The sequence below is a fragment of the Mus musculus genome, chromosome 4 (assembly GCF_000001635.26).
Source record: "Mus musculus strain C57BL/6J chromosome 4, GRCm38.p6 C57BL/6J".
Classification (NCBI taxonomy): Eukaryota; Metazoa; Chordata; class Mammalia; order Rodentia; family Muridae; genus Mus; species Mus musculus.
Genome location: NC_000070.6, coordinates 90,192,690 through 90,264,778, shown reverse-complemented (window position 1 = coordinate 90,264,778; position 72,089 = coordinate 90,192,690). Strand labels below are relative to the sequence as shown.

The 72,089-nt window shown below is 38.3% G+C and overlaps 1 protein-coding gene across 1 annotated transcript; it reads right to left on the bottom strand.

Moving 5' to 3' along the window:
• Nucleotides 1-39,091: 39,091 nt before the first annotated feature.
• On the bottom strand, nucleotides 39,092-45,959 carry Zfp352 (zinc finger protein 352). The gene is made up of 2 exons (NM_153102.3): nucleotides 45,804-45,959; nucleotides 39,092-41,196 (listed from the first exon to the last, which is right to left on the bottom strand). Exon 2 carries the CDS (start codon nucleotides 41,152-41,154, stop codon nucleotides 39,499-39,501), a length of 1,656 nt encoding a protein of 551 aa, NP_694742.2. The 5' UTR covers nucleotides 41,155-41,196; nucleotides 45,804-45,959; the 3' UTR covers nucleotides 39,092-39,498.
• Between the last annotated feature and the right edge of the window lie 26,130 nt (nucleotides 45,960-72,089).

Here is a 72,089-nt window from a genome sequence, read left to right as displayed (position 1 = left end):
CTTTTCTGTCACTATACCAGTACCATGCTGTTTTTATCACAATTGCTCTGTAGTAAAGCTTTAGGTCAGGGATGGTGATTCCACCAGAGGTTCTTTTATCCTTGAGAAGAGTTTTTGCTATTCTAGGTTTTTTGTCATTCCAGATAAATTTGCAGATTGCTCCTTCTAATTCGTTGAAGAATCAAGTTGGAATTTTGATGGGGATTGCATTGAATCTGTAGATTTCTTTTGGCAAGATACCCATTTTTACTATATCGATCCTGCCAATCCATGAGCATGGGAGATCTTTCCATCTTCTGAGATCTTCTTTAATTTCTTTCTTCAGAGACTTGAAGTTCTTATCATACAGATCTTTCACTTCCTTAGAGTCACGCCAAGATATTTTATATTATTTGTGACTATTGAGAAGGGTGTTGTTTCCCTAATTTTTTTCTCAGCCTGTTTATTCTTTGTGTAGAGAAAGGCCATTGACTTGTTTGAGTTAATTTTATATCCAGCTACTTGACTGAAACGGTTTATCAGGCTTAGGAGTTCTCTGGTGGAATTTTTAGGGTCACTTATAAATACTAACATATCATCTGCAAAAAGTGATATTTTGACTTCCTCTTTTCCAATTTGTATCCCCTTGATCTCTTTTTGTTGTCGAATTGTTCTGGCTAGGACTTCAAGTACAATGTTGAATAGGTATGAAGAGCGTGGACAGCCTTGTCTAGTCCCTGATTTTAGTGGGATTGCTTCCAGCTTCTCACCATTTATTTTGATGTTGGCTACTGGTTTGCTGTAGATTGCTTTTATCATGTTTAGGTATGGGCCTTGAATTCCTGACCTTTCCAAGACTTTTATCATGAATGGGTGTTAAATGCTTTCTTAAAGAGTCATTGTTTTAAATCTTATCTTTAAGTCTACCTTTTAGGATAAGATTCACGTTAAATAGTATCTGAACTAGAAGTATTCTTAGAGGCCTAGTTTTTTGGCCTGCTTTATGCCACGTGTTTGAAAGACTCCAAACCTGAGTTACCAATTTAAAGCTAACTTTCTAGTAACCAGTGTTACACCTTTTTGATGATACCCAATAACTTGTAAGCAAATACTCTATGATGAAGACACATAGAGCATATTACACCTGTAAAAAACCAAATTAAGTGGCTACACGAATCTTATAAATTTAGACCAATCAAAGAATTTTAATTTTTCTAGCTATAATTATAAGATTAAAAAACACTGTGATATTTGTTAAACACAATAATCATGATTGCAGAGAATTTTCTAGGGAGGAACCAACTATCAGCCTTTTTACCTTAAAACTAAGAAGCTGCAGACTCCCTTTCTTTGAAAGCAGCATTTCCAGCAGTGGCTCCCCCTGCTGTGCCTGATCCTTTGCTAAAGCTTGGCCACTCTCGGCTTTGCTGAACCAGCAGATAAAGTCTTAGCCATTTTTATTTTGCAGCATGAAACACAGAGCATTCAGTCATTCATACAACGAGACAAAACACACATGTATTGACACGTAAACAGATTTGGTGCACCAGACATTAGACAACACAAAGATGGCAGAGAACTTCTGCTGTAGGGGCCAGAGAGAATAACACAGGCCCCCCAATTTCTCTCTGTCTCTGGGAGAATTTCAAAATCCATTTTCCTTTATTTTATTCTATTTTATTTTGTTATCTTAAACCCTATTTCTCTAGCCCGATGAAGTTCTTGACTGGGGACAACTGCCTGTTTCATTATTTTAAACCCTACTCCTCTCACCTGAAGCAGCATTTAAAAGCTGTGGACAACTGCTTGATTCACAGTTCCTAGTCCCACACATATATCGCTGTCAAATCCTAAGTGGAAAAAGCGCTGTGTTAGCACTGTTCCAAACTTAGCCCGTATCCTTCCCCACCTCCAGCAACACTTTTTTTAAAAAATATTTTTTTATTACGTATTTTCAATTACATTTCCAATGCTATTCCAAAAGTCCCCCATACCCTCCACCCCCCCCCACCCCCCACTTCCCTACCCACCCATTCCCATTTTTTGGCCCTGGCATTCCCCTGTACTGGGGCATATAAAGTTTGCTTGTCCAATGGGCCTCTCTTTCCAGTGATGGCCAACTAGGCCATCTTTTGATACATATGCAGCTAGAGTCAAGAGCTCCGCTCCGGGGTACTGGTTAGTTCATAATGTTGTTGCACCTACAGGGTTCCAGATCTCTTTAGCTCCTTGGATACTTTCTCTAGCTCCTCCATTGGAGGCCCTGTGATCCATCCAAAAGCTGACTGTGAGCATCCACTTATGTGTTTGCTAGGCCCCGGCCTAGTCTCACAAGAGACAGCTATATCAGGGTCCTTTCAGCCAACGCATGCTAGTGTATGCATAATTAGCCTCCAGCAACACTTTAAAAAAATGAATTTTAAAGCCAGCGCTAGCATGAATACCTGTTGCTCACTGTGCCCGATACGATCCTCTGATTCTTTCCTTCCCTTGGAGCTCCATAAAAGATGGCGATTCCCTCAGGGTTTTCCTGCCATTCAGGTACACCTGGGAGGCAGGCTGGGGTTGGAAGAGACTTATATGGTGAGAAAGGAACATGAAGCTAAGACAAACGTGCTGATCAAGGCCCGTGAGTTTATTAAGAGAGTGTGCTTATGAGGGGGAAGGCCTATCCCTCGCCAGCCCATTCTTGGTGCCTGGAGCCAGCCCATAGGCTATCTACAGGGTGTGTATTTGGAATGTTTCAAGGACCTTTCAGAAGGAAGCAGAGTCTTGGAGAAGAGCGAAAAGAGCCATCAAGGTCAGAAGGCTCCACCCTAGGTAATCTCCTTAGTGGCAGCAAGGTCAAAGTCTGGATCAGCCTGCTTCAAGACTGAGGGAGGCTACAATTACTTGCTCAACTATGTTCATAGCAGCTTTATTAATAATAGCTAGATATTGAAAATAATCCCGATGTTCCTCAGTGGAAGAATACAGAAATATGTGTTTGTATTTACTCAAAGGAGTATTATTCATCTCTTTAAAAAACGACACCATAACATTTGCAGGCAAATGGATAAAACTAGAAAAAAAATCATCCTGAGGTAACCCTGACTAGAAAGAAAACATGCTGTGTAGTCATAAGTGTAAAACAGCCATTAATTAAATGAAAAAACATGCTACAATTTACAGAACCAAATGTCTAAGTAACAAGAAGTTTCCTAAGGGGGACACGTGTATCACCTAGGGAAGGAAAGATTTTGTGTATGGGCTGGGGCATAAATGAAATAGGAACAGGAAAGATAAGGGAAAGCAGGGAGAACATTATTAAGGGAGAAAATATGAGGAGTGATGACTAGAACTGGAAGACTCTGAAAAAGAGAAGAGCTAATGTGAAAACCTAGTGCAATAGATAATTGCATGGTTCTATGATGGTGACACTAGCTAGGACTCCTAGTAATGAAGCATAGCCTGAGGTGGCCATCCTCTATAACCTGGCTCCCAGTTGTGGGACTGGGACATCATTCCAGCCACAAAAGCTTCAATATACTATCCCACCTACAAGAACTTGTGGAAATGGCCAATCAATGAGTTGAGGCCCAAGCAATAAAAGGGAGCCCATTCATGATGCTGCTTGGAGAACGAGGAATGAGAGGCTGGACAGTCTAGAGACCAATAATAGAAATAAATCAATAAAATCATTGTCTTAGTCAGGGTTCTCTAAAGTCACAGAACTTCTGGATAGTCTCTATATAGTAAAGGCATTTATTGATGATTTACATTCTGCAGTCCAACTCCCAACAATGGTCAGTAGTAGCTGTGAATGAAAGTCCAAGGATCTAGCAGTTGCTCAGTCCCACACAGCAAGCAAGAGAGAGAGAGAGAGAGAGAGAGAGAGAGAGAGAGAGTCCCTTCTTCCAATGTCCTTATATGGTATCCAGCAGAAGACGTAGCCCAGATTAAAGGTGTGTGACACCACACCTTTAATCCCAGAAGACCTTGAACATGGAGATCTCCCTGTCTTAATCTTCTGGAATCCATAACCACTGTGCCTCAAGGTCTCCATACCAAGATCCAGGTGAGAAACTTCTATCTCCCAGCCTCCAGAATTAGGGTCACTGGTGAGCCTTCCAATTCTGGATTGTAGTTCATTCCAGATATAGTCAAGTTGACAACCAGGAATAGCCACTACAGTAATTTCTATTCTCATATAGCCCAATCATCATCAGAGAGGCTTTCTCCAGCAACTGATGGGTACTGATACAAAGACCCATAGTGGTGTAGCCCAGATTAAAGGTGTGTACCACCACACCTTTAATCCCAGATGACCTTGAACTTGGAGTTCCCCCTGTCTTAATCTTCTGGAATCCATAGCCACTATGCCTCAAGACCTCTATACCAAGATCCAGCTCAGAAACTTCTATTTCCAAGCATCCAGATTAGTGTCACTAATGAGCCTTCCAATTCTGGATTGTAGTTCATTCCAAATATAGTCAAGTTGACAACCAGGAATAGCCACTACAGACATCATCTAGATAGGGCTTGTAGAGGCTCAGAGAGACTGAAGCAGCTATCAGAGAGCCTGTATGGGCCCAAGATTAGTCTTTTGTATATAGGTTACAATTGTTAATCTGGTGTTTTGGGAGACTCCTAACAGTGGGAATGGTGGTGTCTCTGACTCTTTCATCTGTTCTTGGTACCCTTTTCTTCTTACTGGGTTTCCTTGTCTAACCTTGATATTTGGGTTTTGTAGTCACCTGCAGTTACACAAACTGGGTTCCTAAAAGGGAGGCTGGGGCTGTATGGGAAAGAGTCAGTAAGAGAAATGAGACCAAGACAAAGATACTAATCTAGGCCCAAAGTTTACTTGAAAGTCTGAGCTTATAAAGGGGGAAGGCCCATCCCCCACCACACCAGGCTCTTGATGCTTTGTTGCCAGGCTGTTGCTTATTCAGGATGACCTCAGGAATACAGGTTCAGCCTCTCAGCAGGTAGCAGTATCTTGGAGAAAACTGAAGAGGTGGCAGAATGATAAATCTATCTAAGTTGGAAGACTCCACCCTAGGTGGGCTAGCTGATAATGGCAGAACAGGTCTGAGGCAGCCTGCTAAAGGCTGGGGGAGGCTACAATTCCTCCCTAATTATTTAATAAAAATTAGCTGGACTGGGGCATAAAATTTACTTATGCTGCATGGTCTTCCCTGGGAATTACGATGGCTGACAGCTGCGCCTGTCTTAGGACTGTGATCTTATTGGATTTATTCTTACCCATCTTTGAGAACACATGTAGCTTGTTTGTGTTTATTTGCACAAACACAGCACTACGGTGTTATTATGAACAAACCAAGGCCTCTTGGCACATGCCTGTCTTAGATTGAAATAAGTGTAGACCCAGTGACCTGTCCTTGTCTGCCAGTTCTCATTGTACACCTTTTCCCCAATCAGACCAAAGCCACAGTATGCACTCAATGCATCTCTTCATATCGATAAATTTCTGCCATCTGCACTTGCTGAAGTTGAGTCTGCATGGAGTTAACTGACCTGCTTGAAATACAAAGCAGAAAGTTGAAAAGCAACAGGATTAAGGTTGTCCCTGGGGAAGTTCTGGTACTCTAGTTACAAACTAGCAATGATCAAGCCCATGTGCCCCCTCCTCCGGCCCCCCTGTGTGAGGGAGGTGGCTTTGGGAATCAACAGGAAAGCTGTTAATTCTCAGGAAATAGTGGAGGCTGTCCTCCAAATTAACTCTTCTGGATAAATAAAGACTTTTAACCATCATCAAGATTGGAATCATACTGACTATAAGATTCAGGGTCTGTGTCCACTTGACAAACCAATCTTTTAGGCAGCCATTGCACTCCGTCTTCTTTTTGTGAAAACAAACAAACAAACAAACAAACAAAAACCCACAAACAGAACCTCTTCCCCATATTAAAACAGGGTCTGGACATTTCCATGTATTAGTTAGGGGGTCTCACCAATTAACCATGGCATATGAACTGGAAGTAAGTGGATACACAGTGGTGATCCATTGACCTTTATTATCAGTTTTCAAAAAATTTAAAACAAATAAGACAAAGCAAGATGTGCTTTTGGTGATCTTGGGGGATATAATTGTCCATGTTTTGTTTTTAACAGCCAATTTTTTAGTGTGATGAGCACATTCAACAATTTTTTTGTCTCATTGGGTTATAAAGAATTTTAGTGTTTGTGCCTAGTATTACTGTATCTTGTTATGCCATGTTCAGTTGGTATCATGCTCTTTTCAGAAGTGAAACAGAGTAGTAATGGATCTGTGGGAGAGAAGGGGAGATGGAAGCAGTATTGGAGTAGATACTGGGAGGGTTAGATGAAGGGAAACTCTTTGGCATGTATTGAAAACAAAAAAGAAATTAAAAAAAAAGAAATTTACCAAAAAATTAAATCAAAAATCCCCTGTATGACCCAGATAATAATTTCAGGATATTTGCCCAAAGGTCCCCCCAAGTTAACTATATCACAAAGAGATTTCCCAATCAGTGTTTGTTGGTGTATTAGACACAATAACTAAGAAGTGAAGTGTCAAAGAGCAGTTGGACACCATAGGATAAACTGAGTCAGTCAGTAAGGTGTTGCTGTCGCCTTGGCGATTTGAGTCAGTGCTAAAATCAGCTGATGGGGATCAGCACTATAAGGGGCTAAGAGGGGTCTGTCCACAAAGCTACTATCTATGGCAGCTAGTGATTAGAGAAAAGAAAAAAGGAGGGGATAAATTACACACACACATATATACACATTCACACTCACACACAGTGTGGTTGAAACAAAGGCAGGCTCCAGCATTTTTTTTTCCTCTTAACACTTTTTATACCACTGCCACGCGCTCTGGTCGAGTCAGCTTGTCAGGCAGGGATGCCTAAAAGCTGCTCATGAAGCAAAAAGAGTTTCACAGAAACTCGCTCCTGGAGTCTGGCGTTCTCTCTAACCCATACATTAATTTTCCATTCCCACGTTAGTCTAGTGTATGGATCCACGTGCTCTCTTTTTAGTATTATCCTATTATAAGTGCCTTTTAAGATTGAATTCTGACATAGCTAAAGCCTTGGTGTTCCAAAAGTCCTAGAACGTCCTTGAGCAAGACCATGGGCTTGAAATTCAGTAAGAATGTAAAAGCTAAGTCACTCCCTTACACAGGAATTTACCATCACTAGGAAGAAGGAAGTTTCAAACCGAAGGAGAAACCCGAATAGATACTTAGAACTATAGCGGAGTTACACCCATACACACGTATTTACAATGGCCTAAGGGGAAGGTGGACTATACAATAGATTAAAATAGGAACTATCGCAAGGGCACAAAGCTTGACCCTGGCTTCCAAGATTATGTGAATCTTGGGTGAAGCCCTTGTTGAGCCCAGTTGTTAACAATGAATTATATCCCAGGTGGTTCCCATTAGACCTTCTATGTTTGCATTCCTCTGTTCTGTGTAAGAGTCATTAAGCATCCAGTAACCCTCTTTGTACCTTGCGAGTTTGTCACCCAACTTCCTTATTTTCTTCTGTATAAAAAGTCTGATGCTCGATTTGACAATACATTCAGATCCTACACAACCTCTCTTGTGTGCATCTGTCTGTCATTCATACGACACTTTGTCCATCTGAGACTAGAGACCTGTTCCACGCAGACAAAGGGGCCCAGAGGATCTGCGGCATACCACCTAAAACAAAAATTTTCTACGTAAGAAAATTAACTCATAACCAAAAGGTACTCATTTCCTAAAAAAAAAAAAAAAAAAAAAAAAAAAAAAAACACTATAACAACATGTTCTACAAAAACAGATTAAAATAATTACTCAAGAGAAACTTACAAGAGAATTATTGGTTATGTATTCTTTTTTTGAAACTTATATCTAAATAAATATTTCTCATCTTTCTTCCTACAAATTCATTGTAACATCAAAGCAATAATTCTCTTATCATAGATTAATGAAGTTGAAGTAGACCAAGTCTACAGTAGCAATTTTCTCCTATGTTTGGTTGATGACAATCTGTATTTGCTAAGGAACTAGTCATTTGTCTTACATCTTGTTTTTGAACTCTTGGTTGGATAAACTGGCTGATAATCTGATCTTATACTCAGAATGGACTGTTTATTCTTTTTTCATAACCTTTTCTTTCAATGGTGTACACAAAAACCCTGTTACCTGATTCCTAGAACACAAGACCAAGAAACTCAGGCCCAACCTAGAGTGAATGCTTTCTTTGATCATTAACTTGTTCCAAGTATAATGTTTTTCTTTTCTACAAAAATTACCTCCTTGCAATGTATGAAAGCTTTTTTTTTTGTATTTTCTTCATTTACATTTCCAATGCTACCCCAAAAGTACCCCAAACCCTCCCTCCCACTTCCCCCTACACACTTCTTGGCCCTGGCATTCCCCTGTACTGAGGCATATAAAGTTTGCAAGACCAATGGGCCTCTCTTTCCACTGATGGCTGATTAGGTCATCTTCTGATACATATGCAGCTAGAGACACGAGCTCCGGGAGGTATTGGTTAGTGTATGAAAGCTTTTTGTATGTTTTCTCTAATGCATACATCCCTTGCCATTCTGTGAGAAAGGGACACATTCTAACTTGAAAGTTTCTATCAACTACTGCAACCTCCCACAATTATTTAAGTCAAGCTAGCTTCCTAAAACTAAAATCACATCAGGAATTCTATAAAATCATTAATTCATCTAAATAGCATTTTCTCAAGGACTTTCATCCTCATGTTGATCTACAGGAGCTTGCCTAACACCTAGGAAATAATTACACCCGGCTATAGGCAGTGAGGGGTCTCTCACTCTCACCAAGTCAAAAAGAAAATGAAAACTATGACAATGACAAACATGAAAAAACACATTCATAGCAAGAAGCAATTCTGGAAGAAGTCTCTGAGGCCATGCCTTTCCAGAGTGTACCCATTGTAGCCAAGCCAAAAAAAAAAAGTGTGCTGTCTCAAGGGAGGTCACTTGCCCACTGCAACTCTTCCTGCATGGTGCCCTCCCATTAAGTAAACCTAGACATCCAATGATAGAGATGTGGATAAAGAATATATCAATAGAATTTTCTTCAGCCAAAACAAAGAATAAAGATTTATTGCTTGTGGAAAAATGGGTGCAACTAGTGAAAGTCCTATTAAGTAAATTAAAAGTGTCAGAGGCATGTCTATTTTATTTCATATGTAGTCTCTAGATTTTATGTAAATATATATGTTTTGACCATATCTACCCATCCATTACATTTTGTCCCCCTTCCACTTCTATTGATTTCCTTTTTACACACAATTCTTCTACTTTCATAGCTTCCTCTTTTGGTTACAAAATGAGTTTAGTTAAGGTATCTGTAGGAGCATGGGTGAGGCATTATTTACAGTAATATGGGTAACATATCAATTATTATACCACTGATGACATTGGCTCTCTTTGACCAATGATGAACTACCAACAGATGCCTAGAAGAGGAAGACCTCATAAGCTTCTCTTTTCTATATGATGACATGTCTTTGGGCCGAATCTTGTGCAATTAGTCACAGCTGCTGAGAATGCAAGAGTTCAATGGCAATATCATGCCAGGAAATACTCCACACACACTATCCTTTGTTTTTGCCCTTATACTCTTTCTGCTATATCTTCTCTGATGGTACTTGATCTTTAAAGAGTACCCCATTTATCGCTGACTCATTTTTGCCGCAGACCCTCTGGGTCCCTGTGTCTACGTGGAACGGGGTCTCTCTACACGGGTGGGCAAAGCATGGATGAGCAACAAACAGACACACACAGGAGAGTTCATGTGGAATCTGACTGTAATTTTTCAAATCGAACAACAGACTTTTTATGTAGAAGACAATAAGGAAGTTGGGTGAAATACCCGCAAGGTACAAATGAGGTAACCGGATGCTAAATGACTATTACACAGAACAGAGGAATGAAAACGCAAAGACTGGCAGGAACTGGGCAATAAAATAACTGAGACAAAGTCAGCCCTATCTAAGGTCAGCTATAGTCTTAGAAGCCAGGTGTGAGAACTTTTCACTCCTAGGGCAAGGGCTTTCACACCCAAGTCATGGTTCTAACTAGGGAGTTCCGTTCTAGCTAACCATCTCATGAATAATGCAATACTCTAAAACCACAGCCTGATCTGCTTCTTAAACCATTGTAAATTCCTGTAAATAGGGTAACTCAGCTATAATTCTAAGCATCTATTCTGGTTTCCCCTACGGTCAGAAACTTCTTTCTTTCTAGGTGATGGTAGATTCCTGTGAAGGGCAGTGACCTAACTTTTACTCAAAGAGATAGTGTAATACCAGGGGCAGTACTGAATTCCAAGCCCAAGGTCTTGCTAAGGACGAACTAGGACTGTTGGAACACTGGCGGATGGCTTTAGCTATGTCAGAATTCAATCTTAAAAGGCACTTATGACAGGAAAATATTGAAAGAGAGCACGTGAATCCATACACTAGACTAATGTGGGAATGGAACACGGGAATGAAAAATTACTGTATGGGTAGGGAATGCTAGACTCCAGGAGGAGAGCTTCCTTGAAACTCTTTTGCCTCATGAGTGACTTTTAAGCCTCTCGGCTTGTCCAGTTGACTCGACCAGAGAGCGTAGCACATTTTCACTTATTTTAAACATAATAACCATTTGTGAGTCTCTGCAGTAACTGTTCCACACAAAAAATTCAAGGTCCTATGACCAAAGCAGAGAGCAACACCAGTCTACTTAATAAATATAAACATTGGGAAATCAGAAAGGTATTTACTTATTTAGAAAATAATATGACAGATTCATCATTTACCTTTGACAAAAGAACAATAGGAGCCTCCTCACTGGGGCCTATGATACCATAGTACTAGACATGAATTTCTCCCTGAAGAGCACACCTGCAACTGAATCAGAAAGCGGGTTGATTATCTTCATAAAAAATATACTGCAATTTTAATTTATTGCATAATAATCATTTATAGTTTTCTATATTCATAGCACTAAGTGTCCTGGTAAAGAAATTAGGGAGACTCTACACTAGCAACTTAATAGCACACCTGAGAGCTCTAAAACAAAAAGAGGCAAACATAGCCAAAATGAGTAGAAAGCAGAAAATAATCAAAATTAGTACAGAAATCAACCAAATAGAAACAAAGAGAATTATGCAAAGAATCAACAAAATCAGAAGCTGGTTCTTTGAGAAAAGCAACAAGATAGATTAAACCCCTAGCCAAACTAACTAAAGGGTCCAAGACAGAATCCAAATTAAAAAAAAAAAATCAGAAATGAAAAGAGAGACATAACAACAGAAACTGAGGAAATTTAAAAAATCATCACATCCTTCTACAAAAGCCTATACTCAACAAATCTGGAAAATCTAGAAGAAATGGATGATTTTCTAGATAGAATCTACCTACCAAAGTGAAATCAAGAGCAGACGAACTATCTAAACAGGCCCATATCACCTAAGGAAATAGAAATCATTAAAAAGCTCCCAACCAAAGAAAGCCCAGGGTCAGATGACTTTAGTGCAGAATTCTACCAGACCCTCAAAGAAGAGCTAATACACAACACTCCTCAAACTATCCCGTAAAAATAGAAACAGAAAGAACACTACATAATTAATTCTATGAAGCCACAATTTACTCTGATACCTAAACCATACAAGGACCTAAAAAAGAAAGAAGAGAGAGAGAGAGAGAATTTCAGACCAATTTCACTTATGAATATCAATGTGAAAATGCTCAATAAAATTTTCTTAAACAGAATCTAAGAATACATCAAAATGAGCATTCAACTTGATCAAGTAGGTTTATCCCAGGAATGCAAGGTTGGTTCAATATATGAAAATCCATTAACATAATCCACTATATAAACAAGCTCAAAAAATTTCTCACGATCATTTCATTGGATGCTGAAAAAGCATTTGACAAAATATAACACCTCTTCAGGTTAAAAGTATTGAAGAGATCAGGAACTCAAGGCCCATACCTAAACATAATGCAAACAATATACAGCAAACCAACAACCAATATCAAATTAAATGGAAAGATACTTGAAGATACTTGAAGCAATCCCACTAAATTCAGGGACAAGTCAAGGATGCCTACTCTAAGTTCTACCTAGAGCAATAAGACAACAAAAGGAGATCAAGGGGATACAAGTTGGCAAAGAAGATGTCAAGGTATCACTATTTGCAGATGATATGATAATATACTTAAGCAACCCCCAAAATTCTACTAGAGAAGTACTACAGCTGATAAACAACCTGAGAGAAGTAGCTGGATATAAAACTAGCTCAAATATATCAGTAGCCTTCCTTTATATAAATGATAAACAGGCTAATAAAGAAATTAGGGAAACAACACTGTTCACAATAGTCATAAAAAATATAAAACATTTTGGTGTGACTCTAACCAAGCAAATGAAAGATTTGTCTGACAATAATTTCAAGTCTCTTATGAAAGAATTTGTAGAAGACCTCAGAAAATGGAGAGATCTCCCACACTCATGAATTGGCAGAATTAACATAGTAAAAATGGCCATTCTACCAACAAATAATTCACAGAATTAATGCAATCCCTATCAAAATTCCAACACAATTCTTCAAAGATGTGGAAAGAACAAGTCTCAAATTCATCTGTAATAACAAAATATGAGGGTAGGGAAAACAATTCTTAACAATAAAAGGATTTCTGAAGGAATCACCATCTCTGACCTCAAGCTGTAGTACAGAGCAATAGTGATAAAAACTGCATGGTAGTGGTACAGAGACAGACAAGGTGATCAATTTTATAGAATTGAAGACCCAGAAATGAAATCACACACTTACAGACACTTGATTTTTGACAAAGAAGCCAAAAATATAAAATGGACAAAACAAAGATTCTTCAATAAATAGTGCTGGTCTAATGGGCAGTCAGAATGTAGAAAAATCAAAATAACTCATAGTTGTTACCTTTCATAAAGCTAAAGTCCAACTGGATCAAGGACCTAAACATAAAATCAGATACATTGAATCTAATAGAAGAGAAAGTGAAAAACACCATTTAACTCATTGGCAGAACTCCAGTAGTTCAGGCTTCAAGATCAAAAATTGATAAATAGGACCCCATGAAACTGAACAGCTTCTGTGAGGCAAAGGACAATGTCAATAGGACAAATTAGCAACCTATACATTGGGAAAAAGAACTTCACTAACCCCACATCCAATAGAGGGCTAATATCTAATATATATATCTAATATATATAAAAACTCAAGAAGCTAACCTCCAAAAAAAAATATCAAAAAATGGTGTTTAGAACTAAACAGAGTTTTCACAACATAGGAATCTCAAATGGCCTAGAAGCACTTAAGGAAATGTTCAAAGCCTTAGTCACCAGGGAAATGCAATCAATAGTACCCTGAGATTCTACCCTACACCAGTCAGAATGGCTAAGATAAAAAACTCAGGTGACTGCACATTTTGGAGAGGATGTGGAGAAAGATAAACATTCCTTCATTGCTGATGGGATTGCAAACTGGTACAATCACTCTGGAAATCGATGTGGAGGTTAAAAAATGGAAATAGATCTACCTGAAGACCTAGCTGTACCATTCTTGGGTATATACCCAAAAGATGACCCATCATGCCACAGGGAACATGTTCATAGCAGCTTTTATTTGTGATAGTCAAAAGCTGGAAACAGTGCTGGGCATGGTGGTACACACCTTTAATCACATCACTTGGGAGGCAAAGGCAGGCTGATTTCTGAGTTCAAGGCCAGCATGGTCTACAAAGTGAGTTCCAGGACAACCAGAGCTACACAGAGAAACATGACTTAAAAACCAAATAAATAAATAAATAAATAAATAAATAAATAAATAAATAAATAAAATAAAAGCTGGAAACAACCCAGATGACCCACAAAGGAAGAATGGATACAGAAAATATGGTTCATTTACACAATGGAATACTACTCAGCTATTAAGAATGAGGACAGCCTGAGCTTTACAGGCAAATGGATGGACCTAGAAAATATCATTCTGAGTGAAGTAACTTATACACACAAAAAAAAGATGCATGATATGTACTCACTAATAAGTGGATATTAGCCAAAAAAAAAAAAAAAAAAAAAAAAGCACAGAATATCCAGGATACAATCCACAGAACCTAAGAAGGTTAACAAGCAGAAGGACCCTAGTAAGGATACTTCGATTGCACTAGGCAGGTAGAAGAAACCAATCACTGGGGGCAGAGATACAGAGGGATTTTGGTGAGAGAGGGTACAGGGAGAGTAAATGGGGAACATGATTAGTTATTTGGGGGCAGGGGGAACATGAGTGAAGTCCTGTGGGCCAGCAGAAAGAATGGAAACAGGCAACTTCAGGACGTAGGTGATGGGGAACCCTCTATAATGTACCAAAGACCTAGGAGGTGAGATAATCTCAGGATTCAAAGGGAGGGGCCTTAGATAAAATGCCCAACAGTAGGGAGAGGAAACCTGTAAGGTCCACCTCCAGTAGAAAGATAGGGCACCAAGTGGAGGGACGGGGTTGTCATCCTACAATCAAAACCTCTGACCCAGAATTGTTTCTGTCTAAAAGAACTGCAGGAACCAAAAAGAAGAGACTGAGGGAAAGGAGGTCCAGTGACAGCCCAATTTGGGATCCATCCCAAGGGCCATCTTCAAGGGTTGACACTGTGTGCTTACAGACAAGAGTTTAGCATGGCTAACCTCTGAAAGGTCCAAAAAGCAGCTGAAAGAGTCAGATGCAGATACTTACACCCAACCAATGGATGGAACCTGGAGTTCCCTCTGGTTGAATTAGGGAAAGACTGGAAGAAGTTGAGGAGATGGACGACCCCATAGGAAGACCAGCAGACTCAACTAACTTGGGCCCCTGAGATCTCTCAAATACTGAGCCACCAACCAGGCAGCATACACTAGCTGATATGAGGCCCCTAACACATATACAGGAGAGGACTGCCTAGTTTGGCCTCAGTGAGAGAAGATGCACCTAACCTTTGAGAGACTTGAGACCCCAAGGAATGGGGAGGTCTGGTGGGGAGGAGGTGGTAGGGAGATTCTCTTGGAGTTAGGGGAGGAGGAATGGAATGAGGAACAGTGGGAGTATGAACATGGTGGGAGAAAGATTGGACTGTTAAAAAAGATAATAATAATAATAATAAGAAGAAGAAGAAGAAGAAGAAGAAGAAGAAGAAGAAGAAAGAAGAAGAATTTTTCTAGAAAGTATATTGAAAGAAAATGTTTTTGAAAAAACTTTACTCTTAAGTGCTATTTACTTTTTATAAGTGGCAGGCATTTTTTTTCTAAGTTTATTCATAGTTTATATGAATGAATGAATGAATTAATGAATTTGAATCTATTAACTCAGATAAACCCTGTTATAAAGATTTATTAATCATTTATGAGTTTCTATATATAGAAGAATATATTTTTGTACATTTTCTTTTTTCTTTTGTTCTTGACATAGATAAGCATAGAAATTATTTTAACAGGAAAACATGTTATTCATAATTTTAAAGAAAAAATTCTTCCAAACTTCATATGTATTATGAATTGTAAGTGATTTTTATTTTGCAATAGTTTGAAGGCAACATAAACTGCACTATAAGATAACTTTAACGTACTTAAATCAGCCAGTAAAAATGAGTAGTAAAATATGAACATTTATGTTGGTGCTTACTATACTATGAAACCTGAAATGAACCTTAGATATAGAATGTGTATATAATACAATCTAAACAGAATCAATAGGATATCTATAGACATATAATATTTATTATAAAAGCTATCTTACCTAATCACAGAGGAAAAGTGGTTTCTTGGTATGCAATGAGCAAAGTAAAGAACCAGGAGAGTTAGTCATTAAGTCAATCTAAATTTGAAGGTCTAAAAAGGGAAGAGCTAGTAATATTACCCGAAGTTTAAAAATAAAAGCCTGAGAAGCAGTAAAGGATTGCAGGTAGAGTGGGAGTATGGGCACAGATGTAAGAATCTTTGTTTGAAGACAAAGATAGTCCCAAATAAAGGAAAGAATTTATCTTTCCCCGTGTTTTTTTTGAACTTATACTTAAATGTATTAAATAATGCTGGATGTCACGAATGAAAAGCTACTACAGTGGGCAAGTGAGCTTTCTAGAGACGCCCCTCCCCCCATCTTCCTTAGTTGCCATGAGTGTACTCTGGAGAGGCATGGGCCAAGGGGCTTCATCCTAGGATTGCTTCTTGCTACTAATGTGCCTTCTCATGTTTGTCATTGCTATGTTCCTCATATGTATGTCCTAGTATGGCTGGGCATGAAGAAACCATCACTGCCTATCTCCTGGTGTGATGCCTCCCAGGGTGAGGCCTCACTCTGTGAGGACACACAAATTTTCTGCAGATCAACATGAGGATGAATGTTCTTGAGATAATGCTGTTGAGATTAATCAGCAAATCCCTAGTTCAATTTAAATTAATGAATTTATGGAATCTCTCTGGTTTGATTTAAGTAGTTGTATGAAGTTAGTTTGATATAAATATTTTTGGAAAGTTACAGGTGACTGATAAAAAGTTTCAAGTCAGAATCAAGAATAGAATGCATTCCTTCCTCATAAAAGAGCAAGAGATTCATAATTTAGAAGAAAAATAGGCTTAGAACAAGTTAATGATCAAAGAAAATATTCATTCTAGATTGGGTCTGTGTTCCAGGATCTTGTGATCTAGGGATTTGGTCACAGGCACAGGTTTCAGTGTATATCAAGAAAAAAAAAAGGCAGGGTTATAAATAAAATGCTAGAAGCCATCTAGGAAAGGCTAAAGGCAAATTTAGCACATTTTCTGGAAATGGACCACTATTTTGCATGGCTATGATGGAGGAACTTTAAGAATTCAAGGTCCTTAGAGACTTCATTCCAGGATTGTTTTTTGGTATGGATATACCTTTTCTGTCAATATTAGATAGCCTAATGATTCCTGGACATTAGCCCTACCCTATTGTGCAGATTTTCTGTAAATTCACATAAAGATGCACTCTCAAGCAATATTGCTGAGTAGAAAAATTGATGAGCTCATAATTCCTGTTAATGGTTTTAAAGAATTCCTAAATGTACACAAGTAATTTTGAGCCCTCTATAGAATTAAAGTTGCAAATATAGCTTTCTAAACCACCATGTACCATGAGCTAATTCCATTAGGATAAGAAAGCAGGGTTGGAACAAATTTATAATCAAGGAAAATATTCCTTCTATGTTAACTCTGAGACCACTATCTGGTAACTAAAGGTCATAAACTTGGAATGGACTATTTATTGTAGGTACAAAGACAAAAATACAATATTGATTAATTTATCTATACAAAACTACTAAGTAGGAAGATCATTTGACTCTTGACAAAGCCATGCTAACTTGTGAATTAAAAATTATTGCTTTAAACTTATAGTGAAATTATGGTTCTAGGAACAGATAATGAATGTTTAGTTAAACACTAGTCTTAATGGAAAGAAATGTAAACAATTCTGCTGTTATTCCTTACATCTTACTGATCTGTGACTTTAATTATTGCCTTAAAATTATTATTAACTTATTGGAATGTAAAAGTATTTAGAAAATCATGTAATCAATTATCCTGCTGTGACGACTTTATCTGATAGTTGTATAAGGTAATTTTTTAGAGACAGTATAGATACTGAAAACAAAAAATAAAGGTTGTTGGAACTTAATTTTTCTGCTTCATTCAGAGTGAGTGAGTGAGTGTTTTCTGAAAGCATGAATTTTCTTTTAATTCTTTCATTCTATTCTTTTATTTTCTCTCTGGGTCAAAAAGAGTTCATGAATTCCCCAGCATCTCACCTGGCAAGGAAGAGGTCCTTGAGCCAGAGAGGAAAAATAAGTCCTAACAATTAAGCCCGTTTTCTTCATCCCCTACTGCTGCCAGCAGGAGTTTATTACCAGAAACCAGCTGCATTTAGCCACAGATTAGTAAGAAACCAGCAACATTTAGCCACAAAATAGTAAGAGATAATTGGCATAAACTAGAGAGAGTTACAAGGCCAGAGATCATCACATCAGTCTTTGACCTTCATCCAACTCACTCAGTGTTCCTCCTCAGTACCAAATAAGCCACCTAAGGCCAAAGCTGGTTCCTGGTAATAAAAAGTAAATAATTCTATTATGAGTATAAGAATAGAGGATAGATGATTGGCCAGTTTAGCTGAACATGATTTCAAAATTAAATCTTGTTCAGTTTAAAAATAACAAAGTAGATGATCTGTTTCTTAGTGAGTACAAATTGTCATCAGCTAAACATAGGAAAAAGCTTGCTACTATAGACTTGGCTTGCATAAACTTTGTTGATCAATGACAAAAGAATTGTTGCTTTGGGAATACATTGAACTTGTGGAGAGAAAGACAGATGGAAAATGTTAGCTATAAATTTCAAAAGGATACATAATCAATAATCCTGTTTTAATTTCCTTTTGTGTAAGTGGCTTTAATCTGTATGTTAGAATATGTTTTGGTGGGCAGTGGTGGTGCACGCCTTTAATCCCGGCACTTGGGAGGCAGAGGCAGAGGCAGAGGCAGAGGCAGAGGCAGAGGCAGAGGCAGAGGCAGAGGCAGAGGCAGAGGCAGAGGCAGAGGCAGAGGCAGAGGAGGCAGAGGCAGAGGAGGCAGAGGCAGAGGAGGCAGAGGCAGAGGAGGCAGAGGCAGAGGCAGAGGCAGAGGCAGAGGCAGAGGAGGCAGAGGCAGAGGCAGAGGCAGAGGCAGAGGCAGAGGCAGAGGCAGAGGCAGAGGCAGAGGCAGAGGCAGAGGCAGAGGCAGAGGCAGAGGCAGAGGCAGAGGCAGAGGCAGAGGCAGAGGCAGAGGCAGAGGCAGAGGCAGAGGCAGAGGCAGAGGCAGAGGCAGAGGCAGGAGGATTTCTGAGTTCGAGGCCAGCCTGGTCTACAAAGTGAGTTCCAGGACAGTCAGGGCTACACAGAGAAACCCTGTCTTGAAAAACAAACAAACAAACAAACAAACAAAAAAGAATATGTTTGGAGGGATTATTTTTAGAGAACGTGTAACTTGTGGCTATGAGGTAATCTTTTTCTTACATAGAAAACCCAGTCTTACATGGTATAAAAAGGCTAAGAGGAAAAATAAACTACTTGGAGGCAGCTCACTAGAGTTTGCTCTATCCACCAAATGTATATATTCATATACATGCATACATATATGTGTGTGTTCATATGTGTTTATGTGTATATGCATATATGGGTATATAAATATATGTGTATGAGTAAAATGGTTAGAACATGATTGTTGAAGCTTTGCTTCATCCATCCAATATGTCTATCAGTCTGTCTGTCTGTGTATATATGAAGTTGTTGGAGCTTGTCTTGTTTTATCTTTTCTGTGTGTGTGTGTGTGTGTGTGTGTGTATCTGTGTGTGTGTGTGTGAGTGAGTGTGTGTGTGAGTGAGTGTGTGTGTTTATGATCCTCTTCCCTTTTCTCTCCTCCTTTTAGCCAGCCCCCCAAAATTTAGAGTTCAAAGAGTTTCTTGCTGGTCACAAGGAGAGCCGGCCCCAATGAATCAAGCTTGATTCCCTCACAGAAAAGTCTGCTGAATGATTACTCTGGTCATTGGTTGCAATAGGCAACAGCCTCAATTGGTTTCTATCTGAACCTGCCCCCATTAGCTTTACCAGTGCTGCCACCACTGTGGGCTGCTATTAGGACAGACTCTAATCCCTGACACCACAATGGGCCCTCCTCAGCTGGCCTTTAGAAGAATAATATCTTTCTTTGAAAAAGGTGCAACAGCTGTACAAAGCCCAGTGATGGAAATGTTTTTCCCTTCTAGAAACAATCTCATAGATGTATCCATAAATAAATGCTTTATCAGTTATCTGAACGTCTCTTATCCCAGCTAAATTAAAACATAAAATTACACGAGTCTATACCTTGTTGATTTGACATCTGTATACAGTACCTAAAGCTACACACTTAATCTCAATCAAAGTCACCAATAAGATGTACATATACCTAATATGCTATAACTGTTCTCCTTGCGGCAGAATTTACTCCACTCATTTTACTCAAGTGAAGTAGTTGAGTTGTGTGTATGCTTCTAATGCTGAGTCTTGAATATCATGATCTTATATAATCAATACTCAAAGACCAAAATAAAAACTGTTCCTTTATATTACATATGAAGGGGATAATAGAGGAAAGTAAACAAAGATATCTATTTCATATGTGTATATATAGTTATAAAATATATTATTAATCAAACAAGGATGATTATAGCTAACAGTCTATAACCTACCATATTTGTAACTAACTGTTGTGTTCCTCTACAGATTTTGCAATCCTAATTTTTTTCAGTTCTAGATAGCTATTTAAACTGTTTGGATGGATTGTTATAGGTTTCTATTGATTTAATGGCAGAACATGACAATTCTAAGAAATAATCTAATAACCCCTGTTCCAGCCTTCTAAGATAGGGCTGTCTGCTACTGTAATCGAGTCTTCAAAAGTCCATTCAGTGATCTTTGTACCAATTGCATTGAGTTGGCATACCATATAGTAATATCAGTAAATTCTATATGCAGGACACACTGCTGAACTTCAATATGTATATTATGTGATCCTTGATCAGAAGACATGTATAGTAGTCTTTTGTAAGCATATAGATTAGTATTTTGGCCAAAACAATATGTGCAAATAAGAAAAATCTTTACCTAGATAGAGTTCGTGTCTACTGTAAGAAGAACAACTCTTTCCAGATAGAAGTGGTATACAGTAACCAAACTGTCACCAGATACCTTGTTGATATTCCCAGGAATTTGTGCTACTTCAAGGCAGACTTCAGTTTTTTCTTTTTCTTTTTTTTTTTTTAAAGGAAAGAGGTAAATAAGAAGAGATTCACACAAAGGCTTAATTAAACAGGGTTATCAATGAAGGAGAGAAGCACTTAGAAGACGGATACCTACATATGGATGGGGACCTCTCAAAATCAAGTCAACAATTATTGGGTTGTGATATGGGGAGAATAAGTATTATCTGTTTCTGATAGCCAATATGTCTATAGATGACTCGCCATATTAAATATGAAGACTATGTAGTTCTACCCTTGTACAAATAGGCCAGGCTTCAAAACAGACATTTCATGTTCAAATGTACAAAACAATTCTCGTGGGTGTTGTTTTGCTTACTTAGTTTTAGCTGCATTTGCTCCATGTGAAATTTGAAAGACTTAGAGAACTAGCTGGAGGTGGAAATCATCATGGTTTAATGCAGCTCTATTCTCGCTGTTTCTAAATCAGGAATAAATTGACTCATAAAATAACTCTATAGTTAGGCCTATAGATGAAGACTCATCTGCTTTGGTGAGCAGAAGTCCATGATGCTAAACTACTTCATAACTTCAACTCTATTATCAGAGCCATTCCTCCACAACAGGGATATCATGGCAATGTTATTGACTGGCATCCGCAGCATGGATAATCATATACAATTGGCTACCAAGGTAATTCTCTGCTAAATTAATTATTTGTTGGCCATGGACTGAGAGCACAAATATCTCTACTTTTGTCAGGCTGAAATCTTTCCATACGTCTCTTTTCTTAATTTTTTTTTTGTGATCAATTCTATGATCATGTTCCTTATGAGTCACAGATCATTCACTCCAATCCAAAATAGCTATAGCCTATGAATCAGTTTTTAATCATCTAGTTGGCCATTTCCTCTCTCAAGAGATGGGTACAACAAGATGCCTCATCTAATTCTACCACTACTGGAAAGTTTTCCTTCACCATTATTCTTAATGCACAGTTAAGAGTGAGACAGTTGATCTGTCCTTTTCTGTGTGTCATATAAAACTATCAATAAACTAGGCCAACAGATAAAAAAATAGTAGGGTTTTTCTTCTTCTGTCAATTGGCTGCAGAGAATGCCATATGATGTTGTATTGGGAAGTGGAGGAAGAGAAGGTACTGTAAGGACATAGGATTGTAGGCATCTGGGTATCATTTTTGTCCAGTCCAAAAAAAAAAAAAAAAAAAAAAACTTAGAACAGGTTCTATTTGCCTGTGATACTTCAAAGGCAAGGGACAGGCAAAACACAACATAGTATAAAATAACTCTGGTACAGTTAAAGTCCCACTACACTCATATCAGCTACTCTATGCTTTTTCAGTTGGTTTTTCTTTCACCTTATTCCTGATTTAGAAACAGCGAGAATAGAGCTGCATTAGCCATGATGACTTCTGCCTCCAGCTAGTCCCCTAAATCTTTCAAATTTCACATGGAGTAAATGCAGCTAAAACTAAGTAAGCAAAACAACACCCATGAGAATTGTTTTGTAAGTTTGAGCATAAAAATGTCTCTTTTGAAGCCTGACCTATTTTTACAAGGGCAGAACTATGTAGTGTTCATATTTAATATGGCAAGGCAGCTCTACTTCCCTCCTGGAATCAGCACTTTAACACTGATGAAGCTTTGGGCTGAAAGGCAATCTCCTGCATCACTGCTCTGCCTGTATATTATTTGTGTTTTATTTACCGTGGCACTCTCTGTTTAAAATGAGTCTTTTTATTCCAGGAAAAAAAAAACTGCAATAAAAATATAAATATCTCAAATATATTTCTTCTATGTATATATTTTCTTTCTCTTCAGTTTTTAAATAGGAATTCATCTATTTATTTATAGAAAATTCTTAAAATTTCATAGTAAATACAATTCAAGAGAAATAGCATAGAATGCACAAAGTAAGCTTTTTATATTTTATTGGATATTTCATTTATTTCCATTTCAAATGTTATTTCCTTTCCTGGTTTCCTCTCTAGAAACCCTCTTTCCCATCCTCCTTCCCCCTGCTTCTGTGAGAGTGCTCCCCCACCCACTCCTGCCTACCCTGCCCTGGAATTCCCCTACACTAGGACATCCAGCCTTCATAGGACAAAGGGCCTCTCCTCCCATTGATGACCTATAAGGCCATCCTTTGCTACATATACAGCTGGGGCCATGGGTCACAACATGTGTACTCTTTAGTTGGTAGTTTAGTCCCTGGGAGTTCTGGGGTGTCTGTTTCCTTGATATTATTGTTCTGCCTATGGGGTTGCAAACCCTTTCAGCTCCTTCAGTCTAATTCCTCCATTGGGGCCCCTGTGCCCAGTAAGCATCCACCTCTGTATTTGCCAGGCTCTGGCAGAACCTCTCAGATGACAGCTATATCAGGCTCCTGTCAGCAAGCACTTGTTGGCATCACAATAGTGTCTGGGTTTGGTGACTGTATATAGGATGGATCCCCAGGTGGGGCAGTCTCTAGATGGCCTTTCCTTCAATCTCTGCTCCACAGCTTGTCTCCCTATTACATTTAGACGGGAACAATTCTGGGTTAAAAATTTGGAGATAAGTGGGTGGCACCATCTCCCAACTAGGTGCCTTGCCTAACCTCTAGATATGGTTTCTAAAGGTTCTCCCTCCTCTTTGTTGGGCATTTCAGCTAATCTCATCCCTGCTGGGTCCTGGGAACCTCTTACTTTCCTGGCATCTGGGACTTGCTGGTGGCTACCCCCAGATACCCCATCCCCCATTACTACACACCATTCTTCAAATTCCGAACCCTCTCTATTCCTTCTCCCCAGTCTCCTTGCATACCTGATTCTGCCCTCACCTTCACCCACACCCCTAGTTTTCCCCACTCCTCTCCTCTCTTCCTTCCAAGTCCTTCCCACCTTCTAACTCCCTTGATTATTTTGTTCCCCTGAATCACCCAAACTTTGGTCTTCCTTCTTCTTGAGTTTCATGTAGTCTATGAATTGTATCTTGGGTATTCCAGAAGCTTCTGGGCTAATATCCACTTATCAGTGAGTGTATACCATGTGTGTTCACATGATTGAGTTACCTTACTCAGGATATTTTCTAGTTCTATCCATTTGCCTGAGATGTCATGAAGTCACTGTTTTTAATAGCTGAGTAGTACTTCATTGTGTAAATGTACCATGTTTTCTGTATCCATTCCTCTGCTGAAGTACATCTGGGTTCTTTCCAGCTTCTGGCTATTATAAATTCATGAGCATGATAGATCTTTTCATCTTCTGATATCTTCCTCAATTTCTTTCTTCATAGATCTTAACTTCTTGTTATACAGGTCTTTTATTTGCTAGGTTAGAGTCACACCAAGATATTTTATATCATTTGTGGCTATTATAAAGGGTGATATATATGTATAGATAGATAGATGATAGATAGATAGATAGATAGATAGATAGATAGATAGATAGATAGATAGATAGATAGGTATATAGGTAGATATATAGATGATAGATAGATAGACAGATAGATAGATAGATGATAGATAGATAGATAGATAGAGATAATTTCTGTCTCGACCTGTTTATCACTTATATAAAGGAAGACTACTGATTTTTAGAGTTAGTTTTTTATCCATCCATCTTCCTGAAAGTGTTTATCAGCTTTCGGAGTTCTCTGGTAGAATTGGGGGGAATGGGTTTAGTTATATAAACTATCATGTCATTTGTGAACAGCAATACTTTGACTTCTTCCTTTGATCTCCTTTTGTTATCTTACTGCCCTAGCTAGAACTTCAAATTTGTCTTGCTTACAAATTGTGCAGGGATAAATATGGAGCAGGGAGTGTCTGAACAGCCATCTAAAGACTGCCCCAACTTGAGACCCATTCCTTGTGAGAGAACTAACACTAGAACCTACTGATGATACTCTGCTATGCCTGCAGACAGGAACCTAGCATTATTGTCTATTGAGAGACTTCATCCAACAGAGGATGGAATCCAATTGACAAACATCAGGTAGAGTGTGGGAAGTCTTGTGAAAGAGTAGGGGATAGATGTGAGCAAGTCAGAGGGTTCAAGGACTTCACAGGAATAAAGACCCAGAGTCAACTAACCATGAGGGCTCACCGAGTCTGAGCAACCAACCAAGGATCATGAAGGGGCTTGCCATAGACAGCCTACATAATTGCAGCAAATGCACAGCCTTGTTTCCATGTGGGTTGCAGCCACCCACGGCAACATGAAATGGGTTCCCCAGTGGAAGGCTGGAGCTGTAAGGGAGGAAATGGCAAGAGAAGAAATGAGGCCAACCCAAAAAGCCTAATGTTTACTAAGAGTCTGTGCTTATAAAGGGGGAAAGTCCATCCCCCGCTAATCCATTCTTGATGCTTTGTCACCAGCCTGTTAGCAATAGTCTGACAGCACTTGTTGGCAGTAAGTTGGCAGTCGCCAGGTTGTCAGCTATCTCAGGAAGGCAGGTTCAGCCTCTCAGCAAGTAGCATCATCTTGGAGAAGAGCAGACCAGGTGACAGAACAATAGACAGAAGACTCCATCCTAGGTTTATTGATAATAAAACCTTAGGTATTAGATGAATCTCAAATATTTATCACCGATGACATTTTACATTATACATTTTGCATTTACATTTTGTTTACATGTACATGAATATACTCCTATCAATTGAATGAATGTAGTAGATACGTACATGTGAGTGAGAAAAGAGGGATAGAAAGGAAAGAAATTAATCATGACTTTCAATAGATGAAGCACTAATTCCTGTCTTTCTTATTTCTGTAATTTGCACCCATCTTATAGAGCATGTTGTAACTTCTCTTATCAGATTAAAATAATGCATTTTATGTGCTTATTCAATATAAAGTATAATTTACTCATAAAGATAGGTAACTTTAAAAATCAAGCCAAATCATTAAACATTCCTATTTACAAACTACATCAACATTGCTCAAGTTTAAGAGATTGTATAAAGTGTCATAATCCTAACCTAGCTGATAAATGCTTTGTTGTTTTATGAGAACAAACAGAGCAAATGTGAGGTTCAGAGTCTTGTAGGAAGTCCGTGTCTCTTTGAGAGTTTTTCCTAAACACTTTTGTTTCATTTATGCATCCAGTCTTAAGACAGCAATCTTCTACTCAGACTGAAGCTAGCACTCCTAAAGTAAAAGAAAACGGAACACTTTTGGCCAGCAACATTGTCATCTCCTGACACTTTTAATAACAAGTGTCTTCTGACTTCACAATCGCACTCCCAAGTATCTGCTTATAGCTTGGTGTTTGGTCCTTAGGTCTTTCATTTTATACTTCTACCTCTCTTCTAAGGACTATTCATCCACATGTAGAGTGAGCCACAATTTCCCCCAACTCTATTTCTGTGGGATATCATTTTATCAGTGTATTTATTATGTATAATGCTCCATTCTAGCCTGACCTTCAAAAAAAACAAAAAAAAAAAACAAAAACACCTTCAATTACTGGTACTCCTGCGTTTGATAAATTTCATAGCGCATAAGCTCATTAGTTTTCTTGACCTCTTTCAATTTTTTTTTTAAATTTATCAATTGCTCCTCGATTCTACAGAATCTTCAAGCTATCCATTCTTTCCGTTTTCATTATCACACGCTGTACTGGTTAATTTTTCTTATCAACTGCTATAAGCTAGAGGAAGCTCAGTTGAGAAAATTCCTCCATAAGATGGCCAGTAGGAAGTCTGTGGGACATTTTCTTGGTTAATTATTGATATAGAAAGACCCAGTGGTTGGGAGGAGGGGCAGTGGTGCTTGAGTTGAATATGAAAGCAGGTTGAGCAAGTCATGTGAAGCAAGCCACAACAAACAAGGGATCAGCAGCAATGTCCTCACTCTCAAGTTGCTTTTATCCATTGTCTTTATTACATCAATAAAACATGAACAATTACAGTCCTGATTTCCAACATTGCTCATGACTTTCCTAGACTACAAAAAACACTTCCTTTTCATCTACTTGACTTTCATTAATTCAAACTGTTCTCATGATTCTCTTGGAATGAATAAGTAAGTTTACCTTGCCTTGCAGTATGCTGTAGAACTGGTAACATGTTTCTACCAGCTTTCAGACTCCCTTTACCTCCTTCTCTAGCCTTATCATTCCAAGTTTCGGAATTAGCTTTCTTTATCTCAGTGTCACGGGGCTTTTTTCAAGACGTTGAATATAATGGATTCTCTTAAATTACTATTGACCCAAAGGTTTGGAATACCTAAGATACAATTCACAGACCATATGAAGCTCAAGAAGAAGGAAGACCAAAGCAGGGTTGCTTTGGTCCTTCTTAGAAGGGGGAACAAAACCTCATAGGAGGAAATGAAGAGACAAATTGGGAAGCAGAGACTGAAGGAAAGGCTATCCAGAGACTGCCCACCTGGGGATCCATCCCATATACAGTCACCAAACGCAGACACAGTTGCTGATGTCAAGAAGTGCATGCTAACAGGAGTCTGATATAACTGTCTTCTGAGAGGCTCTGCTAGAGCCTGGCAAATACAGAGGTGGATGCTTACAGCCAACCATTGGACTGAGCACACGGTCCCCAGTGGAGGAGTTAGAGAAAGGACTGAAGGAGCTGAAGGGGCTTGCAACGCCATAGAAAGAACAACAATATCAACCAATCAGGACCCCCCCCCCCCCAGATCTCCCAGGGACTAAAGACTCCAGTGCATTTGTAGCAGAGGATGGTCTTGTAGGGCCTCAGTGAGAGGAGAGGCCATTGGTCCTGTGAAGGCTCCATACCCCAGTGTAGGGGAATGGCAGGACAGGAAGGTGGGATTGGGTGGGTGGGGGAAATACCCTCATAGAAGCAGGGGGAACAGGGTTGGATAGGGGGGCTTGGTGGGGAAACATGGAAAGTGAATAACATTTGAAATGTAAATAAAATATCTAGAAAAAATTCACCTGACAAGAGTGTAGATATCACTGTGTTAATTCTTATATTTTGCTTTTTATAGAGGTCAGATATTATCTATATGCATATTTTAGTCTTTCATGTGTAGAAATTTGCAGTGTCTTCCTTACCGGCAGAATTTGATAAATAATCTTGGATATTTCTAGATTTGTCTGGGGAAATTATTTGCTTGGCAAATGTTTTTTATTCTCCTCTTAGACACAGGATGGACTTGCCTGCCATCCTTTTGGAGTTACATGTGATCTATATTGGTTATTATGACTTTCTAGGAAATGACAGCACACTCATGAAGAAACTCTAAGACGAGTGCTCAGTTTGTCACATATTTTCCCTCTGCTATAGTGACTTCAGAAGCTCACATTTACCTGAAACCTGTGTAAGTTTGCTCTCTGGACAACTTTCACTTAAATAAGCAAAGGCTTCTCTGCTGTGTAGCCCTGAAAGTCTATATGGACAAGAAGTAAACATTTTGTTGTGTTAAAAAAAATACTATTTTACCCATGAATTTTACATCCCAAGTTGAATATGGATTGGGCACTCTCTATTTAACTAACCCATGTTTGTTTCTTAGAGAATTCAAGTATTCACTTATTTGTCATGCAAAAATTGTTGATAGTGTATTATGTATAAGCACTGCTATTAGTGCCAGGAAGGCAGTGCTGTTCAAAGCAAACAGAGTACCTATTTAAAACATGCAAGTCTAGCCTATAAAATCTATATAAATTGTTTTGGGTAGTTCACCATAGTAACTATATAAAATAATTTATTTATTGTCTTTAATTACTAATTATTCCTATTATTAATGAAATAAAAATTCCATGACAGAAATTGTTGTGGATGGGCCTGGCTCTGTTCTTGTGAACCAATCACCTAATAAATAAAAGAGCCAATCACTGAGTGGGTAGACAGGACTTCTGGGTTGGACAGAGGAAGAGAGGAAGCAGGAGAGAGTTAGATATTTTTTTGAATAGGGGCAGCAGAGGGGTAGCTGCAAGTTTCCCTGGTATCATGGCAGATGAGAAAGGATTTGCCACTGGCGGAATCTGATTTTGTAGCCACCTGCGGCCACACTAACTAGGTTCCTGAGTGGGAGGCAGGAGCTGTATGAGAGAGAAATAATGGAGGCCAATACATGTTTCTGTTCAAGGCCCTTGAAGTTTACTGAGAGTCCCTGCTTATAAAGAGGGTAGGCCCATCCCCCGCCAGCCCGTTCTTGGTGTCTGGAGCCAGCCAGTAGGCGATCTACAGGGTGTGCAGGGTGTGTCTCCAGAATGTCTCAAGGACCTTTCAGCAGGAAGCAGAGTCTTGGAGAAGAGCAAATAGAGCCATCAAGGTCAGAAGTCTCTACCCTAGGTAATCTCCTTCTTAGTGACAGCAAGGTCAAAGTCTGGATCAGCCTGCTTCAAGGCTGAGGGAGGCTACAGGATTTAATAAGGTTTACAAGATTAGGTTTTAGTTGTTGCACCCAGAGATTGAGTTGTTTCTGAACTAAGTTTGTGTTGTGTTTTCCTTCATGTGGAGGCTCATCTGGGTTCAAGAGAGAAACGTACGGGTGGCAAATCGTGGGTTTGCCTGAGGTGCACCACAAAGACCATGGAGGATATGAAGCAGGGTAATGGTGTGGTAGTGACTAGTCAGTGGGAACCTAGTGAGCTGGGTGGAAAGATTATGGAGTTCTGACCCAGAGTCTCTGTGAGATAAAAACAGGTCGACCATTGCCCACCAGTGCATGGCTGACCAGGCATCGACACAAATGTGGGAATGTGCTGCTCAATATTTTCCACATGATCCAACTAACACTTTTGATATTTTTGGTCTATTTAAGGCATTCCTCAGGTAAAGATTCAAACTTCTTGCTGTTATGCCTAAGGCCACTGAAGTTACAACATATTTCTAAATGTCTGTATATGTGTGTGTCTACGACAGTGAATATGTGTGTACAATATACATGTGTGTGCATATGTGGAGTTCAGAAGACCACCTTATCATCAAGACACATTCCTCAGGCACCATCAGTTTATTTATTTCTTTTGAAACCAGGGATTTTACTGTTGCAGAATTCATGATTGCATAACTAGTCAGTGAGCCTGGTCTTGTCTACTCCCCCAGTATTTAAGATACAATGGTGGACCAGCACACTAGGTTAGTTTCACATGAGTTACAGGCTTGACCTCAGTCCTTCATTATTGCAAGACAAGAGACGGAGCTATCTTATTTCCTGGGGAGGTGCAATACACATGTCTATTAATCTCTGATAGGGCTCAAGACACACCACATATGTATACCACCAAAGTCCAAGTTAGTGAATCAGTGAGTTCTACTGAGGTTATTTTCAGAAACATAGATGAGGTGTTGCAGGGACAAAAATGACTCAAAAGCAGCTACATCACCAAAGTCCACCCCAGCATGGGTGACGTCTCACAAAAGCTAGAAACCTGGAGCATATTGACAGCACAACAGGTTGGATAGTGTTCTTTCCAAGTGACTAAGCTAATATAAATCTCTCCCAGGCATCTAGTTTTGAGCTCCAATGGTGTAGCAAGTATTTTGAATGGTTCCTACTTCTTCCAGGAAGCTGGCTGATCTCACAATCTTTTTTACCTCTTGTCTTATTTACTCTAGGCAATAGGGGCATAGTGAATTTGGTTAGTTTCAGGGACTTCTTGAAGATATTTTTAGTTGTTTACTTTCCTACTTAAGGAGTTTCCTGAAGGATGGAATGTTTCAGTCTCAGAGGAAACTGAGAACTTTTGCAGCTCAAAACCATAATATCTTACCTCTCGTAAAAGTCTTTGCATTCTAGCCATTGTATCTAACTTTTATATTAATAAGTTTGTTTCTCTATTTTCAATTTTCACAGTAATGATTCTGTCTGTTGTTAAAGCCCCTTACCAATTTATTTGTTTAGTAAATTTGTATTTTCCCTTCACCTTGTGCTTCATCTATGAATTTATACAGCAACTTATGAATAGTGAATGTAAGCCATGTTAGAAGCCACAAATATAGAAGCTAGGTCTAAGCACTTAACACAAAAGAGAGCTAGATGTTTTAAACAAGGTTTTTATATTTCATCCTCTCCTAATATATACTTTAGTACATACTAGTACTACCCTAGTATATCCTAGTACAACTCTTTGGGGAGCTAGAGACATTGCTTTGAGTAATGATGATGTCAAAGATGGTGACTGATAGTGCCAGAAAGGAACTACATGATAATTTGTTCCTGTGACACAGGCATACCATAGAGGAGTGAAAGAAAGTTGCTAATATATATTACAAATATCACATTTCCAACCTGACATATGTCCAAGGAAGTATGAGAAAAATAACAAAAATAATTATTCTAAATTATTAAAGCTTTACAAAACCAACTTCATGACATATGTATGAAAGTAGTAGACGAAGAATAGGGGTGAAGCAGAATTTGTCTACAGTAGTTATTTGGGTTGAATTTAGAAAACTTGGGCAGGGAGTATTTGTAACAAAAATAAAAGAGAGTTACTCTATATTCAAGGGCTTGCAAATTATGTAACTATGGAAACCATCTTTTATTGAAAGATTATAAAATTACAAATACGAAACTAGGTGCACACCAAATATTTATTAGAAGGACCAATAAATCACACAATTTTAAAACACCAAAAATGTCAGTGTTTAGAAAATAGTATTTCCAATCATTTTATTTAAGACCCAATTTACATAAAATTAAACATACAAATTTTGATATACAGTTCATAGAACTTTGAAAAATTAATATACTTAGCATTTACCAGTTGAATTAAGACATGAAGCATTTCTGTTAGTCAAACAACATGGCCAAGGGTTTATCTTACAGGATATAGCCCATCATCAAGAGACACTGAGGGAGGAGTTCAAAGCAGGAGCTTGAAGGAGAAACAATGAAGGTATACTGCTTAGTAGCTTGCTCCCAGGCTTGTGCTCATTAGCCTCTCTTACATATCTCTGGGCTACCTGCCTAGGAATAATTATCACCACAGTTGCTTGGGCAATCACCATCAATTAGTAATCAAGAAAATGTCCCCACAGACCAAGCCTATCTGATGGAGTCAATTTCTCGATTGTTGTTTCCTCCTCCAGAATATGTAAAATGGAGCATCACCCAGAACATAGCAGATCCTTTAGGGTTTGGAGTTGGGGGCAGGGGATTGTTTGCTTGTTTTGTTTTTATTTTTGCCATTGTGTGTGATGATACATAAGTGTGGTTTTAATTTACGGTTTTGCAATGGGCAAGCACACTGAATATTCTTCCTGTGTCTATTTTATCTAAATATTTCCAGTGAAATATCTCCACATCTAGTTCTTCAACTGGACTGTTTGGTTTTCATAATATTGAGATTCTCACTTCCTTTGTCAGACATGTGGTTTGTTAATATGATTTGAAGGTAACTTGTTTATAACTTTCAGTGATTTTCAAGCAGAAAAAAAATTTTTTTTGAAGAGACCAAATTTATTATGTCTTTTGGTTTCAAACTCAGGAACCTGAACTGAGACACAGAATAGTTTCCTACTTTTTCTAAAATGTTTATAATTTTACATTTAACTTGATAATAAAACTTCAGCATACACAAATTAGATTCAGGCTAGAACTACTTTTGTCACTATATCTCTGCTTTCCTTTTAAAAGGAAAGCAGATTAGTGGTCAGGGGTGCTAGATTAGTGGCCAGGTGTGGTGACTGATAAGGAAGAAATATGTTTAGTGGAGGTGTGGTATGGTGTGGGGGAAGAGGGTGCCTCTGCAGGCTCATGTGGAGAGAGAGGAGGGAGGGGAGTAGGGAGAGAGGGGGTAAGAAGCAAGAACATGAGAATAGAGAAAGAGCAAAAGAGTGAGGAGGGGACCCTTTTATATTTAGTCAGGCACACCTGGCTGTTTCCAGGTACCTGGAGGACAACCTAGACAAAAAGCCAACAGTGACACATAGTTTTAATTCCACCATAGTACTCAGCAGACAGACAGAACTCTGTGAGTTCAAGGCCAGTTTAGTCTGCATAGTGAGTTCCAGGACAGAGAAGGAGACATAATGAGACTTTTTCTCTCTCAAAGAAATCAAACAAACAAACAACAGCAACAACAACAAATTCAGATTAGTGATTCGTAGGACTTGTAGCTGCCACACGTCTTCTTATTACTAAATGCAGCACAGGCTCAATTCTCTGTTGGCATGGTATTTCTAAAGTGTAGGAAAAAAAGGAAGCTTCCTGAATTCTCTGAGTAAATAACCCACGTAGAGAAAATCAGAGTGATGCTTCTGCATTTACAGTGTCAGAAGCTAGTAGGTTTATTCTACTCACTGAAATCATTGGGTAAGGGTATTGAGTATTTGTATTTAGATAGAAAAACCTAAGTGTCAAACCGAGGTTATCTATTCTGTTAGGATGTCTTTAGTGGCACCTTTCTGCTAGTCCACTGATTATGAGAAAAAATAGTTTTATTTTAGGTTTGCTCCTGTCTGTGTCAGTTGAGAGTTTTGTTATTGTTGAGATCATTTTGTTTTGTTTATTCTAAATTTGAGGTACTGTAAAATAATATTTCTACACTAATAGAAACTAAGGATTCCTCCCATAAATGCAAATATTTCTGACAATCTAACATCTACATGTCATTGTTTTACAAACTAAAATTAAACACTGAAATTCACAGTAATGGATTTCACATAAACATGTATACTCATAGGTTTAATTATTTCTTCTATGATTTTTGCTTGAAATATTATAAAAGTGATCTTATACATATAAATGAACATATTTAAATAATTTTACATGCTACCATTTAATATATGAAAATTCATTTATCTATTTATGATTTTATATTAACATTAAGGTGGTAATTTGAAGTTTTCTGATATTTTTACCTGATTTTAATTGTGATTATTTTCTTCCTGTGATACAGAGGATATATACATCTGTTATATAATTGTTTTGAACTAGCTGTTGTCTATTTATAGTACATTGCAACAAAATTTGGGTATTCTTAAAATAATCTTTAACATTTGCAATCATGGTAACACATTGACAATGATGTTATTGTATAAAGCAATAAAAATAGCTAGATTAGCCAACTATAAATACTTAAAAACTCTCCATGGGCCTCTTATGATTTCAGAAATCTCCATGGCACCATTTGAGGTCCTAATATTGCTTCTAATTCATTCTTTGTTATTAATTGCAGGTTACAGAAATTAAAATGAGTTTCTCCTTTCTGTATAACTAGCTTCCTTCTTTGAGATTACTGAAAATTGATTCCTGTTGCGGCCGGCTAGCAGCTTGCAACGTGAACGGTTCGACTGAGATGGCCACTCGAGCTAAGGGAGGAACTAGACGGGGAGAAAGAAGAAACGGAGCCAAGATAAGTTCATCCTGTTCAAAGCTCAATTTTACTAGTTCCGACATTCAGTTATAAAGGAAGGGGGAGGGAACCCGATTCCCGCCAACTGGTCCTGGGGTCCAGTAGCAGGGTGAACAAGTGTGTGGCTCCAAGCAGCAAAGCGGCATGGTCCAGCAGTGGGTGTGGCAGAACGAATGAGCAGGAAACTCCAACCCTGAGCCAGCAGGTTCCAGTCTAGGGGAGGGGAGGCTACATCTCCTCCCATTTGTTAACAAAAAATAAAAAAAAAAAAAAGAGAAGGGCTGGCCTGAGGCAAAAAAACTTATTTATGCTCAATAGTTCTGCCTGAATTCTTAGGCCTAAAGAAAAAACCTGCTTCTGTGGGATTCCCTAACTTTTCTTATGGTAAACTGTATCTGGCTAAGACTGTACTTTCCATCCTAGTGAACAACAGAAGGTCCCTGAGCTGTAGGCTCTGACTTTATAATGCTAATTAGTGCTGAATAGGTAACTTCCTGGTTGCATTTTAAGTAGGGCGTTGGAACCCTGGCTAAGTTTGACTGACCAAATTTGAAATACACTTTATTAAGAATAACACTGAGCTGATATTCCTCCGCATTTTTGGATGACAGGGAGGAAACAGGGAGAAGGGGTATGACCAGCTCCATAGTACAAGGCCAATTGGCTTTTTTATTTGGGTGGGAGGCAGTGAAGGGCTTGCCCTTTCAACAGTACGGTCTCCAACCTCTCTCCCCCTATTAATTAAGTTCACTAAGGCAACGCTAAACTGAGGTGATCAAATGATTTTCTCATCCGTAGATGAGTGGGCTTTTAACCTTGGCTTGGGTGGACATTGACCCAATTCCTCCCGTGGGTGCAATCACGACCCACACCTGTAGCTCTTGGTATCTTTTGGGGAGGGGGAGGCAGAGCCTTAGGTATTTTTTTGTTTGTTTTTTAGCTGGAATTTAGATACAAACCTCCATTTTAAACAGAGTATGTTGCACAGGGAACTCAGAAACGGTCAAGCTGGACTTTCCCCTGCAGTAATTCTCTTCACCAAGCGATACCCATACTGTATTCATATGATTATGAACCAGTATGCACAGTTCTGAGTACTGTGCAACTCCTAAAGGAGAATTATCAAAATCAGATTTAGCAAGGCCTAGGGAAGAATTATGTCATTAGTAACACCATAATTTGTGGCTAAAATAGGTGCTGGAAGTCGTTCCTCCTTATCCCTGTTATTCCCATAGCCTGAGGAACTAAGGACACCTTGCAGTAACAGCAAGGGTGAAAAGCCAAAGACCAGCTAAGGGACTAAGCCTGTCTATCAAAATAAAATCCAATCTCTGTAAATATTTGAAATTTCTAGTCTAATTTCTAACTCAGACTGAAAGCCACGTGCTGGAATGTCCTTGGAAGGAAGATAGTAGTTGCCACCTGTGTGCTCTTGGGAGAGGGGAATGTACGCCTGCTGATCCGGCTGGAGAATGTTGATTAATCTGCTTGAAAAAGGAAAGAGATCTAGACAATGAGAAAGTAGCAATGCAAAATTTCTTTTTGGGGAAGTCCAGGTACTTTATTCAGTTGCAAATTGTAAAGCTAAGGCTAGTCTCCAGCCTCCTGTAGGGGAGTTGGCACAGAGGAAAACAGCGTTTCTGGGAGCTTCCATTCCCAGCTGAATTCTAAGCACAAGAGGAATTTTAGTCTTCAGAATGATACTTAAGAGAAGAGTCAGGATCTGTGTTCATATGATGAATTAATCTCTCTGGCAGCCACTGTGCTCCATCTTCATCTTGTGAAAAAATACAAACCGAGCCTTTTCCCCAAATTAGAACCAGATCTGGACCCTTCCACTCATTAGTCAGGGGGTCCTTCCATTTTACCAATGCATAAGAATTAGAAGTAACTGGATGCCAATGGCGATCTGCTGCAGACTGACCTTTAATATCAGTTTGCAAAAAATTTAGGACAAATAAGGTGAAGGCAAGGTGAGCCTTTGGTGACCTTGGGGGATATAGCTGCCCTTCTTTTGTTTTAAAAAGGCAATTCTTTAAGGTGTGATGAGCACGTTCAACTATTCCTTGTCCCATGGGGTTGTAAGGAATTCCAGTTTTATTTTTGATACCGAATTCTTTACAGAATGAAATAAAATTTTTACTGGAATAAGATGGCCCGTTATCTGTCTTAATAAGTTTAGGCAATCCCATGGCATTAAAGGCTTGTAGGCAATGATCAATTACATTTTTTGAAGCCTCTCCTGTATGCAGAGAAGCAAAGAGAAACCCTGAACATGTATCAATGCAAACATGTATATATTTTAGTTTTCCAAATTCTGTATAATGGGTTATATCCATTTGTCAAATATGATTAGGCACAAGGCCTCTAGGATTGACTCCTAGATGTGGCACTGGAGATAATGTAATACATTTAGGACATTGTTTTACAATCATTCTCGCTTGCTCCTTAGTGATCTTATGTCGGAGCCTTAGGGTATGGCTAGAGAGATGAAACCTTTCATGATCATGTTGGGCCAAAGCAACAGGATCTGAAACTAAAGTTTCTCCTATTAGAGCTCTGTCAATGTGATCATTACCCTCGGCCAGAGGCCCAGGAAGACCAGAGTGAGACCGTATATGGCCAATATAAAACGGATTTTTCCGGGCAAGAATGATGTTTTGCAATTCTGAAAATAAGGATCTTGACGGTGTATTGAAGTTAAACGTACCACAGGTTTCCAATAAGGGGACTGACTGAGCAACATATAAACTGTCAGTAAAGATATTAAAAGCCTCATGTACAGACTGAAAGACCTTTAGTACTGCTATTAATTCGGCTAGCTGAGCCGAGAGACCAGGAGTCTCTACGATAACCTGTTGATTATTAATAAGATATCCAGCTCGCCCTTTAGAGGAGCCATCAGTAAAAATCAATAGAGCATTATTTAAAGGCAGTAAAGAAGTCATCTTAGGAAATATCATATCATGTACATTTAAAAATTTTATCAATCTATCTTGAGGGTAGTGGCTGTCTATAGTTCCGTTAAACCCTATTTGTGCAAGCAACCAATATGTACTATGCTGTTTCAGCCAAGTGTCCTGACTTACGCTGTAAGGCTGAACAATGATATCCAGCTCTTTTCTGAAATACGTCAATGCCTGCCTTCTTCCAGTGATAATCATCTGAGTTTCCACATTTATCAATTTTTGAGTTAAGAAGATCTTTTTCTGAGGAGGCCCTCTCTGATAGGTACTCCTCCTGAGATACCACAAGCTCCGCCTGGGGGCAATTTAGCCCTGGAGAAGTTGCATCTTTTATAGCATCATTTACGAGCGCCCAGAGGCCTAGGGTAAAATTATCTGCCTGAGTGATTTTTAAGGCCTTACCAATTTTCTCCCAGGTTCCACAATCTACTGTTTCATCTTCCTTGAACCATGGGCAACAGTTATCAATCTTATCTAAAAAATTTCTTACTAATTGTACTTCAAGCCTTACTCCTCTGGTCTGAAACAACTCCTGAAAACTAAGGGCAACCGCCTGATCCATGACTTTAAACCCTTTCTTCTTCCACCTAAGCAGCTTCCTAAAAAGCTGCGGCCTACCCGCCTGTTTCCGTTTCTAGTTCCGATTAACACGCTGCTGACCCAAGCAGAACCAGTGTTGGGTTAGCACTGATTCAAGCTTAATTCGTATCCTACCGCATCCTCAGCAACACTTTACAAAACTGAAATTTTAAGCTAGCACTAGCATGTGTACCTGTCCGTTGCTCCGGTGCCGGATACGAAGATCCTTTCCTGTGGAGCTCCACACCAGCAGCGTTTCTCTTAGCATCCCTCTGCCATTCTTCAGGTCCCAGTTCTGGCGCCAAAATGTTGCGGCCAGCCAGCAGCTCTCAACATGAACGGTTCGACTGAGATGGCCACTCAAGCTAAGGGAGGAACTAGATGGGGAGAAAGAAGAAACGGAGCCAAGACAAGTTCATCCTGTTCAAAGCTCAATTTTACTTGTTCCGACATTCAGTTATAAAGGAAGGGGGAGGGAACCCGATTCCTGCCAACTGGTCTCGGGATCCAGTAGCAGGGTGAACTAGTGTGTGGCTCCAAGCAGCAAAGCAGCATGGTCCAGCAGTGGGCGTGGCAGAACGAATGAGCAGGAAACCACCCCTGAGCCAGCAGGTTCCAGGCTGGGGGTGGGGAGGCTACAGATTCCAGTAATTAAAAAAAAAAAGACTATTTAATCACGAATCAACAATGAAAAATAAGATACAGAATAAAACAATAGATGAAGAATAACAAGCTACAGTCATACTGGGCTCCTTCTTCTCATTGAATAAGGCAGTAGATGAGGAAGGAGCAACAAGCTACAGTCAGTCATACCAGGCTCCCTCTTCCAACTTCGTATTGCTCTTCCTCATTCTCACTCTTGAAAAAGCAAAGGAACAGTTTGTTTTTATTTTTCTCTATTTTATGACTAAAATCAAAGTTTTCTCTGCTCTCTATCATATAAGTAACCCACAGTTTGTGGTTTCCTTTCATTAACAAAGTCAAAAGTCACAGGTGCCTAATAATGATTCCTCTAATCAACTAGAAATTCTAAAGGGATTTTAGAAATCTCAGTTTATACTCTGTTAAGATGGAGGAAGGATATATCTTTTAAGAAATGTAGCAATTATGAATCCAGAAAAAATAAATGAATGTGTCTTTGCAAACACATTGTATCAATCATAGTCCTAATTTATGCAATGGTCAAATTGCATTAACTGGCATACATAACTAAAACTGTTAACAAAATGCAAGGGTAAAGATAACAATGGGAGAGATGTTGGTTCTGACTCAGTGTACAATGATACTTTCAGCAATGTCTTAATTTTTATATTTCTAAACAAGCTTAATCCAAACTACAATAAGCCAGAGTTTGTGATAGAAATGTGGCTATACTTTCATTTAAAAAGGTATATTAAGAAGATTTCCCTATGCAAAATAAAAGGTCTGAGATCGATCATGTGGTACACTTTCTTTCTTTCTTTCTTTTTTTTTTTTTTAGGTATTGTGTCTTTTTATTTCAAAAGAAAGATACCAAGAATCAGAAGAATGAAGCAGTTAAAATCAGCTGCAAAGTAGGAAAGGAGCTAAAAGGGAGACAGATCTGATTGGATGACAGAACCATTTCAGTGCAAACCCCAGGATCCAAGGCTGCAAGCCTAAGTCACAAGTCTGACCCCAGCAGCCTGCTGACCCAGCAGCAGCAGGGCGCAGCCCTTTCTGTTGAATCCTAGCTCTGCACATTCTGGACAGATCAGGCACATACATGTTACACAGTTTCTTATTCTAAATATTTGGGTTTTTTTTGTTTTATCATCTATAAACAGCATTAAAAGCTATTTGTTGTTCACAGAATTGTAGGTAGGAAACAATAAAGCTTTTTCAGGGAAGATATTGTTTGTGGACAGTCAGGTTGCAGTGGTGGGTTGTGCTTGAGCATGTTTCTTCTCCAGATGCTTTTTGAGATAAAGCAGTCTGGAATAGTTTGTAGAGCACAAGGGACAAGCGTAGAACCTCTCACCATTGTGCTTTTCTTTGTGTCTGTTGAGATCACATAGGCGGAAAAACGACCATGTGCACCCAGGCTCATCACACCCGTATTTCCTCTTATCAGTGTGTTTCTTCTGGTGTTCTTTGAGGTGGTAAGCTCTTTTGTAAAATTTCGTACAACCCTTATAAGTACAAAAGTAGAGCTTCAAAGGACTAGGGTCCTTCTGTGACACAGGGCTCTGGGTCTTGAAGTCTAACTTCATCTCTGGATGCTGTCTCTGGACTAAACTGGAAGCCGAAGAGTTTTTCTGAGGTTGTTTTTGAATCAAAGGGGAACATGAAGGGTATGAGGATTCACCCACATATGGAGCTTGCAAACTAAATGAAGTCACCTGAGGATCAAGGCTTTCTTTAATATTAGGTGTTCCATTCTGACTTGAGTAGAAATTTTGATCAACAGAGGTCCTCATCTGACCCAAGTAGAGTGTTTCTTCAGATGTGGGACTTGTCTCCAAAGGGCAAGCCAGGTTGTCTTCTGCACTGGGTCTTGTCCTCTTAGACCCAGGAAGAGCTGTATCAAAACTTGAGGTTTGTGTCTGAAAGTCAGAGAGAGGCTGGCCACCAATTGGACTTGTCACCTGAGGATTCACAATCAAATCCTGGTCACATCTGTAGCCTGATGTCTGATAACCAGAGAGGGAGCACTCACCACTGAGGAGATTCTCCTGACCTTTGCAGACATTCTGACCACTGAAGGATTTCATTTGGTCATTTGTTTGGTCAAAGTTAGCTCTCATCTGAGGCTCATAGAAAGCCTGGTATCCATTTGGCAATATCACCTGATTTCCATAGAATCCATTATTAACTGCTAGGTTACTCTGCTGATCCTCAAAATAATTCTGTTCAGAAAAGGATGTTATGATTTGATTGGGATGAAGGGTCTGGCTACAACTGGGTGCTGTCATCTGACTCTCATAGAGAGTCAGATGCCCTCCATTCCTGGTTGTCATATGACTGTTGTAGGAGGTCCAGTCATGTTCAGAAGCAAAGGCGTGACCCACATTTGGGTCCTGGCCAGCATGGCTTCCATAGAGAGCAATTTGATGATTATCAAAGGTAACCCTCTGATTCTCACACATGGCTGTATTTTGGGTCAAGAGAGTCTTGTCAGAGTTCAGTGTCCTCATCCAGTAGTCTTCATTGTAGAAAGTCTCCCTGGTGTCAACTCTTGTTGTCTTCTGGGGAGGAAGGCATATCTGAGGGGCGCTGTTGAGCTGTGTATGGTAAAGACCTGCAGGAGATATTTTCTGCTCAGCAGACACAACTTGCTGGTTCCAAGAAGTGTTCTCAAATGGCTGTCCAAAATGGAAACCAATGGCTTTTCCTGGGTATGCTGTTGAGTTCTGAGTACAGGTTGTCTCCTGTGTGCTACAGGATGCAGATTCCATCACTGTTTGTTTCCAGGTAAGCATCTCTGAGCTCTGACCTGAGAAAAGCTGGCTGGACTCCACAGGGGAAGGCTGTGTATTGCAGGGTCCTGGCTGGGAAGCACCTGTGTTTTCTGCCATCTCCATATAGACTTCACAGAAGGCCTGGGAACTCTTCAAGTTCCTCAACTGTTGAGAGAAAGGAGAACATCTGGCTGAACTAGATATTCAGTTGTGAGAGTCTAAAGTCCTTGAAAATACACATATTCAGGATAGAGAAGTTATGTGGTAGACAGGAGCAGGCAGAGAATATGTGCTGGAGGTCAGGGCATCATACTGTCATTGGCTCTGATGAAGTTTATGGACGAACAAAACCTAGCACTATAGCTCTGGGGTCACCTTTTATAAAACTCGTCCTGATGTAGTCAGAGCTTCTGATTCTATGATTTGGTATGACATACTTTTCAGTTGGTAGAGCCCCATATCTAGAGAACTTGCTTAAACATCTCATCCTAGGCCCTTAGAATTCAGATGATGCTCTTGTTTACCTAGCCTCTGAGGTTGTTTACATGTTAGCTTGCCTACCATTTAATGACCAATGTGCATTTACAAGGTTGCATTCATCCATCTTGGAAGAGAATGTGGAATAGGATTTGTTGGTGGGATAGTGGTCGGTTTGGACAGGAGCAGTAGAGTTCAGGTGGGCTAGTGTTGGATGGAGAAAGTGAATGAAGAGACAAATTGTATGGTGTTGAAACCTCTTGAAGTGGAGAGTTTACAAATTACATGACGTTAATCTCAGTAATGGTGGATACAGAATCTTGTGGGGCAAAGGGCTACACACAGACAGTCTAGTTTCCAGTTGAGGCTAGATCTTGAAACCTGGTGGAACCTGATGGGTGGTAATTCCTACCTACATGGGACAGTAGGCTTTCAACCATGTCTCCTGGACCCCTGGCTCCTGTAGAAGTTATTGTCCCCACAGCCCCCGCAGGAGAGGTGTGGCTATCAGCCATGTAGGAACAGCACCAAGCCTTCCCTCATGCAAATAAGGTTTCCCCCAAACTCTGCTTCCAAGCCAATGAGAGGTACCTGCTATCAAACTCTGAATTACCCCCAGAACTCTATATAAATCCATTCTGGGAATTATAGGTACACAAGAGCTATTCCTTCGTCTGAATCTTTTGTTCCAAGAGCTGTAATGTAACACTTGGGAAGAGATCTTCTCTCCCGAAGAGACACCTAAGGTCCCACTCTACTCCTCACTGGCCCTGACTCAGTTCAGAGTGACTCAGAGTTACTGAGTGACCTGGAAGGTGTGGCAGAGAATTTGATTTCCTGCCTGCATTTGCTTCCCTTCACTGGAACCCTTGCACCTGGCCTGGACAGAGATCTTCGTGGAAAACCTCTGGTACGCAGGCCCACAGAATCTGGTATGGCCAATTTTTGTAACCAGGCAAGTCTCTCTGGCGAAGGACTCTGATGCATTCTTTTATTTCCTTGTGCTATTGGGTCCCATCAAATTTCTCAAATAATAGAGACTAATGTTATGAGAAAGGTTCACTCTCAGCATACTGAAGATAGGACCCCAATGTTTAGGATTATATCCACACAGCTCATGGAACCTGGAGAGATCCAGCTGGCAGTAAGTATGCACTAAATGAGAGAAAAATCTAATTTTAAATTTAAAAAAAGGAGTGGTGAAAGCAAATATTTAAGAAAGAAAGAATAATAGAAAGAAAAGGAGAGAAAGAGAAAAAAATAATCAGAGAAAATAGATAAATCACATCAACATTACCACCACCACCACCATCATCATTTGGAACAGCATGTAGAATTGAAAACAATTGTGAAATTTTGATGGATAGGTATACTCTGGAAATTAATTCAGAAGCCTGTAATAGAGATTAAAACTTGGCAACTGCCAGTAAAAGCTTTTAATTTCTCACCAATTAGAAAACTCTGCAAAAAGTGTCCTCTGGTGTTTTTGTGAAGGTATTATTGCGTAGGCACCAATTATTAAAACACTTATCAGGTGTTCAACTCAACATCTAACCTGTCTCCTCTTCCTGGAGAGTTAGGAACCAACTCCCAACATGAAGATTTCGAGGATGTTACAGGACAACTCACATTTACAAAAGACTTTTACTACTTCAATCTGTTCTCATAATTATCATACAGCATAGCTGCAGGGTCCTTTCTAATTGATACCATTCTACATTCCTTAGTTTTAAAATAGTTATATTTTGATGTTTAAGATTGTTAACTAACAATAAAAAAAATCTATGGGAAGACAATAAAAACATCCATAGGTGGATTGAAACACCTGGCAAAGAAGCAAAAGATTCCTTGATCTCACTTTTATAAGTCCAAGCAGGAGAAAACTGGACTTTTGTTCATGTCCTGAGTCATGAGTCATAGTCGATGGTGGGATTTACCCTGATCTTTCTCAAAGATAATGTTAAAGGTGCAGAACCAGAAGAACTTTGGGGCCCAAGAATTCACTAGAGATCCAAGTTTTAAGGGTTTGCATTCAGAAGCTAAGTTCCAGTGCAATCACCTAGGATGGGATCTAGATCTAACCAGTACCTGGGCTATACACAGTACAGTAATCAGTACCTGGGCTATACACAGTACAGTAATCAGTACCTGGGCTATACACAGTACAGTAATCAGTACCTGGGCTATACACAGTACAGTAATCAGTACCTGGGCTATACACAGTACAGTAATCAGTACCTGAGCTATACACAGTACAGTAATCAGTACCTGGGCTATACAGAGTACAGTTCTTTGCTACATGTTTCAGCCATGCCTCTCTTCTGAGCAATAGTGGCAAATAGTGAAATCGCTTCCTCAGCCAGACAATTTGATGCCACTAGGAATGACTCTCTTGGAAAAAAAAAAAAGAGAGAGAGACCCTCTAGCCCCAGAGGGACAGCTCCAACTCTATGTCATGTTTTAAAATGCCTCAGATATCTATAGAACATTTCATCCTAAAATAAAAGAATATACCTTCTTCACAGAACTTCATGGTACCTTCTCCAAAATTAACCATATAGTCATAAAACAGGCCTCAACAGATAGAAGAAGATTGAAATAATTCCATGCATCCCATCAGATCACTACAGACTAAGGCTGGTCTTCAATAGCAACAAAAATAAGAGAAAGCCCACATACACATGGTAGCTGTATAACTCTCCATTCAGTGATAACTTGGACAGGGAAGAAATAAAAATAGAAATTAAAGACATTTTAGAACTTAATGAAAATTAAGACACAACATATCAAAACTTATGAAACACAATGAAAGCCTTGCTAAAAGGAAAACTCATAGTTCCAATTGTCACCAAAAAGAAACTAGAGAGAGCATACACTAGCAGTTGAAGAGCACATCTCAAAGCTCTAGAACAAAAAGAAGCAAATACAGCCATGAGGAGTAGACTTCAGGAAATAATCAAACTCAGGGCTGAAACCAACCAAGTAGAAACAACTATATAAAGAGTCAATAAAACCAGAAGCTGGTTTTTTTTTTTTTTGAGAAAATTATCAAGATAAATAAACCCTGTACCAGACCAACCAGAGGCATAGAGTCAGTATCCAAATTTTAAAAATCAGAAATGAAAGGCAGGATATAACAATAGAAATCGAGGAAATTAATAAAATCATCAGGTCCTTTTACAAAAGCTTATACTCAATAAAACTGGAAAATATGGATGAAATGGATACTCCTCTAAGAGAGATACCAGGTACCAAAGTTAAACCAGGATCAGATAAACCATCTAAACAATCCCATAACTCCTAAAGAAATAGAAGCAGTCATTAAAAATCTCCCAACCAATAAAAGCCCAGGACCAGATGGGTTTAGTGCAGAATTCTATCAGAAGGTCAAACAAGACCTAACCCCAACACTCTTCAATTTATTCCACAAAATAGAAACAGAAGGAACACTACCTAATTTGTTCTATAAAGCCTCAGTTAGGCTGATACCTAATCTACACAAAGACCAAACAAAAAAAGAGAACTTCAGACCAATTTCCCTTATAAATATCTATGCTAAAATACTCAATAAACTTCTTACAAACTGAATCCAAGAACATACAAAAATGGTCATCTGTACCTAATTAAAAAAAATAAATTAAAAAAAATGGTCATCTGTCACAATCAAGTAGGCTTCATCACAGGGATGCAGTGATGATTCAATCCATCAACAATATCCACTATATAAACAAACAAAAAAAAGAAAAAAACCCACATGATCATCTCATTAGATACTGAGAAAGCATTTGACAAAATTCAACAGCCCTTCATGTTAAAAGTCTTGGAAAGATGAAGAATTCAATGCCCACACCTAAAACTAGTAAAAGCAATATATACATCAAACCAGTAGCCAACATCAAACTAAATGGAGAGAACATTGAAGCAATCTAAGAAAATCAGGAGCATGTCAAGGCTGTCCACTTTCTCCCTATCTAGTCAATGTAGTGCTTGAAGTTCTAGCTGGAGCAATTAAAAATTTTTTTTTGAAAAGGGAAATAAATGCTAGGGTGGTGAGCGGGACATGCATGGGTTGGTGTGGGAGAACCATCATAGAAGCAGGGGGAGGGAGAAGTGGGAAGGGATGGAAGTTTGTGGAGGGGAAACCAGGAAAGGGCATAACATTTGAAATGTAAATAAATAAGATATCCAATTAAAGAAAGAAGTTATGGAATGAATCTTTCTCTATATACATGTCAAAAAGGAAATTTTTTAGAAATATATACAGTCTGCAATCCTGATAATCCAACAGTAGCTACCTGAAGATGAAAAGTTCAGTAGTCTTGTAGTTTTGCAGTCCCGAGACAGGTCGTCGTAGCTGGTCTTCTCTATAAGCTAGAAGCTGGAAACATTGGACTCCAATGCCAGTGTAGGGATGGATGTGTGAACCAGCTGAAGACAAGCTGAAAAATGGAAAAACCTGCCTGCTCCCATGGCCTTATATCCGCCTCCAGCAGAAAGGCGTGTCCAGGATTAAAGGTGTGTTGTCCAGGATTAAAGGTGTGTTGTCCTGGATTAAGAGTGTGTTGTCCTGGATTAAGGGTGTGTTGTCCTGGATTAGGGTGTGTTGTCCTGGATTAAAGGTGTGTTGTCCTGGATTAGGGTGTGTTGTCCTGGATTAAGGGTGTGTTGTCTTGGATTAAGGGTGTGTTGTCCTAGATTAAGGATGTGTTGTCCTGGATTAAGGGTGTGTGTATTCCAGCCTCACATTCTTGGCTAGAAGTCATTAACAGAATTCAATCAGACAATATCTCAAAGATGTGTCCTCTTTGATTAGATATTTGTACTTTCCAGATATTTTCAAGTGGACAACCAAGAGAACACATCACAACCTTGATCTCAGAAAAATGTGGTTTTACTGCTAAAAAAGTAGAAGCCCTTAAAGAAGAAACACAAAAATCCCTTAAAGAATTACAGGAAAACATTACCAAACACGTGACAGAATTGCAGAAAACCATCCAAGATCTAAAAATGGAAGTAGGAACAATAAAGAAAACGCAAAGGGAGACAACTCTGGAGATAAAAATCATAGGAAAGAAATCAGGAATCATAGCTGTGAGCATCAGCAACAGAATACAAGAGATGGAAGAGAGAATCTCAGGTGCAGAAGATTCCATAGAGAGCATGGACACAACAATTGAAAAAAATGCAAAATGCAAAAAGATTCTAACTCAAAACATCCAGGAAATCCAAGACCCAATGAGAAGACTAAACCTACAGATAATAGGAGTACATGAGAATGAAGATTTTCAACTTAAAGGGCCAGCAAATATCTTCAGCAAAATTACAGAAGAAAACTTCCCTAACCTAAAGAAAGATATGCCCATGAACATACAAGAAGCCTACAGAACTCCAAATAGACTGAACCAGAAAAGAAATTCCTCCCAACACATAATAATCAGAACCAAAAATGCACTAAATAAAGACAGAATATTAAAAGCAGTAGGGGAAAAAGGTCAAGTAACATATAAAGACAGGCCTATTAGATTACACCACATTTCTTACCATTGACTATGAAAGCCAGAAGATCCTAGACAGATGTTATACAGACCCTAAGAGAACAAAATTGCCAGCCCAGGCTACAATACCAAGAAAAACTCCCAATTACTATAGATGGAGAAACCAAAGTATTCCATGACAAAACCAAACTCATACAATATGTTTCCACGAATTCAGCCTCCAAACGCAGACACCATCACATACGCCAGCAAGATTTTGTTGAAAGGACCCTGATATAGCTGTCTCTTGTGAGGCTATGCCGGGGCCTGGCAAACACAGAAGTGGATGCTCACAGTCAGCTATTGGATGGATCACAGGGCCCCCAATGGAGGAGCTAGAGAAAGTACCCAAGGAGCTAAAGGGATCTGCAACCCTATAGGTGGAACAACAATATGAACTAACCAGTACCCCAGAGCTCATTTCTCTAACTGCATATGTATCAGAAGATGGCCTAGTTGGCCATCACTGGGAAGAGAGGCCTCTTGGTCTAGTAAACTTTATATGCTCCAGTACAGGGGAACGCCAGGGCCAAAAAGTGGGAGTGGGTGGGTTGGGGTGCAAGGCAGGAGGGGGGGTATGCAGGACTTTGGGATAGCATTTGAAATGTAAATGAAGAAAATATCTAATTAAAAATGTGGGAAAAATAAAGTTACAGCTCAGTAGATTCCAAAAAAAAAAGAAAGAAAGAAAGAAAGAAAGGAAGGAAGGAAGGAAGGAAGGAAGGAAGGAAGGAAGGAAGGAAGAAAGAAAGAAAGAAAGAAAGAAAGAAAGAAAGAAAGAAAGAAAGAAAGAAAGAAAGAAAGAAAGAAAGAGAGAAAGAAAGAGAGGAAGAAAGAAAGAAAGTAAGAAAGAAAGAAAGAAAGAAAGAAAGAAAGAAAGAAAGAAAGAAAGAAAGAAAGAAAGAAAGAAAGAAAGAAATGTAATGTATTTGGCCTCTTTCATGTGGAAAGATACAACGTATCTATGCAGATCTCACTGAATCTGACAGTACCCTGATGTTGATTTTTCAGTATTCTTAACAGAGAACTTATTTTGTTGTTGTTGTTTGTTAGTCACAAAAATTTCCTGTGTGCATGAATATAATATTCATCCGAGCCCTTCATCTAGCTCTTTAACTGAGCCAGACCAAATGCTTTTAATTTCTCTGTGTTTTGTTCTTTTCTGTTACAGAAGTTTGTAATAAGGAGTCTTTTCAGCGTTATGTTCTTTTCTCCATGTGCACTCTGGAGATGTCTTATCATATGAAGAAAAAAAGTTATATTGACCCTTGAAGATAAAGGTCTAACCTGCCATAACTTCAGTTCAAGTATATTTATTGTTCAAGACACAGATTGAAAAGAAAGGAAAAAGACTTAATGTCTTGTTAAAAGAACATAGCCAAAAGTGCAGTGTGCAAGTGATACCCATGTCTAGGGGGACTCTTAGGGTGACTAGAATTCAGTAGCTGTTAGGCAATGGAGATCTGTTAGGAACCCACCATAGAGAACATATTTAAGGGGCTGGAAAGATCTCTGGGTGCAGTGGCAGACTTTGTCTGAAAAGAAAAAAAAAAGGTCATGTCAAGTAATAAAGACTTCTTTCATGGAGCTCTGTATGTACACACACACACACACACACGTACACGTACTGTCATCTTTTTTTCTTTCTTTCTTTCTTTCTTTCTTTTTTTTTTTTTATTTTTTTTTGTGTTGGCCAACTACTTTTTTTTTTTTTTCCATTTTTTATTAGGTATTTCGCTCATTTACATTTGCAATGCTATACCAAAAGTCCCCCATAGCCACCCACCCCCTCTCCCCTACCCACCCACTCCCCTTTTATGGCCCTGGCGTTCCCCTGTACTGGGGCATATAAAGTTTGCGTGTCCAATGGGCCTCTCTTTCCAGTGATGGCCGACTAGGCCATCTTTTGATGCATATGCAGCTAGAGTCAAGAGCTCCGGGGTACTGGTTAGTTCATAATGTTGTTCCACCTATAGGGTTGCAGATCCCTTTAGCTTCTTTGGTACTTTCTCTAGCTCCTTCATTGGGGGCCATGTGATCCATCCAATAGCCGACTGTGAGCATCCACTTCTATGTTTGCTAGGCCCAGGCATACTCTGACAAGAGACAGCTATATCAGGGTCCTTTCAGCATAATCTTGCTAGTGTATGCAATGGTGTCAGCATTTGGAAGCTGATTATGGGATGGATCCCCGGATATGCTAGTGTCTACATGGTCCATCCTTTTATCTCAGCTCCAAACTTTGTCTCTGTAATTCCTTCCAAGGGTGTTTTGTTCCCACTTCTAAGGAGGGGCATAGTGTTCACACTTCAGTCTTCATTTTTCTTGAGTTTCATGTGTTTAGGAAATTGTATCTTATATCTTGGGTATCTTAGGTTTTGGGCTAATATCCACTTATCAGTGAGTACATATTGTGTGAGTTCCTTTGTGAATGTGTTACCTCACTCAGGATGATGCCCTCCAGGTCCATCCATTTGGCTAGGAATTTCATAAATTCATTCTTTTTAATAGCTGAGTAGTACTCCATTGTGTAGATGTACCACATTTTCTGTATCCATTCCTCTGTTGAGGGGCATCTGGGTTCCTTCCAGCTTCTGGCTATTATAAATAAGGCTGCTATGAACATAGTGGAGCATGTGTCCTTCTTACCAGTTGGGGCATCTTCTGGATATATGCCCAGGAGAGGTATTGCTGGATCCTCCGGTAGTACTATATCCAGTTTTCTGAGGAACCGCCAGACTGATTTCCATAGTGGTTGTACAAGCCTGCAATCCCACCAACAATGGAGGAGTGTTCCTCTTTCTCCACATCCACGCCAGCATCTGCTGTCACCTGAATTTTTGATCTTAGCCATTCTGACTGGTGTGAGGTGGAATCTCAGGGTTGTTTTGATTTGCATTTCCCTGATGATTAAGGATGTTGAGCATTTTTTCAGGTGCTTCTCTGCCATTCGGTATTCCTCAGGTGAGAATTCTTTGTTCAGTTCTGAGCCCCATTTTTTAATGGGGTTATTTGATTTTCTGAAGTCCACCTTCTTGAGTTCTTTATATATGTTGGATATTAGTCCCCTATCTGATTTAGGATAGGTAAAGATCCTTTCCCAATCTGTTGGTGGTCTTTTTGTCTTATTGACGGTGTCTTTTGCCTTGCAGAAACTTTGGAGTTTCATTAGGTCCCATTTGTCAATTCTCGATCTTACAGAGCAAGCCATTGCTGTTCTGTTCAGGAATTTTTCCCCTGTACCCATATCTTCAAGGCTTTTCCCCACTTTCTCCTCTATAAGTTTCAGTGTCTCTGGTTTTATGTGAAGTTCCTTGATCCACTTAGATTTGACCTTAGTACAAGGAGATAAGTATGGATAGATTCGCATTCTTCTACATGATAACAACCAGTTGTGCCAGCACCAATTGTTGAAAATGCTGTCTTTCTTCCACTGGATGGTTTTAGCTCCCTTGTCGAAGATCAAGTGACCATAGGTGTGTGGGTTCATTTCTGGGTCTTCAATTCTATTCCATTGGTCTACTTGTCTGTCTCTATACCAGTACCATGCAGTTTTTATCACAATTGCCCTGTAGTAAAGCTTTAGGTCAGGCATGGTGATTCCACCAGAGGTTCTTTTATCCTTGAGAAGATTTTTTTTTTTTTTGAGACAGGGTTTCTTTGAATAGCTCTGGCTGTCCTGGAACTCACTTTGTAGACCAGGCTGGCCTCAAACTCAGAAATCTGCCTGCCTCTGCCTCCCAATTGCTGGGATTAAAGGTGTGCTCCACCACGCTCCGCACACACTGTCATCTTATATTTCCTCCTATGTTGATGAAATGTGGTGGTTCTTTTTTTTTTTTTCTTTTCTTTTTTTGTTTTTTTAGTTTTTGGACTTTTTGGGTTTTTTTTTTTGTTTGTTTGTTTTTTGAGACAGGGTTTCTCTGTGTAGCCCTGGCTGTCCTGGAACTCACTTTGTAGATCAGGCTGGCCTCGAACTCAGAAACCAACCTGCCGCTGCCTCCCAAGTGCTGGGATTAAAGGTGTGCACCACCACTGCCCAGGGAAATGTGTTTTAAGTACTTGGAAATAATAACAAAGAATATTTTGTTTCATTATTTCATCTGCTGAACTAACACTTGCACCTTTAAAGTAAACCTATTTCTGAAGACCTTGTGTTATATGTTCAGGCACAGGAAACATACCAGTCCCTAGTTATTCAGAATTCTAGCTATTGGAACTGTACTAGCAAAACATACATTCAGAAGAAGAGTTAGAAGATAAATAAACAGGAAAATTTATTAAAACAAAATACCTGAAATGTGGACCTTTAAGAATATACCTTAATTCAAATTTAATTAACTTTTTAAAAAATGTCAAACACTTGCTTAAGCTTTATAGACTGGAAATTTCTAGTAGCTTTTGCTTGCTTATTATTTGTGTTTTACTATCAAGCAAAATTCTAAGGCCCTAAGAGAAAAAAGACTATCAGAGGAAATGTGACACTCAGTATCCTCACATGTGCAGACCCCTGAACTGACATACCTGCTTGTCTATTTAGATGTCATAAATAATGAAGATTCACATTCTTCATTTAGAATTGGGTGAACTTTTAAGGCAGAACAAATTTAAAACCCTTGGATATGTGCCTAACGGTACAAAAAGCAGAAATATTGGCATATAGAAGATAAAAATTTGCAAGATGGCACAAGGCCTAGAGAAAAATAGAAATCTGGGCTCCTCCCCAGTGCCATTACTGACTTTCTAGGTAACCTTGAACTTAAAACTTCACTCATTTATAGTCTTGGTTTCCCAACCCTATACTATATTTTTATTTGTGTGTGTGTATGTGTGTGTGTGTGTGTTTTGTATTTTATTTCTATATCCAACAAACTACATAAAATATCAGCGCTCACAAAGACCTTGGTAATGTTGGTTACTTTTGGAATTCTGAGAAAGTTCCATGGTTGGTTGGTAACAGAAAATTATGGGAGATAGCCTTTCCACTGTAGGCATGTTTTTTTGTTTTTTGTTTGTTTGATTTTTTTTGTTTTAATTATTTGTTTTTGTTTTTTCCATTTTGAGAGACATAGGAGGGAATAAGTGAAAGAGTAGATGAGGAAGAAGAAGAAAAGAAAAGAAATGGAGAGAGGGAGGAAGAAGGGTGACAAAGAAGATGGGCTGTTTAAAAGAGGGAGAGAAAAAAAAGGGGGAAGGAAGGGAAAAAAAGCAAATACATGCAACACTAACCTCGAGGCTTTCCCGAGATTATTCACATATTCTGAAAAATTACAAAATGTTTACATTATTACTAATTATCCTAAGTGTCGTTTGGCATGGTACTCTTCATATTTCCTTTTACATTCTATATTGTTATTTTCTTTTCTGCCTCCTGTGATTCATTCAACTCAAGAAACTGTATGAGCAGGTGCACAGTTGTCTATGAGATGAACAGTTTGAAATGAGCAAAAACAATGCTAGATTGTCTATAATCTATGAATGCAGAAGCATCTGTCATCTGCTAATACAAAGAACAGGGATCCCTTGGAATGCATAAGCTCGAGTCGGGAATTAGATATGAATCACTTCTTAAACTTTTGAGTTCATCTTATCTCTCTTGTTTTAAGGATAAGTGAACTCATCTCAACCATTTTAAGGGTAAAAGGAAAGGCTGGATGGCTGCAAGAGATATTTAAAAGGAACTCATGGCTAAATGGCATAAATGAAAAGCTATGAATCAACAGACACTGCAGGCTTTACATTTAAAGCAGCAGGATAGGGGTAATGACTTTAATGACGAAAATACAGAGACCTTTTATTAAGATTCTCTTATCTCTAAATAAGATGTATGGCACTTGGAAATACTGCAAGAAGAGAAGTCTTTGGGGGCAAGAATTTAATATGCAGAAGCCACCACACTTCAAAGTTGAATACCAAATTGGAAATGTTGCTGCACTGAGGTTCACATGTGCCTGTGAGAGGCAAGCTCTGCCATCCTCAAGCTTTTGAAGAGGAGGCAACAGGGGGCAAATCAAGACACACATCAAAGTGCCTTCCCAGAATTGCCTGGGAAAGGTGAAGCTGCAAGTGGCTGTGGTAATAGTGCTCTGTGCGCCAAGGCCACAGCCAGTGGATTGCTTGGAACACAAAGGGCTCTTCTCATTAACTTCCTGCTTCTCCTTTTGAAACCTCCCAGTGGGCTGCAGAGTTCTGTCAATGAGTCTGCTCCTCTATTTCTTAACTGAGAAGCCCTGGCTGTGCAGGGACTACAAATTCATACACTGAAGCCATGCTAGGAGGAAACATACTATCAATATTTTTTTCACCTATTTTGTTAATATTTGAAGAATTATAGGACAATTTCTCCACTACCTGTCTATTCCTTCTCCAAGTGTATAAAATTTACTGGATGGAGCCAGTATTGTTATTTCTAGAGTCTTCGTTTCTGACATAGACCTTTAAATGTAACATCTACTGAAGGAGACACTAAAGAAAACTTGTTACATTTAACCCTTAATAAAATTTATATGGGGTAAGTAATTAACTTTCCCTAACACCTACTGTGTGCTTCATGTGGTGCTCCCCCAACTTTCATTTTAGAGAGGTCACAAATAGCCAAGGCTGGCCTTGAATTTGCTATGCTATTAAATAAGTCTACCTTTGAGACACAACTTGTAACTTGCTATGTAGCCAAGGCTGGATCTGAACCCTTGATCTCTAAATCTCCACCTCCACAATGCTACATAATATGCTCACCACACCTGGCTTTCATAATAGTATCTATTATGGCTGCAGTAATGAATAAATGTGGAGGTAGCTCCTGGGCTCAAAGAACTTAGAGGCATTCTGACCCAACAGGGACACCATACTTCCAGAAGTATGCAGTTGTTAATGGTTGCAGGCATTTAAATACGATCTCCCTCACCTCTGCATCTTTAGTTTATTAGTCCTTATTACCTCTCATTCTCTTTGAAGTTATGAATTGCATGAGATCATGGTATAAAGGTGGCAACAAAAAATTAATATGCACCTAATAGCAGTAAAACAAAATGCAAGAGCATTAAGTTTGTCTGAAAAAGCTTCAATGACCATAGAGATCTTGACTTCAGGCTTTTGTCTGTATACTCTAGAAGCCATGGGGACTTTTGTCACACCCTTTATTTCCTTTTGCAGTGCTGTGGCTCCTTCTGGAATGACCTTCTTTCCATTGGTCTGTGAAATACAACACGCAATCCTTGGTCCAAGGCCAGCTTTATTGTCCTGACTTTGGAACTTTCTAAATATTTTTATCTAAATATTTTCTCATCTGAAAGAATTCTTCTTCCATTTGTATTCCAATGGCATTTAGGAAAACAAAACAAAATAAAAAAACAAACAAAAACACAGAATTCAAAAAATCATTAGCCACACTGTTGTTCAAAAAACACTTACTCTTCTGCCAATTTTAATGTATTTCCTTTTGACAATTGTTATCACATTAATCTCAATATTCACTCTTACAGGTTAGACAATTATGTATTGATTTAATGAAGTAGATTTGTGTTTTACTTGCTATAATTATATTTTCAGAATTCAGTCTGATCACTAGAATATCTCACTAAACTGAGTTTTACTTCTATTTATCAAAGATACATGGAGTGAAGGAATATAAACTAATCTATTTCTGCCCTGTTGTAGAATGCAAAACATGACTAGCATCTATGAGCTAGAAAGCACCTATCTCTAAGATACTGCAATAATTCCATCTTCACACCAAAAATATGTAGATAAGATGATCAATTTCCAAGAACAAAGCAGGCTGGCCTGAAGGAGAAAATATAGAGAAGTTCTAGGAGTATTATATCACAGGAAAAAAGGACTGGGATGATGTGGTCCCAACTCTTCATCTAATTGCTTCACTCTCAATGTGCTCTTTGTCATTTTAGATATCTATTGTTCATCTTTGATTTCCACCTTTACTTTTCTTCCTGTTTAATTGACACCAGAATCACGTGATGCCCCAGGGCAGTTGGCTGTTGCTCTGTGTTACAGACTATGTTGACCTCCTGGAGATATTTCTCCTCTTTTATTTTATTTTTTTATTTTTTGGCCAATTTTTAAAATTATTTTCTTTATTTACGTTTCAAATTTTATGCCCTTTCCTCATTTCCCCTCCAAAAGTCCCCCTATCCCATCCCCCCTCCCTGCTCCTAACACACCCACTCCTGCTTTCCTGTCCTGGCATTCCCCTACACTGGGGCATAGAGCCTTCACAAGAGGAGAGGCCTCTCCTCTCATTGATGTCCCACAAGGCCATCCTCTGCTATATATGTGGCTGGAGCCTTGAGTCCCTCCAATGTGTACTCTTTGGCTGGTGATTTAGTCCCTGGGAGCTCTGGGGGTGCTGGCTGATTCATATTGTTTTTCCTCCTATGGGACTACAAACCCATTCAGCTCCTTGGATCCTTTCTATAGCTCCTCCATTGGGGACCCTGTGCTCAGTTCAACGGTTGGTTGGGAGCATCCACCTCTGTATTTGTCAGGCATTGGCAGAGCCTCTCAGGAGACAGCTATATCAGGCTCCTGTCAGCATGCATCTGTTGGCATCCACAACAGTTTCTGGGTTTGTTAACTGTATATGGGATGGAACCCCAGATGGGGCAGTACCTGGATAGTCATTCCTTCAGCCTCTGTTCCACATTTTGTCTCTGTTTCTGCTCCCATGGGTATTTTGTTCCCCTTACTAAGAAGTATTAAAGTATCCACACTTTGGTCTTCCTTTTTCTTGAGCTTCATGTGGTCTGTGAATTGTATCTTGGGTATTTCAAGCTTCTGGGCTAATATCCACCTATCAATGAGGGCATACCATTTGTGTTCTTTTGTGATTGGGTTACCTCACTCAGGATGATATTTCTAGGTCCATCTGCAAACAATGAAGTCATTTTTTAAATAGCTGAGTAGTACTTCATTGTGTAAATGTACCACATTTTCTGTACCCATTCCTCTGTGGAAGGACATCTGGGTTCTTTCCAGCTTCTGACTATTATAAATAAGGCTGCTATGAACATAGTGGGATATTTATACTCTTTAATGCTAACTCTAATGCCCATACTTCAGTTCATTTGAGCATCCATGACAGGAAAATAGAAGCTTGCTAGTTTGTAGGAGTCCTCTCCTCTGAACATTCTATCACTGACCCAGTATGCACAAAATTTCTTTTAAACAAAAGAACATTTTAATAGTACAACCAATTACTAGTTGGTTATCATGATAGACAGAATTCCATGCTTTTAATATAATATATATTGATCATCAATGTATAAATTATCCCTTCTATGTTTACATAAAATATTGTGCAATTCAGTAATCTATTTTTCGTCAAATACACAAATATTTTTAAAGCTGATGCAAAATGCATTCTATTCTGACATTTAAAAGACTGGTTTTCTTTAACATTGTTCAAATTAATTTCAGCATTAATATTGTTTTCCTGTAGTTGAATGTACTTCATTCCCTTCCAAGAATTTTACTGTTGTCTGCTTTTATTTAATCTTTAATAACTTTTAGTAGATAAAAGGTTTTTCTCCTAAATTTTTAAAGATAAAATTTCCTGACCACTTGGGAAGAACATTTAGTGAGGCCATTACACAAAACTCATTATATTTAACTTACTAAATATGAGTGTGACCAAAGGATCTGTGCCACAGTAGATTTTCAGCATCAGCATTCAGGTCTTACTGGACATGTTTGCATTTTTTTTCTGTCTATGGCATAGCAATCTTAATGAATTTCAGGGAGATAAACCATCAAAGGATGGTTTGCAGACAGTCATGAGCATTTTTGATGGAACTGTTAGTAAAATGCCAGTCTATATTTCTTAAAATACATATTCTTTGTATATTGGTTGCCTATTTTACATAGTATTCTGATGGTAACCATGACTACGCTGTGTGAGCTGGATTGCCCAATATCTATTCATCTCATCTCATTCTTTCCCTATTTACCTCAGGGAGATACAAAAAGCCATTTGCTGCAGCAGTGAAAATGACAAAATACAGTAGTCAGTGAGATTATAAAAATGAAGGGCACATGCCAGTTCCCTGTGCCCAGGATGATTTAGAGGATAAGGAAGACTCATAGCTTCAAGAAATTATAGGAATTTTATACAAAGCACAAAATAAAGGGAGAGAGATGTAAAATATAAATCAATAAACAAATAACAAAATTGGGTAATCAAAAAAAAACACAACAAAACAAAGCTAAACTGAACTAATTTCATTTGGAGTAAGTAAAATTTTTTTCTTAGGGTCTCTGAACAAACTGCAAATAATAAATTGAATTTTAATATCTTATAAACTAAAAACTTCTTAAACTAAATTACAAATAAACCAGCACAATATAGGTACCATTTCACAGGTATATTTGAGTGTGTGCTGCAAATACATTGCCCTGGAGCATCTTACAGTTCAACACAAACATCAGAGTGAAGGCCAGGCATCAACAGATTTAATACAGATCCATACTACAGATTGATACTTACTGACTGGAAATCATTTAACTAGGTCAAATACAGGGTCTTTTACTGGTTCTGGTGACCCTAGACTGTGGGCATTTGGCTTTGAGCTTTTCTATTTTATTTCTTTGGTTTCAAGATAAATGCACTTATCTGCAAGCTCTACATATTTAAATGTTTTACTTTCTTTTTTTTTATTTAAAATGTTTTATACAATAGATTTTGATCATATTCTTTCCCCTCTTCAACTCCTCCCAAAGTCTCCTTACCAAATACTTAACTTCATAATTTTTCCTCTCTATCAATACAAACAGAAAGAAATAGTTAAAATGAAAATAATTTTTAAAAACTTAAAAAATAGAATAATACTGGCAAGACTAATGAACACTCTTGCTAACAGTCTGTGATATTTGAGCAGTTTATGGAAGTCATTTGGCCAATGACTCAGCAGTACATAAAACATTCCTAGCCCTGGAGGTTTTACTTGGCCACACAGGATTTCTAGTTGGGTTATTATATCCCTAATTATACAGTGACCCCATTTAACCTTGTTCCATATATGTAAATGTCTTAGGACAATTCTATAGTAGTTGATTTCCATATGATTCTTCAAAGACTTAGTTTCCTCTTTTTATATTCCCTAACTTATTCTGTACACCCATTCAAACCCCATTTAATCCTCTGATTCTTGTTCCCCTCAATCTCATTTAAATATCATACTGTATTTCCCCTTCACTGGAAGATCATTCCATCCACTCATGATTCCCATATTAGCTTCATTAACATCATGATTATTCAGATTGATACAAAGAAAACATTCAAATTACAGACAAAATATACCATGTTTGTCTTTCAGGATCTGGAGTACTTCATTCAAGATGACTTTTTTTCTAGTTCTGTACATTTACCTGCAACATTCAGAACTTCATTTTTTTTCTTAAGCATTGAATAATATTCCATTGTGTAAATATACCACATTTCGATTATCCTTTCACCACTTAATAACATGTAGCATTTTCAATTTCATGTATATTGTGAACATAGCACTAATAATCATGGGACAGTAAATGGGACTCTACAATAAGAAGTAGAGTCCTTTGAGTATATGTCCAAAAATTGAATAGCTGGATCTTAAGGTAAATTGATTTTTAAATTTTGGAGGATTTCTGTACAAGTTTTCATTCCCACCAACAAAGAATAAATGTTCCCCCTTTCCCTCATCCTCTCCAGCATGAACTATCATTTGTTTTCATGAATCTTGATCTTCCTGACTGGAGATATTGAAGTAGTTTTAACTTCTATTTCCCTAATGGCTAAGTATGTTGAATATATTTAAGTGTTTATTGGCCATCTATATTTTATACTTTTAGAACTCTCTATTTAGGTCAATATTCCATTCTTTGGATATTTTTCTTGATATTCAATATTTTTGCTCTTTATATATTCTAATAGTAAACTTATTAGATGTATAATTGGCAGAGACTCTGCTTTCTACAGACTGCTGCTTTGATTCAGTGATGGTATCCTTTGCCAAATAGGAGCTGTAAGCATTAGTAGGTTTTACTATTCACTATTGAAGTCCTGTTCAGAATGTCCTTCCCTGTGCCAAAGAATTGAACAGTGTTCTGTATTTTGTCTTCAATCGGATCCAGGGTGTCTGATACTAAAATGCAGTCCTTTATTTAATTGGAGTTAAACTTTTACAGCATGACATATAAAGATCTATTTTCATTTCTATGCATATCTATCCAGTTGGATAAACACCATTTGTTGAAGATGAGGTCCTTTCTACAGTGTGTGATTTTTACTTCTTTTTTGAATTTCTGGTTGTTGGAGTTAACTATTGGTATTCAGTTCTGTTCTAAACAATATCAAGCTGTTTTTTATTACTATAGCTGTCTAAAACAATTTGAGATATGAGATGAAGATGCCTCCAACAGTTCCTTTATTATTCAGTATTGTTTTAGCTATCTTTTTTTTTTTTTTAATGGTTCCACATGTAGATGAAGATTGGTTGTGGTTGTTTCAATTTTTCCTTAGAATTCTTTGGGAATTTTGATGACAAGTATGTGGTATTTTGATTAAGAATACATTGAATCTGTAATTTGCTTCTGAAAGAATGGCCATAGTCACATTTAAATCCTACTGTTCCTTGATCATGGGAGATCTTTTCATTTCCTGATATATTCTTTAGTTTCTTTCTTCAGTGTATTAAAGTTTTTATTATGCAAGTCTTTCACCTGTTTGGCTAGAATTATCTTGAAATATTTTCATGAGTGATGCTGGAATTTGTCAAAAGCCTTTTTTTCATTTAATGAAATAACTGTGTCTTTTTTTATGTCACTGTACTATTTATCTTGTGGGTTATGTTTATTGATTTACATATTTTGAACCATAATTGTGTCTCTGGAATAAAGTCATAGTAGATAATCTCTTTTATTTTCAGTATGTTCTTCAAATTGGTTTGCAGGTATTTCAAATGAGAATTTTGCATCTATGTTCAAAGGAATAGTGGTCTATAAATTTTTTACTTGAGTCATTGTGTAGGCTTCTTTAAAATCAGGTAATAGTGGTTTCATAAAAATAACTAGAAAATGTTTCTTAAGTTTCCATTTTTAAGAAAAACTTTAGGAGTACTGGTTTCAGGTTTTTTTTTTTCTTTTTTTTTTGAAGGTCTGGTAGAATTTTGTCCTGGATTTCACTGGCCATTGGCATCTTCTTGGTTTTAAGAGTCTAATTTTCTTTCTATTTCACTAGAAGTTATGGGTTTGATCATTTTGTTTATATCATCTTAATTTAACTTTGGTAAGTTGTATACAATAAGAAATTAATCCTTTTTATTAAAAACAACCCTCCTGTTTGGGGAAGACTTTTTAAAGCACTTCTTTACCAGTCGGAGTTTCCTTGAGATCTATTGTAATGTCTCCCTTTTCATCTCTAATTTATTAACTTGTATATTCTTTATCAATATGTTAATATTGAGAATAAGTTAATCTAGATAAAGGTCTATTAATCTTGTTGATTTTCTAAAAGACCCGATTCTTCATTTTATTGATTCTTTGTATTGTTATGTATTTGTTGAGTATTAATTTTTCTGTTTCTGTTTCAGTTATTTCAATCCTGATTTTTATTTCATCCCATTTACTCTATTTTGGTTATTATTTCTTCTTGTTTCTCTAGAGCTTTCAAGTGTCATTAAGTTATTAACATAGGATATCTTTAGGTTACTTTAGTTTTTGTTTGTTTTATTTAAATTGCCTTTATAGTGTCAAATAGGTTTGTATTTGTTGCGATTTTGCTTCTTTTCAATTTTTTAAGTCTTTAATTTCCTTCTTAACTTTATGCCTTGATACATTTTTCATTTAGTAGTGACTTGTCCAGGTTTCATGGTTTTCCATACTTTCTACCATTTCTTTAGTTGTTCATATTTGGCTTTAATCTGTGATCATTGCGAAGGATGCAGGGTATTATTTGAATTTTCTGTATCTCTTGACTGTAGCCTCCCTCAGCCTTGAAGCAGGCTGATCCAGACTTTGACCTTGCTGCCACTAAGAAGGAGATTACCTAGGGTAGAGACTCTGCTTCCTGCTGAAAGGTCCTTGAGATGTTTTGGAGACACACCCTGTAGATAGCCTAAGGGCTGGCTCTAGGCACCAAAAATGGGCTGGCGGGGGATGGGACTACCCTCTTTATAAGCACAGACTCTCAGTAAACTTCAGGGGCCTTGAACAGAAAGGTTTGTCTTGGCCTCGTTCTTTTCTTGCCGGCTGATCTCTTTCAGCCCCAGCCTGCCTTTCAGGGGAACCCAGTTCATGTGGCCGCAGGCAGCTACACTTGACACTCTGCTTTGAAACAATATAATGAAAAATTTTTGTGGAAATTTCCATGTCTGCTTACAAGAAAAGACATTCTTTCATGACTGGGTGGAATGATCTAGATGTCTATTAGGTGCATTTAATTTATGGCATTATTAAACTTCAGCTTTTGTCTATATGGTCTATTGATAAAGTGGGCATTGAAGTAATCCACGATGACTGTGTATTAGTATGACTTTAATAATGTTTCTTTTATGTACTTGGGTGTCATTGTATTTGGAGCATAGGTTAAGAAATGCAATGTTCTCTTGGTAAAATACTCATCCATTGATAATGTTGTGGGAAATATTAAAAAAATAACCAGCACGTTCTGTACCTGTGCCAGCAACTCTCTGCCCCAGTGGCCTGGCCAGCCATACACTGGCAGGCAACCGTTTTTATCTCATGGAGACTCTGACTCAGAGCTCCAAAACCTCTCCACCCAGCTTGCTAAGTTCCTTCTGACAGGTCACTACCACACCAGCCCCAGTCTTCAAAACCCACAATACTTTTGTGGTGCACATTAGGCAAACCCATACTTTGCTGCCATTCCTTTTTCTCTTGAACCCAGAATTGTGGGAACACAAAACAATGGTAACTCGATCACTGGGCACAACAAGTAAAATCCTAATCTTGTAAGGCTTATTAAATCTAAATACGTCACTGAAACTGGAATACACTAATAATTACATCTTGTCCTCTTAGTATCCCTGTCCAGAAAGCTCTAACTCTCTCCTCCTCTTTCTCCTCTTCTGTCCAACCCGGAAGTCCTGCCTACTCACCCAGTCATTGGTTCCTTTATTCATTAGAGGATTGGTTCACAAGAAGTCACCTGGGTACATGACTCACTCCTTGTCCATAACCCCTCCCAGGAGAGCAGAATTAGCATCAAAATACAAACAGCACTAGTCGCATCCACAACAATAGCAAATTTAGGACTCTGAGTTTATTGTTAGGATGTTTTCAGATATTTTAAGAAAACAGTCCAGATTACTTTCCATAGTTGGTTTTCAAAAACGTCAGAAATCCACAGAATGTGACATTTAATGTTATTTATTCACTTGATGTTGAGACAAGTCTGCTCCTGACAGCATTCCCTTTCTTGGATTCAAAGAAAAAACTGAGCTTCTTTTATATTTAACTTTGTTATGAAATCTTTCCCCCTCCAGATATTAAAATAGCCAAATCCTTGCTTTTTAGATCCATTTCCTTGGAATATATGATTCCATCTTGTTACAAATTCTAATCTGTGCTTGATGGGTAGGAAAATTCTTTGGATGCAGCAGAAACATGTTTTTCTAGTTTGGTTTCTGTTGATGTGATGAAACAAAGAACTTGGTAAAGAATGGGTTAATTTTATCCTTCTTTAAGAAAGTCAAATGCAGGAGTTTGAGACAGGTATGAAGAGCTAACTAACAAATGCTGCTTACTAGATGCTATCTATGGTTTGCTCTGCTTGCTGTCTTAAAGATAATCACACTGAGATGAGCCATTAATCATTAATTAAGCCAATATCCAGCAAACATTCCCAGGAATTAATAAGATGGATGCAATTCCTCAGTAAAATTCCCTATTTCCAGGTACCTGAAGTTGTAGTAAGGTGACAAAAACTAGTGTATTTACATACACTAGTCGAGCTTTTACCATGTATTTATTACTGACCACTTGGGATTAGATAACTACCAGGGGACTCATCCCTGAAGAAAAACAAATAAACCTCCCTCAATAGTCCTTGAATGCATGCCCTTCTTCATCTATTGGTAAGACCTTGTAAATTTTCCTCTGTCCACACTGTCATGTTGAATGGTGGTGCCATTATTTTGAAAAGTAAATAAAATTCACATAAGTAAATTTTGCCATCTTGAGGAATTATACTTTATTTTTAAGCAAACTTATTTATAAGCTATAAGTGACTACCAATGAAAGCCCAGATTATTATGCCCAACAAAACTATCAATCACAATTGATGGATAAAGAAAAATATTTAATGATAAAAATAATTAAACAATTTCTGTATACCAATCTAGCTCTAAAAAAGGCTACAAAATTCAGAGGAAAAGATGGTTAAATACAAAGAGGACACCAGGAATAAAAAATCCCAGAACAGTTACTCAAAAAGTGGAAACCCCTGTATAACAGCAACAAATAATATAAATGAATAAAGATTGCTTATTAAATTAATGATCTAAAATATCCCATAAAAGACATAGATTAACGGACTGGTATCAGTAGAAATGCCATTATATTAAAAATCCTTTAGGTGCAAAGTTAATGAATAAAAATATTATTTAAAGAGATGGCATCAATAAATGGTACATGCGGTATTTTGCACAGGCCCCAGACATCTGGCGACTTTCCTGGCCAGAGGGTAGGGGTCCACCCGGCCCGGGAGCACATTGCCTGAGCATTGGCAGCAGACATCTTGGTTCCGGGACTTCTCCAAGAGTATTCTGCACAGGTGAGAGTGTAGAATACAGAAGCTAACAGCTTCTGGGACAGGCCAAAGCAACTCAGCCATGGGACAGGTCCTGTTTTGGGCCTTCATCTTCAGCCAGGAGGGAGGTCCTAACGCCATATATCTGTGCACCTTCCCTGTAAGAGGAGAGCTTGCCTGCAGAGAATGCTCTAAACACTGAAACTCATAGGAGAGATCTAGTCTCCCAGGTCTACTGATAGAGGCTAACAGAATCACCTGAGGAACAAGCTCTAACCAGAGAAAACTAAATCAACTAACTCCAGAGATTATCAGAAAGCGAAAGGTAAAGTAGGGTTACTAAGAATCTTACTAACAGAAACCAAGACCACTCAACATCACCAGAACCCAGCACTCCCACCTCGCCCAGTTCAGGGCACCCCAACACACCCGAAAAGCTAGACCTGGATCTAAAAGAATATCTCATGATGATGGTAGAGGACATCAAGAAGGACCTTAATAACTCACTCAAAGAAATACAGGAGAACACTGCTAAACTGGTAGAAGATCTTAAAGAGGAAGCACAAAAATCCCTTAAAGAATTACAGGAAAACATGACCAAACAGGTGATGGATTTGAATAAAACCATAAGAATTAAAATGGGAAGTAGACACAATAAAGAAAACCCAAAATGAGGCAACGGTGGAGATAGAAACCCTAGGAAAGAAATCTGGAACCATAGATGTGAGCATCAGCAACAGAATACAAGAGATGGAAGAGAGAATCTCAGGTGCAGAAGATTCCATAGAGAACATCAACATAACAATCAAAGAAAATACAAAACACAAAAAGATCCTAACTCAAAACATCCAGGAAATCCAGGACACAATGAGAAGACCAAACCTATAGATAATAGGAGTAGATGACAATGAAGATTTTCAACTCAAAGGACCGGCAAACATCTTCAACAAAATTATAGAAGAAAACTTCCCAAACCTAAAGAAAGAGATGCCCATGAACATACAAGAAGCCTACAGAACTCCAAATAGACTGGACCAGAAAAGAAATTCCTCCCGACACATAATAATCAGAACAACAAATGCACTAAATAAAGATAGAATATTAAAAGTAGTAAGGGAAGAGGGTCAAGTAACATATAAAGGCAAGCCTATCAGAATTACACCAGATTTTTCACCAGAGACTATGAAAGCAAGAAGAGCTTGGACAGTTGTTATATAGAAACTAAGAGAACACAAATGTCAACCCAGGATACTATACCCGGCCAACCTCTCAATTACCATAGATGGAGAAACAAAAGTATTCCATGACAGAACCAAATTCATGCATTATCTTTCCACGAATCCAGCCCTTCAACGAATAATAACAGAAAAAAACCAATACAAGGATGGAAACCATGTCCTAGAAAAAGCAAGAAGGTAATCCCTCAACAAACCAAAAACAAGACAGCCACAAGAACAGAATGCCATCTTTAACAACAAAAATAATAGTAAGCAACAATTACTTTTCCTTAATATCTCTTAATATCAATGGACTCAACTCCCCAATAAAAAGAAAAAGACTAATAGACTGGCTACACAAACAGGACCCAACATTTTGCTGCTTACAGGAAACCCATCTCAGGGAAAAAGATAGACACTACCTCAGAAAGGCTGGAAAACAATTTTCCAAGCGAATGGTCTGAAGAAAAAAGCTGGAGTAGCCATTCTAATATCTAATAAAATCGAATTCCAACCCAAGTTCATCAAAAAAGACAAGGAGGGGCACTTCATACTCATCAAAGATAAAATTTTCCAAGAGGAACTCTCAATTCTGAATATCTGTGCCACAAATACAAGGGCAGCCACATTCATTAAAGAAACTTTAGTAAAGCTTAAAGCACACATTGCACCTCACACAATAATAGTGGGGTAAAGATATAAGATACAATTTGCTAAATGCATGAAACTCAAGAAGAATGAAGACCAAAGAGGGGACACTGTGCCCCTTCTTAGAAGTGGGAACAAAACACCCATGGAAGGAGTTACAGAGACAAAGTTTGGAGCTGTGTCAAAAGGATGGACCATCTAGAGCCTGTCATATCCAGGGATCCACCCCATGATCAGCTTCCAAACGCTGACACCATTGCATACACTAGCAAGATTTTTCTGAAAGGACCCAGATATAGCTGTCTCTTGTGAGACTAGTCCGGGGCCTAGCAAACACATAAGTGGATGCTCACAGTCAGCTATTGGATGGATCACAGGGCTCCCAATGGAGGAGCTAGAGAAAGTACCCAAGGAGCAAAGGGATCTGCAACCTTATAGGTGGAACAACATTCTGAACTAACCAGTATCCCGAAGCTCTTGACTATAGCTGCATATGTATCAAAAGATGGCCTAGTCGGCCATCACTGGAAAGAGAGGCCCATTGGACATACACACTTTATATGACCCAGTACAGGGGAACGCCAGGGCCAAAAAATGGGAAAGGGGGGGTAGGGAAGTGGGGGGAGGGTATAGGGGACTTTTGGGAGAGCATTGGAAATGTAATTGAGGAAAATACGTAATAAAAAATACTAAAAATATATAATAGTGGGGGAATTCAACACACCACATTCACCAATGGACAGATCATGGAAACAGAAATTAACAGGGACACAGTGAAACTAACAGAAGTTATGAAACAAATGGATCTAACAGATATCTACAGAACATTTTATCCGAAAACAAAAGGATATACCTTCTTCTCAGCACCTCATGGTTCCTTCTCCAAAATTGACTACATAATTGGACACAAAACAAGCCTCAACAGATACAAAAATATTGAAATCGTCCCATGCATCCTATCAGATCACCATGGACTAAGGCTGATCTTCAATAACAAAATAAATAATAGAAAGCCAACATTCAAGTGGAAGGTGAACAACACTCTCCTCAATGATACCTTGGTCAAGGAAGGAATAAAAAAAGAAATTAAGGACTTTTTGCAGTTTAATGAAAATGAAGCCACAATATAACCAAACTTATGGGACACAACGAAAGCATTTTTAAGAGGAAAACTCATAGCTCTGAGTGCCTCCAAAAGTAAACTAGAGAGAGCGCACATTAGCAGCTTGACAATACACCTAAAAGCTCTAGAACAAAAGGAAGCAAATTCACCCAAAAAGGAGTAGATGGCAGGAAATAATCAAACTCAGGGGTGAAATCAACCAAGTGGAAACAAGAAGAACTATTCAAAGAATTAACCAAACGAGGAGCTGGTTCTTTGAGAAAATCAATAAGATAGACAAACCCTTAGCCAGACTCACTAGAGGGCACAGGGAAAGCATTCTAATTAACAAAATCAGAAATGAAAAGGGAGACATAAAACAGATCCTGAAGAAATCCAAAACACCATCAGATCCTTCTACAAAAGGCTATACTCAACAAAACTGGAAAACATGGACAAAATGGACAAATTTCTAGACAGATAACAGGTACCAAAGTTAAATCAGGATCAAGTTAACAATCTAAACAGTCCCATATCCCCTAAAGAAATAGAAGCAGTCATTAATAGTCTCCCAACCAAAAAAAGCCCAGGACCAGATGAGTTTAGTGAAGAGTTATATCAGACCTTCAAAGAAGTTCTAATCCCGGTTCTTCACAAACTACTCCACAAAATAGAAAGGGAAGGTACTCTACCCAACTCATTCTATGAAGCCACAATTACTCTGATACCTAAACCACAAAAAGACCCAACAAAGATAGAGAACTTCAGACCAATTTCCCTTATGAATATCGATGCAAAAATCCTCAATAAAGTTCTCGCTAACCGAATCCAAGAACACATCAAAACAATCATCCATCCTGACCAAGTAGTTTTCATGCCAGGGATGGTTCAACATACAGAAATCCATCAACGTAATCCAGTATATAAACAAACTCAAAGACAAAAACCACAAGATCATCTCGTTAGATGCAGAAAAAGCATTTGACAAAATCCAACACCCATTCAGGATAAAAGTCTTGGAAAGATCAGGAATTCAAGGCCCATACCTAAACATGATAAAAGCAATATACAGCAAACCAGTAGCCAACATCAAAGTAAATGGGGAGAAGCTGGAAGCAATCCCACTAAAATCAGGGACTAGACAAAGCTGCCCACTTTCTCCCTACCTATTCAACATTGTACTTGAAGTCCTAGCCAGAGAAAAATCGATAACAAAAGGAGATCAAGGGGATACAAGTTGGAAAGGAAGAAGTCAAATTATCACTTTTTGCAGATCATATGATAGTATATATAAGTGACCCTAAAAATTCCACCAGAGAACTCCTAAACCTGATAAACAGCTTCGGTGAAGTGGCTGGATATAAAATTAACTCAAACAAGTCAATGGCCTTTCTCTACACAAAGAATAAACAGGCTGAGAAAGAAATTAGGGATATATAACCCTTCTCAATAGTCACAAATAATATAAAATACCTTGGCGTGACTCTAACTAAGGAAGTGAAAGATCTGTATGATAAGAACTTCAAGTCTCTGAAGAAGAAATTATAGAAGATCTCAGAAGATAGAAAGATCTCCCATGCTCATGGATTGGCAGGATCAACATTGTAAAAATGGCTATCTTGCCAAAAGCAATCTACAGATTCAATACAATCCCCATCAAAATTCCAATTGAATTCTTCAACCAATTAGAAAGGGCAATCAGCAAATTCATCTGGAATAACAAAAAACCTAGGATAGCAAAAACTCTTCTCAAGAATAAAAGAACCTCTAGTGTAATCATCATGCCTGACCCAAACCTGTACTACAGAGCAATTGTGATAAAAACTGCATGGTACTGGTATAGTGACAGACAAGTAGACCAATGGAATAGAATTCAAGACCCAGAAATGAACCCACACACCTATGGTCACTTGATCTTTGACAAGGGAGCAAAAACCATCCAGTGGAAAAAAGACAGCATCTTCAACAAATGGTGCTGGCACAACTGGTTGTTATAATGTAGAAGAATGGGAATCTATCCATTCCTATCTCCTTGTACTAACGTCAAATCTAAGTGGATCAAGGAACTCCACATAAAACCAGAGACACTGAAATTTATATAGGACAAAGTGGGGAAAAGCCTCGAAGATATGGGCTCAGGGGAAAAATTCCTGAATAGAACAGGCTTGTGCTGTAAGATCGAGGATTGACAAATGGGACCTCATGAAACTGCAAAGCTTCTGCAAAGCAAAGGAAACCGTCAATAAGATAAAAAGGCCACCAAAAGATTGGGAAAGGCTCTTTACCTAGCCTAAATCATATAGGGGACTAATATCCAATATATATAAAGAACTCAAGAATGTGGACTCCAGAAAATCAAATAACCCCATGAAAAAATGGGGCTCAGTGCTAAACAAAGAATTCTCACCTGAGGAATACTGAATGGCTGAGAAGCACCTGAAAAAATGTTCAGCATCCTTAATCATCAGAGAAATGCAAATCAAAACAACCCTGAGATTCCACCTCACACCAGTCAGAATGGCTAAGATCAAAAATTCAAGTGACAGCAGATGCTGGCAAGGATGTGGAGAAAGAGGAACACTCCTCCATTGTTGATGGGATTGCAAGCTTTTACAACCACTCTGGAAATCAGTCTGGAGGTTCCTCAGAAAACTGGATATGGTACTAACAGAGGATCCTGCAATACCTCTCCTGGAGAAGAAGAAGATGTTCCAACTGGTAAGAAGGACACATGCTCCACTATGTTCATAGCAGCCTTATTTATAATAGCCAGAAGCTGGAAAGAACCCAGATGCCCCTCAACAGAGGAATGGATACAGAAAATGTGGTACATTTACACAATGGAGTACTACTCAGCTATTAAAAGGAATGAATTTATGAAATTCCTAGCCAAATGGATGGACCTGGAGGGTATCATCCTGAGTGAGGTAACCCAATCACAAAAGAACTCACACAATATGTACTCACTGATAAGTGGATATTAGCCCAGAAACTTAGGATACCCAAGATATAAGATACAATTTGCTAAACGCATGAAACTCAAGAAGAACGAAGACCAAAGTGTGGACACTTTGCCCCTTCTTAGAAGTGGGAACAAAACACCCATGGAAGGAGTTACAGAGACAAAGTTTGGAGCTGTGTCAAAAGGATGGACCATCTAGAGCCTGCCATATCCAGGGTTCCATCCCATAATCAGCTTCCAAACGCTGACACCATTGCATATACTAGCAAGATTTTGCTGAAAGGACCCAAATATAGCTGTCTCTTGTGAGACTAGTCCGGGGCCTAGCAAACACATAAATGGATGCTCACAGTCAGCTATTGGATGGATCACAGGGCCCCCAATGGAGGAGCTAGAGAAAGTACCCAAGAAGCTAAAGGGATCTGCAACCCTATAGGTAGAACAACATTATGAACTAACCAGTACTCAGGAGCTCTTGACTCTAGCTGCATATGTATCAAAAGATGGCCTAGTCGGCCATCACTGGAAAGAGAGGCCCATTGGATTTGCAAACTTTATATGACCCAGTACAGGGGAACACCAGGGCCAAAAAGTGGGAGTGGGTTGGTAGGGGAGTGGGTGGGAGGGCATGGGGGACTCTTGGGATAGCATTGGAAATGTAAATGAGGAAAATACCTAATAAAAAGTATATAAAAAATATTCATAGAAGACTTCACTTGTTGATTAGGAATTTAAGACCCTGGTTGAGAATATTCCATTTAATTGTATGAAGTACCATGAAACCATTATTCTTTAGTACAAATATTATGATATCTGTATTCAATTTTTTTCTGTAAACAAAGAAGTTAGAAGAAAAAAATAAATATTTGAACTACCATTTTCAAAAAAAATGTTACATGCTTTCTTTGGGAATAAAACTAATTTGATTTAATAATATAATTTTAGAATAAATAATATATACATGTGATAATTATATTAACAAATAGTAAGAAAGCATCAAAACCAGCAAAGTTAAAAATATATTAAATGGATATTCAAAACTAATCCATTATTGTTTACTAAGCTCTAGTCTCTTACAAATAAAAATAAAAATTAAGTCCTAGGTGTTCAGTGTATTTAGTGTTTTATACAGTAGAACATGAATTTAACTTATATATTCATAACTTGACATAGTTTTTCTCTAGGTATGTGTGTATGCATATACTCAGTGAGAACATTTCAGATTCTATCTCTTAGCAAATACCAAGTAAATAGAATATTATTAAGTGGCTTTTCTGTTGGATATTTGATCCTCAGACTATTCATCTTTATTTATTTATGTAAATGCACTGTTTTTATGCATATGTCTTTGTGTGTGTGTATTTCTATGGACTTTAATTTGTGTGCAGATGCATGTACACACATGATGGTAATGTCAGGTGTCTTTCTTCATTTCTTTCCATTTTATATATTGAAGTATGGTTGTTTTGTTTTGTTTGGATCTGAATCTAATCCAGTTTATGGGGATTGAATTCCATCCCTCTACTTACGCTAAAATTGACAAGCCATGTTCCAGCCCCTTATTTATTCTGTAATTAAAAGCTTATAAGCTTGACCAATACTTCCATGACTTTCTTTAATTTTAAGAGTGTTCTTCTTTTAGAGTTCACACAAAAGTAAAATGACACCAAAATTGTTCTTTTTCACCAGCTTCTTTATTTACCTTACAACGCAAGCAATACTTCCATAAAAGGAAACAGTAAGAACACATTGTTAATATACTAAATTACATCATTCAAATTAATGAGTTGTCTAAATATATCAGGTAAAATATTATTTTTAGTAAATAAATTACTGAATTAAATAGTATATTGCTTATATATCAAAATTGTTCATAAAACATAGTGATAATCTTTTAATTATTCTTACAAATTCTGTATGCATGCATGTATTGTGTATAAGTACCAAGAGCAATCGACTGATAGATAGATAGATAGATACATACATACATACATGCATGCATAGATACATAGATAGAAATAGAGATATGAAGATAGATAGATAGATAGATAGATAGATAGATAGATAGATAGATAGATAGATAGATACATACATACATACATACATACATACATACAGAGATATAAAGATAGATAGATGATAGATAGATAGATAGATACATACATACATAGAGATAGATAGATAGATAGATACATAGATAGATAGATAGACAGATAGATAGAAGACAGACAGAGATAGAGATAGAGATATGAAGAGAAAAGGAGGAAAGAAACTTTAGTGAACTGAAAAGTAATCTGCAAGTATTCCTGACAGATGAGGAGATTAAAATATCAAAGAACATTATGAGCCATTTAGAAGG

What these genes read in the sequence shown, in the direction of transcription:
- Zfp352 (NM_153102.3), bottom strand. Translation starts at nt 41,154, where the DNA reads ATGGAGATGGCAGAAAACACAGGTGCTTCCCAGCCAGGACCCTGCAAT.